The sequence below is a fragment of the Salvelinus alpinus genome, chromosome 5 (genome assembly GCF_045679555.1).
Source record: "Salvelinus alpinus chromosome 5, SLU_Salpinus.1, whole genome shotgun sequence".
NCBI classification, from domain to species: Eukaryota; Metazoa; Chordata; class Actinopteri; order Salmoniformes; family Salmonidae; genus Salvelinus; species Salvelinus alpinus.
In genome coordinates, this window is record NC_092090.1 from 66,380,487 (window position 1) to 66,451,578 (window position 71,092).

The 71,092-nt window shown below is 43.8% G+C and overlaps 5 protein-coding genes across 11 annotated transcripts in view; 3 read left to right on the top strand and 2 right to left on the bottom strand.

The window, feature by feature from the left end:
• Positions 1-1,055: 1,055 nt before the first annotated feature.
• On the top strand, positions 1,056-4,684 carry LOC139576551 (zinc finger protein 703-like). Its single transcript, XM_071402766.1, has 2 exons — positions 1,056-1,451; positions 2,332-4,684. Exons 1-2 carry the CDS (start codon positions 1,200-1,202, stop codon positions 3,832-3,834), a joined length of 1,755 nt encoding a protein of 584 aa, XP_071258867.1. The 5' UTR covers positions 1,056-1,199; the 3' UTR covers positions 3,835-4,684.
• Positions 4,685-17,831: 13,147 nt separating this feature from the next.
• On the top strand, positions 17,832-29,350 carry LOC139576552 (erlin-2-like). 7 transcript variants are annotated; one of them, XR_011675141.1, is made up of 13 exons: positions 17,832-17,963; positions 18,275-18,350; positions 19,641-19,748; positions 19,916-19,997; positions 20,728-20,774; positions 20,902-20,963; positions 22,064-22,189; positions 22,333-22,469; positions 23,405-23,463; positions 23,846-23,937; positions 24,116-24,249; positions 25,459-25,538; positions 25,885-29,350. XR_011675141.1 is itself a non-coding variant. In XM_071402767.1 (13 exons), the coding sequence occupies exons 2-13, from the start codon at positions 18,310-18,312 to the stop codon at positions 26,053-26,055; spliced, it is 1,095 nt and encodes a 364-aa protein (XP_071258868.1). In that variant the 5' UTR covers positions 17,832-17,963; positions 18,275-18,309; the 3' UTR covers positions 26,056-29,350. The 7 variants fall into 7 exon arrangements, 4 of the variants coding, with proteins under 4 accessions (XP_071258868.1, XP_071258871.1, XP_071258870.1 ...); XM_071402767.1 differs by having other exon boundaries at positions 24,160-24,249; XM_071402770.1 differs by having other exon boundaries at positions 22,396-22,469; positions 24,160-24,249.
• Positions 29,351-31,555: 2,205 nt separating this feature from the next.
• On the top strand, positions 31,556-37,259 carry ch25hl3 (cholesterol 25-hydroxylase like 3). Its single transcript, XM_071402771.1, has 2 exons — positions 31,556-32,267; positions 35,516-37,259. The coding sequence occupies exons 1-2, from the start codon at positions 31,825-31,827 to the stop codon at positions 35,916-35,918; spliced, it is 846 nt and encodes a 281-aa protein (XP_071258872.1). The 5' UTR covers positions 31,556-31,824; the 3' UTR covers positions 35,919-37,259.
• Positions 37,260-55,034: 17,775 nt separating this feature from the next.
• On the bottom strand, positions 55,035-57,634 carry LOC139576555 (bone morphogenetic protein 10-like). The gene is made up of 2 exons (XM_071402774.1): positions 57,112-57,634; positions 55,035-56,535 (listed from the first exon to the last, which is right to left on the bottom strand). The coding sequence occupies exons 1-2, from the start codon at positions 57,503-57,505 to the stop codon at positions 55,445-55,447; spliced, it is 1,485 nt and encodes a 494-aa protein (XP_071258875.1). The 5' UTR covers positions 57,506-57,634; the 3' UTR covers positions 55,035-55,444.
• A 2,294-nt stretch (positions 57,635-59,928) lies between these two features.
• Positions 59,929-71,092, bottom strand: part of LOC139576554 (rho GTPase-activating protein 25-like) — an 11,338-nt gene continuing 174 nt past the window's right edge. The window contains exons 1-11 of the mRNA XM_071402772.1: positions 71,041-71,092; positions 67,667-67,869; positions 67,332-67,419; positions 66,597-66,710; positions 64,470-64,677; positions 63,850-63,982; positions 63,460-63,533; positions 63,042-63,163; positions 62,367-62,524; positions 61,077-61,666; positions 59,929-60,885 (exon numbers count right to left, since the gene is read on the bottom strand). The exon at positions 71,041-71,092 is cut by the window's right edge and continues 174 nt beyond it. Coding sequence (XP_071258873.1) covers positions 60,684-60,885; positions 61,077-61,666; positions 62,367-62,524; positions 63,042-63,163; positions 63,460-63,533; positions 63,850-63,982; positions 64,470-64,677; positions 66,597-66,710; positions 67,332-67,419; positions 67,667-67,869; positions 71,041-71,092 — 1,944 coding nt within the window. The 3' untranslated portion in view covers positions 59,929-60,683. The remainder of the gene's footprint in view (positions 60,886-61,076; positions 61,667-62,366; positions 62,525-63,041; positions 63,164-63,459; positions 63,534-63,849; positions 63,983-64,469; positions 64,678-66,596; positions 66,711-67,331; positions 67,420-67,666; positions 67,870-71,040) is intronic.

Here is a 71,092-nt window from a genome sequence, read left to right on the forward strand (position 1 = left end):
AGTACCCTGAGCATCAAAGTTTATTTATTTCAGCCCGAGCTTAATAGCATCTGTCAGGACTAATTTTCCAATAATACAGCCAATTCATTGCGCAATTAGATTAGTTAAATGACCTAATTGGCGATTCAGCTAGCAGCAATGCAATGAAGCCATTAACATTCCAGAATTGTACCCAGACATGAACATAGGGCTGTTATTTCGAATGCACTTAATTTATTTACAATGGGAATGGATAGGCTATATAAAAAAAATGACCTCTTCAGGAAACCAGCAGCTTGTTGTTTGGCTATGCGCTATCTATGATAGAGATACTTTTTATGTCAATAAAAAACGACTTCATGTCAGTTATCATAAAAAATATGTCTATACGTCTTGGGCTCCCGAGTTGAGCAGCGGTCTAAGGAACTGCATCTCAGTGCAAGAGGTGTCACTACAGTCCCTGGTTCGAATCCGGGCTGTATCACATCCGGCCGTGATTGGGAGTCCCATAGGGCAGCACACACTTGGCCCAGCGTCATCCGGGTTTGGCTGGGGTAGGCTGTCATTGTAAATAAGAATTTGAATTTGTTCTTAACTGGCTTGCCTAGTTAAATAAAGGTTAAATATAATTACAACAAAAAAGAACATAGGCCTACTTTACAACATTGCTACAGAGAGTGTAAGGGTGTGGGCATAGGCAGGCCACGCCTCTACATGGAGAGAGTCTTCCCCCTTATTGAATGCGGGAACTCGCTATTGGGCGGCGGCTTCTTGCTTTGAAATTCCTCGTCCTTAGATCTTTAGTATGTGAAATGAGCATGGTACTAGCTGTTGTGTGAACGGAGAGAGACAGTGGGACATCGACGGAGCAGCCTGACCATATCCTCTACGGCGATATTCGATTTAGTCCTTATTTTTATTCTGTTCTTGTGGTAGCTGACTACTGATGATCTTTCTGCTCCATTCTAAGGAAAGTATTTTGAAGGGACAGAAGAGCGGATCGAGGAATGATGACATTTGAGATAAATCTCCCTCTTTAAAGACACTAATTTCATCTGATTCAGGGAACCCATGCTAGCGTTGGTATATTTGGACTAAACAAACCGGGTACTTATCATTGATTATTGATTTGCGCATAATACGGTGTGTACATAAATGTATTTCGACTTGCACCTACACGTTCGCTGCCCTCGCCTGAACTCTGCGCCGCCTCGATCCAGATGAACGATTCTCCCCACGGATCTGAAGCGCATTTACGCAGTCCGTCCCCCGAGCGCACCGGTAACAACAGCGGTAATTCACCCCAGAGAGGAGCGAAAAGACCGCTGGTTTCCGTACCTTCTCCCTCAGATCCAACACGCCAGGCTAAAAGGCTGCCCATTCGGATTCTAAAGATGTTGAGCGCACACAGCAGCCACTTGCTACACCCGGAATATCTCCAACCCCTGACGTCCGCGCCAGTGAGCATTGAGGTAAGCGAAGCATATCTTCTAAAACTGTCTAATTGTTCAATCATCATCTACCGTGTTAATGTTTGGAAATATTTACATATATTTACAAATATCCCATGTAGTTTACGAGATTAATCATGAATTACGCATCAAATTGTCGCTAACGCGTCAACAGTTTACATTACAATGCTGTTTATATTTATTTTCCCTTTTAAGTTTTGTTCTTAGATAATACAAACATGAGCCTATTAGGGAGTCGACTTTTTTAGATTACATAAATAAGCCAGTGTCTTGATACTCTCAGATATTGTGCGTAATTGTCTGTAAAAGAAGGAAACAGAAATAGTTCAATCGTTTCCTTAGTTTTCTCCAAATAGAACAGATGCTGTTTACCCCGTGCCAACATTGCAGTCATAAATCTTTCTTTCTATTGGGGATTTTCATACTGAATACACAGGGACATACAACTCTCGAGCAGAATTATGTTTCCTTCCCTCTGCGGATATATGACTCATGGGCTAATTTATGACCAACATTTATAACACATTTTACTGCACCTCGTTGTGATGACATTTATTGGAAATCACATCCATGTATTTTGGAAATCACATCCATGTATTTTATGTGGCCTATTAAATGATAGTGGCTGAAATAGATTTCTAGTGGAAATACTACACTCAGCACAAATACTACAGAATAGTAACCAAATAGTTACAGAATAGTAACCAAATAGTTACAGAATAGTAACCAAATAGTTACAGAATAGTAACCAAATAATTACAGAATAACCCCAATACTTACCAAATTACCATCCAATGTAAGTCTAGTATAGAGTGTGAATATAGAGTGTTTTTAACATGGCGGTGCTCTCATCCTGTCTCTGTGTGTGTCGCCCCCTCAGCTGGATGCTAAGAAGAGTCCCCTGGCCCTTCTGGCTCAGACCTGCTCTCAGATCGGCAAACCAGACCCCCCGTCCTCGTCCAAACTGGGCTCCCTCTCCTCCGGCAGCCTCAGTGACAAGGACCCATCCGGACGCTCCTCCAGCTCCGGCCACAAGTCTGGAGACCAGCATCAGTCTCTGGAGGATAAGTCTAGCTTCAAGCCTTACAACAAGGCCGGAGGGGAATGCCGCAAGGATGGGCTGTTGACCAAGGGTTCTACAGACAAAGCTGGCTTCAGAGTGCCCAGTGGTGGATCCGGGAGCGGCGGCTCTTGCCCTTCCTTCCCCCCACACTCCACCTCTCCTAGCTCCAGCTCCCCTCCCCTGCACTCCCAAGGCCAGTCCCACAGACAGACCCAGTCCCCGTCCACACAGCAGCAGACATCACACTCTCAGGCCCTGCACATGGACAAAAAGCCTGTGAGCTCAGACCAGGCCAGCTCAGACAGCAACAGCAGCACAGGGAAGAAAGACTCTGATCACAGCAAGGAGAGGCTGGATGGGGCCCAGCTAGCTAACTCCAGTCACATGCGGGCTAGCGCCAACTCCAGCAATGCCAGCTCCGCTAGCAGCCCGCGGCCGGATAGCAAGGCTGACCCACAGTCCTCTCAGCCTGGGCTAGGCTCCGGACACATCGCCCCTGTCTCCCCCTTCAAACCAGGACACTCCGTCTTCCCCATGCCCCCCGCCTCCATGGGCTACCATGGCTCCATAGTGGGCGCCTATGCAGGCTACCCCTCTCAGTTCCTGGATCATACCAAGTCTAGTCTAGGGATGGGAATCCCAGGGAAGCACCCTGGCTCCAGCCCCCTCACCGGGGCCTCACCTCCGTCCCTCATGCAGGGTCTATGCAGGGACCCATACTGTCTGACCTATCCCAACCACCCCCATCTAGGGGGCAGCAACTGCAATACGTGTGTCCACGACCCCTCCTCCCTAAAATCAGGTTTCCAAATCATGTATCCGTCTCACCATCTCCACTCCCTCCACCCCAGCTCTCTATCCTCCACCACCCCCACCCTGTCCCACCCGCTCTACACCTACGGCTACATGCTGCAGAACGAGCCCCAGCCACACGCCTGTAACTGGGTGTCAGTAGGAGGGCCGTGTGACAAGCGTTTCTCCACGTCAGAGGAGCTGCTGGCCCACCTGCGTACTCACACAGCTCTCTCTGGTGGGCTGGACAGTAAGCTCCTCTCTGCCTACCCCTCCTCTGTCTCCTCAGCCGCCTCCTGCCACCTCCACCTTCCTCAGCCCGGCAGCCCTGGCACCATGCCCAGCTCCTTCTCCCTGCGGGGGTCACCTGGCTTAGGCCTGGCCCGCTACCACCCCTACACTAAGGCCCACCTGCCCGGAGCCCCAGGCCTGTCCATGCATTCTCTACAGGCCTCCTCGCCCTACTACTCCCCCTATGCCCTCTACAGCCAGAGACTGGGCTCAGCCTCTGCCCTGGGCTACCAGTGATGTTTGAGGACACAGAGACAACAGAACAGGCACCTCAGACATGCACAGTGGATGGATGAACCAGGCCCCGTCTGGACAGGAGGGGTCTTTGCCAGTCACTACAACAAGGGGGCCTCACCCTGCCTGCCTGGAATACCACCTGTTGCCACAGGATTCTGAATGGCATTGCAATGGCAAGAGACCCAGTGGTGATGGCTGGCCAGCAGTACAGGCCCAGAGACATTGGTGTGTGGGCCAGACACCTGCCTGGGAACAGAAAGGAGCTTGAATTTGATTGGATGAGATGGTGGAATTTAGATTGTTTTTTGATTTTAGATTCTGATTTTTTCCCGCTCCCTCCTAGGAATGAAAACGTGTATTTATTTTTCACCTGAGCGCTTGGCATTCAAAATGGGGGAAGTTTACTATCCAAATGAATTGTTCATAAATATTCTAATAGAAAAAATGATTTGAATCATAGCATTATGTCTATCATACACTCTTTAAATAAAGTTTTGCACCATGGCAAAGATGGACTGATGTTTTTTTTTCTGGAGGAATAAGCCTACTTTTTAACATTTCTTCTGTGTCTTTCCATTTCCGCTGTTTTTTTCCGTCTGCTATTCACACTCTGAGGGAGTATCGCATGTCCTGACGGTGAAAGTCTTCTTGATAAATTGCCATTTATTTTGTATTTGTAAGCAGAGATGTCATATTTTTTCAAGTGTTATTGTTTGAGCCCGTTGGGGTTGCTGACTGTCATTGAACGAGGACGAGATTAAATCAAACAAAATAAAACCACAACGATGGCAGTGCTATCCATCTGACAGGGAAATGTCTTATTTTGTTTAATAAATGATACTTGATTGCATTTGAAGTTGTTTTGTCTTAATTAAATGTTTATATATTGCCCTAACGTAAAACTAGTTTTCATCATCGGTATAAGAGGGTCATTTATCTGTTAAATGTAATTACATTTAGCTGTTGCACTGCAGTTATCTCTATGGACCAGTATAGTAATGATTTAGTGATATACTACAGCTATATGGCTATGTGTTATATTTAAGCAATAAGGCCCGAGGTGGTGTGGTATATGGCCAATATACCACGTCTAAAGGCTGTTCTTAAGCGCCCTTAGCCGTGGTATATTGGCCATATATCACAAACAAGTATTTCTGCGTCATGTGTAACCTTTATATAACTAGGCAAGTCAGTTAAGAACAAATTCTTATTTACAATGAAGGCCGACACCGGCCGAACCCGGATGACACTGGGCCAATTGTGCGCTGCCCTATGGGACTCCCAATCATGGCCGGTTGGGATACAGCCTGGACAGCCTATACCCGTGGTATATTGTCTGATATATTGGGTATTATATCAGACAATATACCACGGCTTTCAGCCAATCATCATCTAGGACACAAACTACCCAGTTTATAATTCAGAATAAATAATAGCAGTTGACAGGATTTTAGTGTCTCAGAGAAGGCAGATCAGGTCAACTCACATTTAGCCTGTTAGCTTCTTTCTAAAGACAACTATCCTTCCTTCCTCCCCTTCTCCCTCTACCGCCACCATAATGATGGCTGTTGGGAGTGCAGGGTTTAATTGCTGATGCTTGTTTGTTAGCGGGCCAGAATAGCCGTCTCAGCAGCACTGTGGCTTGCTAGCTGTCTCTGAATGGCTGCTGGGTCAGTGGGATTTCAATAATGACTAGAGAGAGAGATGCCAACCCTGGCTCCCCTCTCTGTCTGATGGATGGCCCTGCTGCACAAAGGCCAGGACTGACAATGCAAGCGGTAAATAGAGAAATATTAATCAAAGCTCTTGACATTTTGTCCTCCCCAGAGAGGAGTACAGCCTTTAAACCAGGCAGCGCAAACAAAAAGGCTATGTGCTTCCCAAATAGCACCCTATTCTCTATGTAGGACACTACTATGGACCAGAGCTCTATGGGAATAGGGTGCCATTTGGGATGCGATCTATGTCTTTCTCCTGGCGGGGGAAAGCATTTTGTAGGTTAATAAATACAATACTGTATTATGTATAATCTGAGGTCAGATTTCTCTGTTTTTAGTATTTGTTAGATACTAATATTCAGGAAAAGAGAATGAAAGCCTAGGTAACAACAACACCACAGTTCAGCAATTCCAGTGGTTTGGATCTTGGTTAAATAATGGTTTATTTCTCCAGCCTTTAACTGTCTGACAGTGTATAGTATAGGAGGTTTATCCAGGAGTAAAGAGGCTAGTAGTCTGTCTCAGGGGCGGCTATTGACCCAGACTCCCCTAGCAAGAGAAGCACTCTCGGTTCATTAGCACTCCAGACAGGGGAGAGAGAGCGAGAGGCGAGCACAGGTGTCACTTGACAGGGCCATTAACAAAATAGATCACCCTCCCAAACCATGGTGGGCTGGCCAGCTCCAGACCAGCAAGATCACTCTGCCCTGAGAGCTGAGCACAGGAACTCATCAGGAGGGATGCCCAGCGGACACATTTTTCATCCCCAGGAACAAGCTAAGGCCCACAGCAGACGGGGATGGGGAGTGTCTGCCACACATATGGTTTATCTGGGTTCTCTACCTGTTTTCAGGGTTGGATCAGAGGTTGAAATCAAAACTAGGACAGAGGAATTGTTGTTTTGAGGTTGTACTGTAAATAAGAATACCTTTTATATTGAAGATATGTTAAACTGTTAAAAGCGGTCCACTAAATTGGGTCATATCCTGGTTTGTGTTGCCACCTATGGGTCTGTTGTAGAAGTAAAGATTATATATTTGACTGAGTACTGTACTATTTATTACTCTTTGCCATGTTGTACATGGCTATTGACTTTGAAGGATATATCTGGGTCCCTGTGTAAATGTAGTAGTAAGAGTTTAAATATGATGTTAATGTCCTGGGTGAAGCTGGCACTGGCCCTTAAAATACTTGTGACAGATCAGCCTCACGCTAGTGTATTAGAGAGGGGCCTAGAACCAGAGGTCAAACTGAGGGCAAAACTTTCAATCTTGTCCACAGGGAGGAATTAATTCCGCTGTCGCTATTTACACTCGTTCATCAAAAGCCTCACTATTCTTTCCATCCAAGTACTCTCATCAATCTCACTCTCCATCTATCTTTCTCCCCTCTCACTGCTCCAGCTGAGTCAACACCCAGATTCTCCATTTCTGTCGCCTCTGCTCTGCAGGCTGGCTGGCCGAGGAGGAGGGGGGGGGGGGGGGTGAGAAGGGCAGTTCATAAAGTCTCCAGCTGCTGTCCTCCCAGGAGGGCCCACACCTGAGATAGATTGATCTCCCTGTCCTGTCCCTACTTCCTGGGTGTGGTGGGGACAGGGACAGACAGACAGAGGTTGCTTCCTGATTGGCAGAGTCCCAGTTGCGTCCCAATTCCCTACATAGTGTACTACGTTTTACCAGAACTGTTTGGACCCTGGTCAAAAGTAGTGCTCTATAAAGGGAGTCGAGTGCCATTTGGGACACAACAAGGGAGATTGTAGCCTCTCTCTCAGGCTGAAAGAGAGCTGTGTTGCCTGCCTGCCTGCTTGCCTGGCTGCATGTCACTGTGGGGTCCTGGGCAGACAGCCCCAGTGATTAATGACAGGGTGTGGAGCTGCTCCTCAATTAGACGCCAAGTCCACACTGGCTTACCATTCTGACAGCCATGAGAGAGAGAGAGGGAGAGAGAGAGAGAGAGAGAGAGAGAGAGAGAGAGAGATAGAGAGAGAGAGAGAGAGAGAGAGAGAGAGAGAGAGAGAGAGGAGGCATCCTCTCTCTCATATACACACACTATTCCTCTCTTTCTCTCTCTATTTCTCTCACTTACACACTCTCTCTCATAAACACAAACAAACAGTCAAACAAAACCAATGTTAACTTCAACTTCCATGACTCTGACCTCTATGTTGAGCTTCATTCAGAACAGGACACAATGCAGAGCTCTACTCTTTCCAACAGTGACCACACTGGAAAGCAAACCAGATGGTAAAACACATCCTTCATCAGGGCCATTAAGCAATCACACAACTCCTGCTTTATTTCCAAATAAAAACACGAGGAATGCCTCTCTCTACATGCTTCACATCAACCTCTCATCTCATTCATACCCGAATTTAAGCACAGCATAATGCCAGTCTTTAAAACAATAACAAAGAAATAAAGCACATGGCGCACCAAGGGAGGCCAAACTCGTTTGAACCACCACCGCTTCTGCTCTGCTCCAATCTCGTTTGTCCTATTGCATGCGTGTGCGCGGTTAATGAACATACACCCGGTAACCCCGGAGCAGAAAAGTACATCGCAATTATGGCGCACCGCTAATAACGCGCATACCGCTATTGCAGCTGGATTCCATTTGTTTGCGCGCTGGGAGAGCTTGGCGGGGATGTCACAATCACGGTGTTGCACAGGAGAAGGTGCCTTGGCAAGGAATGAGCGTTGGCCCTGCTACTTGCCATTATTGGCCTGGTATGCACATTTTCCCTTCCACGAAAAGAGTATTTTTGCGTCCCTTTGATATTTTAAGTAGAAGTTGTGCAGCAATTTTGAATTTTAAATGACTGTTATATTAAATGAAGTGGTATTTTATAGAACACATGGAAAATTCCTTTATTCAGATTTTTTTTATATGAATAAAGGATTGCTAAAGTGGCAAAATTCAGCATGTCCCTATGTCAACCCTGTGTCACTTCTAGGAAGATTTCAACCCACTTAATCAAAAATAGTCTCCAAGTTTCCCCATCATTGTAAAGCCCTAGTTATGTTGTTGCTTCAGTAATTTCTGAAGATGATTATTTCTGCAATGTGATTAATGATTCGTGTATTTATGTCCCTCTTTTTAAGGTCAACCCTGTAATGTGCACTGAACTCTCATTTTAATATGGTGAAAATATATATTTTTTTTAATTGTCAAAAGAATACATTGAACATCTGATAGTCAAATCATAGTGTAAAAGCAGGTGAGCTGTTTCTTCTCTTTTTGGACATTTTTTGTTCTTTTGTGGTGGAAAACTGCGGGTCAAACATAACACGTCGACCCTGTTACCAATAGATGGACAGGCCAAAAAAGTTTTAGCAATTTCATTTTTTTTGTGAAGCTTGCACACAAGCTTCCATTCCCCCTCATGAGGGAATTTATTCCTGATTTAAGATGAGATTATTAACCCTGTTACGGTCGGTCAATCCTGTTTTTATTTGCCACTTATAGGTTGTGGTCCCGTGTGGCTCAGTTGGTAGAGCATGGCGCTTGCAACGCCAGGGTTGTGGGTTCATTCCCCACGGGGGGACCAGGATGAATATGTATGAACTTTCCAATTTGTAAGTCACTCTGGATAAGAGCGTCTGCTAAATGACTTAAATGTAAATGTAGGTACTTACTATATAGTCATTTTTTTATTGAACTTCTTGAGATGGGAAGACGTGTTTTTGGAATAAATTGAACATGTGCTCTTTATGACAGAATGTTAAAATGGGGTGAAATCAAATGTTTTTTTGACCAAGTTACACTTCTCAAAAGGTTACAAATTGGTGGAACAACCCTTATGGTTTCTGCCTCTGCTGTCTCTCTCAAATCAAAGAGTCTGTCTAAAACCAGATGCACTCTTCAGTCAAAATGTCTAGCTAGAGAGAAGTTATTTAGATCATACTTTCAATGCAGCTGGTCTGAATTTCGCAAAGTGGTGAACTTCAAAGTCGAATCAATCCCAAATTCGTATTCTTATCAGAGGCAAAATCAAGGTTATCTCATACACTTATATTTGGGCCTAGGGTGAACTTATCTGACATGTGAGATTGAAACCACATGTTGAAATAAAAGGATGCGAACCCTCTTGATGAGTAACCATCTATTCATCCTATTACACAGTCAGTCTCTATAGGAACACCAGTATGTGAGGGTTGAACTTCTTCAGACTGTAGGTAACGAGAATGAATGATTGGTTGACTGTATTGTATGAGCGCTGCCTCTAGAGCAAGCAGTGTTGTATGTCTCTGTGTGCCATGTTCACTCATCTGTAGAGAGTGTATTCAGGGGATGGTATTGTTGTCTCGCAACTGTTCAAACAGAGACATAATTCCAGGTGTCAACACACTGCCGGTGCCCCCCCACCACACCACGCACACACACACACCACACACACACACACACACACACACACACACACACACACACACACACACACACACACACACACACACACACACACACACACACACACACACACACACACACACACACACACACACACACACACACACACACAGCGAGAGTTCCCCTTCTCACTCCCATACCTAAGCTTCAGCTTGCATGTCTCCCTTAGGCAGTGACAGCTCTGAGTAAGACACAGTGAACACAGTTGGTCCAAACTGACACTATGGCCTGATTCCATCACAGTGACTCTAATGAGCCCTTGTATTTAGCTAGTGGATAGATATATTGTCCCACGAGTCTCCATAGCTCTTGTTGCCCCTATAGCACTACATTACAGAGTTGTCTGGTGTTGGCATCTCATGCCCATCCATGTGTTGTGTGTATTGTAATTCAGCAGGACTGTGAGATTGTGTTCACATATGGGACATTACATTAGGAGAGTCATAGCGGTTTCTTGAGTGAGAGTGAAAAAAACAAATTCCCTCCAGAGGCCCTAGCTGTAATTATTTTCACTTTTTTACTCGAGCCCCTTTTAGAAGCCTGAGAGAGACCACTCCCTCACTCCTTCTTCACCCCTCCTCTCCATGTGCGTCCCAAATGGCACCCGAGTCACTATATAGTGCACAGAGCCCTATGGGCCCTGGGCAAAAGTCATGCACTTTATAGGGAATAGGGTGCCATTTGGGACGCACCCTCTATCCTGTAATAAGTCAACCCAGCTGCCTGTGATGTTGCTTGGGGCGGAAAGAAAAAGAGGGAGGGGATAAGAGGGGAGGGGCTGGGAAAGCCAGGAGGGGAAACAGAGCTGATTATCCAAATACAGTCATTAAAGGGGAAATGTGTTTTTCAAACTGTCAAGATGATTAATGGGGTAGAGCAAAATCCTCACAAATGCTCTTGTTTAGTCTAACTGGCAGACACGATCCTGCCCATTGATTTATGGCAGGCCTGGTGTGTGAGGCCATAGTGGGGTTAGGGGAGTGCTGGGGGAGGGAGGGGGAGGAGGGGAGAGGCAGGATGGTGAGGAGCGAGGAAAGGGATTTGTGGTGAGGGAGCATTAGGGCACAGGAGGTAGAGAGTTAGGGAGGGATAAAGGAGAGGAAGGGAGGGATGGAGGGGTGGGAGGCAGAAACAGCCAAGTAAATACTGTGACTCTGACAAACTTTTGCCCCTTGGTTTTAGAACGCAACATGTCAAGAGTAGGATTTCCAGTGCTACTTTCATACAATAAATCACCCAAGCAATAAATCAACAAACCTGTCAAGCTGCCTTTTTTTGAATGAATGAATGAAATAGACCTGCACTCAAAGGAATGGATTATACTATAAATCCCCTTTTAAGTGAGAAAGAGACACAAAACCGTTTCTTTTTCCCTTAATCAGGTTGAGACTTCATGTCATAACTGTGCATACATACAACATGTTTCCTAAGACATGGGATATGCACTGTCAAGTGTAATACCTCTACAGTACAACTCTCAATGGATATGACTAAGACCATAATAACAACCCATGAATGCATTCATCAAAACGCCCAACTGGTTTATCCAAAGGTTCTAGAACGTGTCCCAATCCCAAATGGCACCCTATTCCCTATAATAGTGTACTACTTTTGACCAGAGTCCTGTGGGCCACAGGTTTACCATACAAACTCCCCATTGCCTATTGATGAGTCCCTGCAGACCACCCTTTTCCTTCCAGCGAAGCCAGATAGATGGCTATCAGCTGTTAGCCTTACAGCCTCTATTTAGTTCCTCCAGCAGATACAGGGGCTGTCTATCAGGAATTTTCTCATTCTTCCCATTGCCCCGCTGAAGCCTTCGAAGAGCCTTTCCCACACCCCCACAGCACCGCACACACTGTGTCTCCGTGTACCACAAATATACTTACGCACATTCACAGGACCATTTTACCCCGCCCGCCCACGCACACACACTGTACACATACACTGAGCCCTCTCATAACTCTTCAGATGAAGAGGAAGGTGTTAAATGGAGATCTCAGCAACGAGGAGAAGATTAATGTGTTGCTGGAGAGAGAGAGAGAGAGAGAGAGAGAGAGAGAGAGAGAGAGAGAGAGAGAGAGAGAGCGGGGGAGGGAGGGAGGGAGGGAGAGAGAGTGTGTGAGAGAGAGAGAGCGAGAGAGAGAGAGAGCGGGGGAGGGAGGGAGGGAGAGAGAGTGTGTGAGAGAGAGCGGGGGAGGGAGGGAGGGAGAGAGAGTGTGTGAGAGAGAGCGGGGGAGGAAGGGAGGGAGAGAGAGAGAGAGAGAGAAAGAGAGAGAGAGAGGGAGATAGAGGGTATAGAGAGGGATATAGGGGGGGAGAAGGAGAGAAAGAGAGAGAGATGGGTCAAGCTTGTGTTACTCTGCACTGGGACCACTTCTGGCAGCAGAGAGGTGAGGAGGACATCCAAGACCTGGAGCACAAACAGTAATGATATTAAATGGCACCAACATGGAGTAGAGGGGACAGGTAGCAGAACATCAGTATCTTGACTTATTTCCTTCCTGCTTAACTTTGTGTCAGGTGTCTTAGCCATTGTGAGGCTATGGTGATTTATCCTGAAGAGGGGGGTGGCGGGTGGACGTCAGATGGAGGGAGCTTGGAATCTGGGAGGGAGAGAGGCAGGGGTAGAGGGAGGGAGGGAATGCAGGGTACGAGTAGTTGGCCGGCATGTCTTGTGAGTTGAGTGGTGTCTTGCCCAGCTGTAAGCTCACTCATGGTGCCATGGCCTTCTTGGCTGTGTGTATGTGTGTACACCCGTGTGCCTGTACCTATGTGTGTGTGTGTGTGTGTGTGTGTGTGTGTGTATGTGTGTGTGTGTGTGTGTGTGTGTGTGTGTGTGTGTGTGTGTGTGTGTGTGTGTGTGTGTGTGTGTGTGTGTGTGTGTGTGTGTGTGTGTGTGTGTGTGTGTGTGTGTGTGTGTGTGTGTGTGTGTGTGAGAGAGAGAGAGAGAGAGAGAGCCTGTATTTGTTGAGTTTGTCCCAGCTGTGAGCTCACCGACAGTGCCCCTGGCCTCCTGGTATGTGTGTGTCAGGGCCCTGTGATTAATGACCCACAGGCCTTGTTTCTGCTGCTTCCTTTCTTTCCAGCCATGTCACACTCACCGTCACGCGTCAACCTAATGGACGCCGGCAGATTGATACTCGAGCAACCCCCACTAGGCCACAGCAATAGACTGGAGGTTACTAGGTACTACACATGGACATACACGCATGTCTGTGCGTGTGCGAGCACACACACACACACACACACACACACACACACACACACACACACACACACACACCCACACACACACACACACACACACACACACACACACACACACACACACACACACACACACACACACACACACACACACACACACACACACACACACACACACACACACACACACACACAAGATACAAAGCTCCAGGGATTTCCAGTCCAAACCTCGCTTCTCAACCTCTCCTGTTCTGGAAGGTAAGACAGTGCTGCAGTGGGCATGTGTGTTAGTTAGTGAGGGTGTGTGTTGGAGTGTGTGGGTTGGGCTGTCTGTAGATATACTGTGCGGTGTACGTTTGTGTGTGGGTGCAGGAGCAGGAGCAAGGCATGCATGTGTGCTGGTTCCCAGCCTGTCAGAGGGCTGTCAGGCTGTGATTTATGGTTGCTAGATTCAGAGCAGTCTTCGCTGCCAGTTCAGTATTGTTACAACTGACAGCTAATGAGGCCAGACGTGCTTTCAAGAACAGCACTTAACAGAGGCCTCCATCTTCACGAGTCACAGGGTCCTTTTCCTCTCTCTCCCATTTATTTTCTCTTCTGGAGTGGCAGTGTAGAGAGGGCTAGCAGCCATGAGAGCCCTGCTTGGGTACTGAGAGAACAAGGCAGAGCAAAGCAGACAGAGATATACGGAGGACGCTCTCTTTCATTTACACTCTTCGCTACCTCATGCACACTATTAAGCCGGACTTCACACAAAACAGCCGCAAGGAAAACTCTGAGCACCATGCCACCCTTTACTGCTGCTACACACTGTATATTATTAATGTTACATGGGCGTGGTGTGATTTATATCATCTTCTAAAAAGAGAAACGGTAAGGAAACAGTACAGGGAAAACAGTGATAATATCACAATGGTGGGCTCCTTGTTGTTCAGACTGTGGAAACATACCTGGACTATGAGTTTTAGGCAGTGGTCTCGTCTGTTCTACCTTCAACACCTTCGCTCTGTGTGTAGACCCCATGCTATAATCACTACCAGAGTCTCTGGCAGCAGCACCCGTGCAGCCCCCCCCCCCCCCCCCCCCCCTTCCCTCCCCCCTCCTCCCCTGGCCCCTGGTTCCTTGTCAGTCGTGATTAATGGTAGGGCCCCGGTGCGGCTTACGTTGCCAGTTCCAGCAATGTTCCCTTGATACTTAATGAACTCTGACAAACTTATTTTCCCTCGCTCTGTTGTTCCTTTTTTTCTTTCCCCGTTTAAAATGCACAGCACAGATCTGCACTGCGGCACCTAGGGGTTCGGGCTGGCTTTTCATATGTCTAAAGCGACTGATCGAGGGCTATAAAAGGCTCATTTTGGAAGTGAGGAAGCAGCAGCACACATAAATCAGATGTCTTTCAAGCTCGATGAGGTGTTGTCACTCTACCTTGTGAGCTGCACGGTAAATAATCAAATGTGTCCTAACTGTAATGTAGCTAGATCATCTTAAATAATATTTTGTACTCGCTGTGAGTTCTGCCATTGCCGCAGTCCACCACTAGTCTCACCATTTTTTTATATATTTTTTAACCTTTATTTAACTAGGCAAGTCAGTTAAGAACAAATTCTTATTTACAATGACGGCCTAGGAACAGTGGGCTAACTGCCTTGTTCAGAGGCAGAACGACAGATTTGTACCTTGTCAGCTCAGGGATTTGATCTTGCAACCTTTCGGTTACTAGTCCAACGCTAACCACTAGGCTACGCCGCCTGTTCTCTCTGCTTCCTCAGAGAGCAGTACCGGAGCACCATCATCAGCTAATTTAGGCAGTCCAGCACATGGAATCAGTTTTCAAGTTTTTATTGTCACGTTCTAGCTCTTTCCCAACAATGCAGTAGTACTATTAAAACATATATATATATATATATATATATATATATATATATATATATTTAAGTCGAACAAAAACACAAGAAATATAAATAAAAAGAACACAAGACGATAAGTAAGCTATATACAGGGTCAGTTCCAGGGTCAGTTCATTCCAGGGTCAGTGCCAATACCATATTTACAATGTGCAGGGACACTGGAGTGGTAGGGTTAGATATGTATAGGGGTAAGGTGACTAGGCACCAGAATGTATGATAAACAGAGTAGCAGCAGCGTATATGATGATTGTATGTGAGTTTGTGTGTGCGTGTGTCTAGAGTCAGTATGAATGTGTGTGCGTGGTATGTGTGTGTGAGCAAATGGTGTGTGTGTGTTTGTGTGTGTTGGAGTGTCAGTGTGTAGAATGTGCATAGAGTCAGTGCAAAAATAAAAATAAAATAGAATGGTCAATGCAGATAGTCCGTGTAACCATTTCGTTAGCTATTTAGCAGACTTATGGCTTGGGGATAGAAGCTGTTCAGGAGCGTGTTGGTGTCAGACTTGACGCTCCGGCACTGCTTGCCGTGCGGAAGCAGAGAGAACAGTATATTGCTTGGGTGGCTGGAGTCTTTAACAATTTTCCGGGCCTTCCTTTCACACTGCCTGATATAGAAGTCCTGGATGGCAGGGAGCTCAGGCCCAGTGATGTACTGGGCTATTCGCACCACCCTCTGTAGCGCCCTCCGATCAAGAGCGGTGCAGTTTCCATACCAAGCATTGATGCAGCCAGTCAAGGTGCTCTCAATGGTGTAGCTGTAGAACTTTTGAGGATTTGAGGGTCCATGCCAAATCTTTTCAACCTCCGTAGGGGGAAGAGGTACTGTCGCGATAAAGATGAACGCCAGAAGAATCACATAATAGCCAAGTTGGTTCGGAACTCCTTATAATCAACTGAAACTATTTGAAAATATTAGACTACCGTGGCATAACTTTATATAAATATTTGGACACCCCCAAAATGTTCAAGACAACATTGGTCCTCAAATGGCTCTCAAACAAATGACAATGAGGGAGTTTGATAAAGTGAACCGGGCTATGGCCGGTTATGTGAATGGGAAAAAGTGGTGAGGGAGGATCACCCTTCTCAAATCGAACGATAATCTGCGCCGCTCGGTCATGTTGTCAACAAGGCAGCATGATGCATCGTTTAGATACACACATCTCTTTTTCATAAAATATACACTACTGTTCAAAAGTTTGGGATCACTTGGAAATGTCCTTGTTTTTGAAAATCTCAACGTCAACAGTGAAGAGGCGACTCCCGGATGCTGGCCTTCTAGGCAGCGTTGCAAAGAAAAAGCCATATCTCAGACTGGCCAATAAAAATAAAAGATGGGCAAAAGAACACAGACACTGGACAGAGATAACGCTTTGTCTTTGCAACTCTGCCTAGAAGGCTAGCATCCCGGAGTCGCCTCTTCACTGTTGACGTTGAGACTGGTGTTTTGCGGGTACTATTTAATGAAGTTGTCAGTTGAGGACATGTGAAGCATCTGTTTCTCAAACTAGACACTCTAATGTACTTGTCCTCTTGCTCAGTGCACCGGGGCCTCCCACTCCTCATCCTATTCTGGTTAGAGCCAGTTTGCGCTGTTCTGTGAAGGGAGTAGTACACAGCGTTGTACGAGATCTTCAGTTTCTTGGCAATTTCTCGCATGCAAAAAATAGCCTTCATTTCTCAGAACAAGAATAGACTGACAAATTTCAGAAGAAATGTATTTGTTTCTGGCCATGTTGAGCCTGTAATTGAACCCACAAATGCTGATGCTCCAGATACTCAACTAGTCTAAAGAAGGCCAGTTTTATTGCTTCTTTAATCAGAACAACAGTGCTAACATAATTGCAAAAGGGTTTTCTAATGATCAATTAGCCTTTTAAAATGATAAACTTGGATTAGCTAACACAACATGCCATTGGAACACAGGAGTGATGGTTGCTGATAATGGGCCTCTGTACATCTACGTAGATATTCCATTAAAAATCATCCGTTTCCAGCTACAGTAGTCATTTACAACATTAACAATGTCTACACTGTATTTCTGATCAATTTGATGTTATTTTAATGGACAGAAAATTATTTTCTTTCAAAAACAAGGACATTTCTAAGTGACCTCAAACTTTTGAATGGTAGTGTATGTTTGAATTTTCAAAATAGTTATTTTGGGAAGGCAGATAAAGCCTTTTAATCAAAAACAATCACTTTTGCATGTGAAGCAGAGAATCCTACTCATTACCCCACGTGCTTAACCTACATCACTTCGGACAAAACAGGGCACCAAGCTCATGCCCGGGAGGCAGCCTGGTTCCAAAACGAATGCAATCAACACTGGCCCGGGGCATTACTTGAATCCCCTCACTGGACAGTCTATATTACCACACAGGACCTTCCATTACAACACTCTCATCTGCATACTGGATTTAGGGGTGGTTTTATACCATTACATGTTCCCCACTAATTATGATCCTCTGTGAAGCACTGACCAAAACGATGGTTCCTACCTTGTTACAGTAATATAAAAGCAACTCTGCCCTATTGTATCACAGCAAACAGTGTAGAAATGTACTTATCAGTACACTTGTATAAATGCATAATATAAATGCCACAATTAATCGAAAAATAAACCTAGATATTTGATTTTTTTTAAATCACAGAAACAACTTCTACATAACAGTCAGAATATTTAGCTTTCTTTGATAGTCTTTGTTGCCCTCTACCGGTTTTGAAGGATATTTCCTCTAAAGGCACTGAAGAACGCACAGCTGATGACGCATGACGCAAAATGAGGAAGTGAACTTTGTAGTAGGTGTTAGCGAATGTTGTTAGCGTATAAGTTTTGTATGTATTTATTTGTTACCGTAGAGGAGGCACCTCGTGTAATAATACAGGTAATAATACGGGTTTCGAGTACACTTTTATCAATGGCCTTTTCAAGTATCTAACGTTACATGCAACAACAATGTATGTGAAATATTTAGTCAATGTAGGTTAGATACCATCCTCTGTAGGAACTAAAGATAGCTTAAAAAACTAACGTTAAACTGTTGTTGCACAATGCCTGTTACGTAGTTGGCTTATCTTGTTTTGCGTTACTGGGAGGGGTGTATGAGTAAATCCAAGACTGGGCGCTTAGCTAGGTAATTCATGTTTAGCTGTCAGCATTCTGTCAACTGAAAGTGAAACAACTTCTCCATGTTAGACTTAGAAAGTGGAACCAAAGATACTGAACCAAAGATGACTGAACCTTCACGTGCGAGCTCAAGTTTCACGACCTGGTATGAAAAGCCTGCATGCTGTCTTTGATTGATTGACTGACTTGTAGTTGTCTAGACAAGATCACTATAGTAGCTTTATATTATTCTTGTTGTAGCTGTGCACAGACTAATAACTTGTGGCAGCCTTCAGTTGTGGATGTTTTCAGAGTGAGGTGAGGCAGGCGAGAAGTTTCCATGCCTTTCTTGGTCAATCCTCTTATAATGTTGTAAGGTCAGTCAGTCCCTGCTGATGTCTCAGCTAAGCTTCTTCTTCCTGACTAATAGGAGTTTACCTTGACAGCAGCATGCCTAGCTGGAACAGAACGTTTTAGTAATGTTTTACAACGTAGTTTTTTTTGCCAGCTGAATGATCTCACATCCAGAGCCTTCTATTTACAAATAGAAGGCTCTGCTCAGATGTCGTTTTCAACTACATGCAGCTGATTATATTCTAATCAACTGTCCTAACATCCACAACTTGCAAGATTACAATTTACTACAATAAAACAACATTTTTGTAAAAGCGGTAGAATATTTGTAAGGTTATGTATTAGATTAGACTTCAACTCTTCAGTGAAAGGTATCAACAGTGCATTCGGAAAGTATTCAGACCCCTTCGCTTTCCCACATTTTGTTACGTTATAGCCTTGTTCTAAAATTGATTAAATAAAACAATCTCATCAATCTACACACAGTACCCCATAATGACAAAGCAAAAACAGTTGTTTTTTAAATAAATGTCTGCAAATCTATTTAATTTTATAACAGGAATACCTTATTTATGTAAGTGTTCAGACCCTTTGCTTTGAGAATTGTAATTGAGCTCAGGTGCATCCTGTTTCAATTTGATCATCCTTGAGATGTTTCTACAGCTTGATTGGAGTCCACCTGTGGTAAATTCAATTGATTGGACATGATTTGGAAAGGCACAAACCTGTCTGTATAAGGTCACACAGTTGTCAGAAATTTGATATTTCCTTCTTTTTTTTCTCGTATATATATATATATATATATATATATATATATATATATATATATATATATATATATATACATTTGCAAAAATGTATAAAAACCTGTTTTTGCTTTGTCATTATGGGGTATTGTGTGTAAATTGATTAGGGGGGAAAACGATTTAATGCATTTTAGAATAAGGCTATAACAAAACAAAATGTGGAAAAAATCAAGGGGTCTGAATACTTTACAAATGCACTGTAAGCTTGATTATTATTTAATTAATCCATCCTCTGTCCAACATTGTGCATGCCAATCCTTTAAAAACAAATGGTTTATTCTTCCTCTTCTTCCCAGGATGGCACAGTTGGGTGCCATTGCCTCGATAATCTGTGCGATTGGAGGCGCAGCTCTCTTCGCCTCTGTTCACAAGATTGAGGAGGGACACACTGGAGTTTACTACAGGTCAGATTTATGTTATGTCTTCATTTAAATGTATCTATTTTTATGTAGCACAGACATGTCTCTTCGACATGCATGCAGAGTAAGGAATCATATCATCTCTATTTGTGGCAGATCTATCTGTTATGTTGCTCCCTCCTCAACATGTCCTTGACTTGTGTGTTCCACAGGGGAGGAGCTCTCCTGACCACCACCAGTAACCCTGGGTTCCACCTCATGATGCCTTTCATCACTAACTTCAAGTCTGTGCAGGTAAGACTAGTGTCTTAGGCCCTGGGCATGACTGGTCTGACTGGGGTTTAGGCTGAAATGGAGTTGAACTGAAACCTGACTGGTCTGTGAGGTTTCTGAGGTGAAATGTACTAGGGCAAAGGCTGAGGCTGGACTTCATTCAAACAGGAAAGTTTAGGCAGTTTCTTTGTTTACAAAAGTCACCCTGTGCTCGCACACTTCTTATTCTGAAAAGTGACAGCAAATCTATGATGGGAGTCTACCAGGAGTGTATTCACTAGGAACCAAACGGGGAGGGACCTGCCTATATTTGTCTAATAGGAAATCTAGGTTACGGTTTCTGTTACAGAACATTTAGCTACGAGTGTGCTACTAATGAATACACCCCTGGTAGGTTTGCAGGTTTTCATACAGCGGTATTGTCACATACACCGGATAAGTGCAGTGAAATGTGTTGTTTTACAGGGTCAGCCATAGTAGTACGGCACCCCTGGGGCAGATTAGGGTTATGTGCCTTGCTCCGATTTTTCACCTCGTCGGCTCGTGTATTCGAACCAGCTATCTTTCGGTTACTGGCCCAACGCTCTAACCGCTAGGCTACCTGCCGCCCAAAGACCTGTCAGAAGAGTTTTTGGATCATGGGGAAAAGAACTACTGTGTAAATACTACAATGTAGGTTTTATTGAATTGAGCCCTGCAGAAATGATGGATTTGTGGAGTGTTTAACGCCTTCTCTTTCTGTTCTTTGTAGACCACTCTACAAACAGATGAAGTGAAGAATGTACCATGTGGCACAAGGTAGGATTGTCTATCGCCACTGCCCCGAAATAATCTTCATGGATGGAAAGATTACCAGCTACTTTTATCTCCATTCTTGAAAATGTATTGCATGTATGTCTAGTTACATTATGTTTTATTTGTTCAGTGGGGGAGTGATGATTTACTTTGACCGGATAGAAGTGGTGAACTACCTGGTACCCTCAGCAGGTAAAGTCATAAGCCAATGCATCAAACATTGGCGCAATTTTGACAAGGGGCTCAAGTTTTGTCTCTCTCAACACAAAACTAAAGCTGATCTTACTCGTGACATAAAATGTCTGATGTTCAAATCCCTCTTTAGTATATACGCTATATTGTTTCAAAACCAGGGAAACCCATGTATTGTAACAGTGTGTTGTCTGCTGCATCATCATTCCAAAGGGAGGCTACTCCATGTTCTCTCAAAGTGTGCTCCGAGTCTCTTTTGTTATGACAAATGTAAGGGGTGGGTGGAACGAGGGGAAGCCTGGCGCGTGATGGTTGTGTACTTAGCAGTGTTGTAGTAATTGAGACCGGTGTCTTTTTTTTCACCATTCTGAATTTCTAAAGAATCGATATGTTGTTGTAAAATACGAACACAGATATACTGGACATTTTGAACTCTTATGCTGGCAATTTGACACAATTTACTATCCCCCTCCAGTCTTGATCTTGACTCTGACTCTATTTGCTCCGGTCTTGAATCAGTCTCGCTTCAGGTGGTCTCGAACACAACACTAGTACTTGGCAACCATTTTGAACACAGCTTACTGTAACCCTGCGATAGACTAGCTTCCGGTTCAAGGGGTGTTACTTGTACATCAAGCTGCCTGATGCTAAGAAACAGGAGACAGGAGGCTTCTGCCCTATGGACCGTTCTGGCTCGGACCAAGCTCCGTATTTACTGTAGCCACTACTACTTACTTACTTTATACTGCTTTCACATAGGATTTACGGTACTGTATCAAAAAATAAATAAAACAAATGTAATATTGAATACCTTTCAGATATAAAGAAAAGGCGGGAAAAAAGTTGGCGGTATGGTAAAGTTGGCGTAAAAACTTCTTGGTGTGAAAGGGATATTACTGTAGCGGGGAGAACGGAGGGGAGAACGGCTCATAATAATGGCTGGAACGGAGCAAATGGAATGGCATCAAACACCTGGAAACTATGTGTTTGATACCATTCCACCAATTCCGCTCCAGTCATTGCCACGAGCCCGTTCTCTCCAATTAAGGTGCCACCAACCTCCTGTGCTGTAGTCATTCTTCTTTGTCCGTTCTCTGTAGTGTATGATATAGTGAGGAACTTCACAGCGGATTACGACAAGGCCCTGATATTCAACAAGGTTCACCATGAGCTCAACCAGTTCTGCAGCGTCCACTCTCTACAGGAGGTCTACATCGGCTTGTTCGGTAACTAATCAATATTCAAAGGGTTTCAAAGGCCTAGTGTTATCTCTGGGTGGTCCCAAATGGCATCCAATTCCCTACATAGTGCACTACATACTGCAAAACTACTATACTGTATAGTGAATAGGGTGGTGTGTGGGATGCAGCCTCTGTCTCCATTGTGTGCGCGTGTGTGTGTGTGCGTGCGTGTGTGTGTTGGTTTCCCTCAGACCAGATAGATGAAAACCTGAAGCTGACCCTACAGGAGGATCTGACCTGCATGGCTCCTGGACTCATTATACAGGTACTGAGACTGGGAAGGAGACATGGAGGGAGGAAGAGACAGCAAACCATCTTAGAGAATCCTTGCATACCAGTATAAATATGTTTTTATTGAAGGTTTATATGCAAGGAATCGCGATGATTGATTTGATTTACTCGATACTCCACTTATCCTTGTGTGATCCAGGTAGAGCCACACGCACACAGGGGGTTGAATGGCAGACAGGAAACAGGGTTAAGTTGAAAGTATTGTGTAAGGTTAAAGTAGAATACTGTACTTCAACTTTATGAGGCTCCATATTGTGATAATGAATGCCAGGTGATGAGTGGGCTGCTAAGCGGCCTGGATGGACTTCAGTTACCAGCTAGAACTTAATGAAAGACGATAAACAGAACAGATCCCATGTTGCAATATCTGGACTGGGAAACGATGAGAGATTCTGTCAGACTCAAAAATGAGAGAGCGAGATGGAGGGAGAGAAATAATCATTTCCTCCCCGACACCACCTCTGCTCATTCCTTTCCAGTTTTAAGGCCCCTCTGGGTTTAAACACTTAGCCTTTTGTCCTCATTAATCCTCTTGAAGAAACTACAATTACAGCTGTAGGTTCTGCCAGGAACGAATAACACTACAGCACAGTTCACTTCAGAGAGAGTTTGGGGGGGAGTAAGATTGCATTTGTTCTTTTGTGCTCCCAAATTGAACTAGGTCTGTGCCCCAAAAGGCACCCTATTCCCATGACCAGAGCACTATGGGGCTGGGTCAGAGGTAGTGCACTACAAAGGGAATAGTTTGTTGTTTGGCATTTGGCCTAGATGATTCCCAGGTGATGGAATGCCTCTTATTGCCATGTAATGACTTGCAGTTCCACAGTAAAACAAATGTTCAATATGATCTCAATCATCTCTCCGTCACCCCTCTTTTTCACGGTTGTGGTTCGGCAATCTTGACCACAGGCGGTCCGAGTCACGAAGCCCAACATCCCTGAGAGCATTCGGAGGAACTACGAGATGATGTGAGTAGAACAGTTGGCTGTGTAAACACTGCAACATTCTAGAACACTGCAACACTCCATATTCCCAAAACCCCCAACTCCCTTACGTCCTGTATTCATATTCTCCTCAAACCCGGATGTATCCCAAATGGCACCCTATTCCCTCTATAGTGCATGATCTTTGACAAGTGCACTACATAGGGAGTAGTATGCTATTTGGGACACCACTTCCATCTGGAGGGCTTTAGTAATGGACTGATGATGGTATTTTTTTAAACCTGTCTGTTGTTGTGTTTAGAATGTTCTGGTGAGGGATGGGACACATGCTGCATGCTGTGGGACTAGAGAAAGATATTAACCAACTTTTAGCACGCACCTTTAATCTCTCTGTGTGTGTGTTTAGGGAGGCTGAGAAGACAAAGCTTCTGATTTCTGCTCAGACTCAGAAGGTGGTGGAGAAGGAGGCGGAGACAGAGCGGAAGAGGGCTGTGATCGGTCAGTCATGTGATTGGTCAGACACTAACGCACTATGACCTTTACATTTTCACAGAAAAGAAAATATTAAACTGACATTTTATAATAATACATTACATTTATAAACAAATGACTGTAAGTCTGTTTTGTTGAACTCATTTTTAAGAGGAATTCTGCCCGTTTTCTCATTTAATCCCAGAATGTAAGGCTCATTTCCTGTCTCCTCCATGTGCTGCTCTACAGAGGCAGAGAAGTTGGCTCAAGTGGCTGAAATCAAGTTTAGCCAGAAAGTCATGGAGAAAGAAACAGAGAAAAGGATCTCTGAAATTGAAGGTGTGTGTTTGGCAAAACAATAAGACTGTATATTTAAGCAATAAGGCCAGAGGGGGTGCGGTATATGGCCAATATACCACGGCTAAGGGCTGTTCTTTGCAACACGGAGTGCCTGGATACAGAGCCGTGGTATATTGGCAAATATACCGCAAACCCCATGGGTGCCTTATTGCTATTATAAAATGGTTACCAACGTAATTAGAGCAGTAAAAATACATGTTTTTGTCATACCCGTGGTATACGGTCTGATATATCACGGCTTTCAGCCAATCAGCATTCAGGGCTCCAGCCACCCAGTTTATAATTGTCATTAGGCCACTGGTCAGTGAAATGGCATGCTGGCATAACAGGGCTTTTAAGATGCTCTACATTTTTGTTCTTCTCGCTGTGGGTCATGATGATAGAAAGAGGAGTCTCCTGAAGATTGACTATGGGAGCTCAAAGCTTAGTGTAATACATTTAGACATACCCCGTCACTGCTCCCGCCTGTCTTCAGAAACGCAGCACCTGTTTCCACGATGGTGTCGTAGCCTATTCCCTTATCATAACCTTTCTTTTTGTTTCTCCGGCTAGGCCTACGTTACACATTTTCTCATGTGCTAGGCTGTCCATGGAAAGTAAACTTGTCGTATTCTCACGTGGGGAGAGGGAACATAAGCTCTGGCATAGACACATTGGAACGTTTTAGCACAACGCAAATAAGGGACAGTTCCCGGCTCGACACACTCAGTGCGTGGCTGGTAGCCTTATGTCTGCCTCGCCACTCACAGAATGGAATTCGTAACACAACAAGCTCCTGGGTTTTTAAAAGTATTATCTTGATTTTAAAATGTTTCCGACCCACAATGTAATTCTGAACCGCGAGCCAACCCACCGGTTGAAATAATGTTTTCATTCCACCCGCCAGCTGATTATTTTTGCGAATCACCCGCCGGGAACCGTGGATATCTGACCCGATGCAGAACTATACTAACGATTGGCCCAATAGGGTAAATGCAGATGGGCAACCCTATGCTTCAGCCTTTTTATGTATAGCCACTATGCTGCATCAGTTGGGCTACAGGTATTAATGCTAATAGCATACCTGATAATATGGACCATACATAGGTTATAGGCATGGTCCAATATGTTAAAATTATTTTACTAGGAGGTGGAAATAATATTATAGATGGCGTCAACACAATTTGACGTCTAACCCCTGGGTTGCAGACGGAGCATTCTTGGCTAAGATGAAGGCCAGGGCCGATGCAGAGTTCTACACAGCAGAGAGAGCGGCCGAGGCCAATAAGGTGAGAGGAACATACTGTGAGGAACAGCCGGTCCTCCTTGGCCCTAACCCTTCCACGTTTGCAGATCTGAAGGATCTGTAAAATCAGGGTGGTGAAAGATCTCTCAGCTCCTTCCATGTTGCTTCCTCCATGCAGATCTACAAATATCCAAGGCTTAGAGCCAAGGGGAGGTGGTAGGGAGTGAATTCAGACTGGCTGGAACAGTGAGAGAGAACACACTGCCCCTCAGGCTACAATCTAACAGCATCACAGGACAGCCATCACTGGCTTCTGCCTTCTCTCTCCTCTCTCCCTCCATCTCCACCCTCACTTTCTTTCTCTCCCCCCTCTCTCTCTCCACTCCCAGTTGAAGCTGACGCCAGAGTATCTGCAGCTTATGAAGTTCCAGGCCATAGCAGCTAACAGTAAGATCTACTTTGGGAGTAAGATCCCCCAGATGTTTGTTGACTCTGGCCCCTCCACTAAGGCCTCTGATGCCATGGACATCCTAACTGAACAGATCCTGGACCTAGACTGATGGAGGGATGGAAAGGAGAAGAGACCCATCCCAGGACTGGAGCTGTGGAGCTAGGACCATACCAGCCACAAGGTGGGGTGAAAGATGAGCCTGGGGCACATGTCCCAAATGGAACCCTATTCCCTATATAGTGCACTACTATTTTTGAAGTATCTGGCCAGTGAAAATCTTAGTTTAAAAATTGATATTCTGTTAACTCATACCAAAATGTTTTTGACTTGTCTTGTTCATATTTGTGGCCAAAGAACTTTATACATTTTTAGGGAAAAAACACTTCAAAAACCCCACCTCAAACAGTCCGTTAAAAAAAAAAATGTTATGCTTGCTATTTCCTCATAAAACATGTCACGTTGGCTTATTGGCTGAGCTGGCCAATGAGCGGTCTACTAGCATGAATATTTTTAATGACCAGTATACGGCCACACCATTCAAACACAGGAAAGCTGCTTTTTAACATACTTAATTGCCAGTTTTTTGTAAGGAAAACATATGAGTGAAATAGTTATTAATTATAGGTCATATTTCATAGAAGTCTGGTACACAGATACTTTAAAGAGGCAATCAGCAGTTGCTACGTTCACGCTTGTTTTACTCCAGTGTTTGTTCACAAAGTAAATGTAATATATAGCCTCAACATGACCCATAGCTCTGTTTATTAATTTTAGTGGTTACATTCTTCCAGCCCCATCCCTCATCTTTTTACCAAACATTTAAAAAAAGATATACTGCTGATTGCCTTTTGAAAGCGCAACTGAAGGCAAACAACTTCTCTGATAGAAAATGGCATATGTGGCATCTATATTAGTCAAACATTTATTCTAGTGTCAAAATTTACTACAAAGTGTAGATAGGATAATTTTGTACATAAAGTCAGTCTTGTCCAAAACTGAGTTTTGTAAGTGAGTTCTTCATGACTTACTTGAGGGTAGGGTTTTGATTTCAACAATGCTCACTTGCCCACTAACACAGGGTTACACAGCTGTGGTGATTGCCTCTATCCAATCCTACTGCAGAACACACAGACAGTGAGACATACCTGCCCATTAGCAGGTAACCCGGGACCGGTTTTAAAAATGAATGGAAGTATGGAGGTGGTTTTGTGCCTACAGAAAAAGGGGTTAAATATGTGTCCAAAAAAACTAAATATTTCCTGAACTTTCTTATCTCCTAGATATAGGACAGACACTTCAAAACCTTATTCCTTATGATTTCCTGTCTTTTTTCCCATTTATGAATGTGTTATTCAGTGCATTTCTAAAGCCCAAATTAAATATTTAATCACATTTTTGCATATATTTTTTTGATACCTACATGGGCCTAAAATTCCAAATCAAATAGCTAACTGATCCATGGTTTGACCAATTCCATGTCAGCTTAGTAGAACCCCTACCCATAAGTGCACTACTACCCATAAGGCTCTGGTCAAAAATAGTACACTATATAGGGAATAGGGTGCCTTTTGGGATGCTACCCTGGACCGAAGGTTTTACTAGCCCTACAACAGACTATCCTAAGACCGTAGGCGAAACAATGATATATTGAATGTAACAGTGTAGTGTGGTTTGGGACATTTTAAACATGAATTGAACTTTTGCAAGTGTATGATGTATGTTTTGTAACTTGATTTAATTGGTAGCGCTTTCATGTATATTCTATGTGTTGCATAGCTCATAATACTGTAAGTGTATGAGAGATATGTGCAGAGATATAGTTGTGTATGATTAACTACATTATTAATGATTCATTTACTTAATCATACACAATACATTGTTTGGAATACCTCGTTTCTTCATACAGATCCCTCTCCCATATGAATTGGCTGACTGTCTTTATCTTATCTCACCATAATAGCGGATGTAACAAATCTTGACTAGCCCACTGAATGAACATTACTTGACCTCTGTTTCAGAGAGTGAGCATTGATATTCAATTGTTTTTTGACTCAAAGTCCAGGTTGACTTGTTTTTATCAAATCAAATCTTCCTGGGAATTTTGGATCTGTGACATTATCTAATTGTACATTATACAAACAGTTCTACATGCAATACAAGCCTCACACTCATTGATGAACCATCTTCACTCTCTGCTATTGCCTATCCCCATGATTTGGTGAAGGGGTGATGCCAACCAAATCCAATTTTATTGGTAACACACACATATTTAGCAGATGTTATTGCGGGTGTAGTGAAATGCTTGTGTTCCTAGCTCCAACAGTACAGTAGTATCTTAACAATTCACAACAATACACACAAATCTAAAAGAATGGAATTAAGAAATAAATTAATATTAGGATGACCAATGTCGGAGTGGCATTGACTAAAATACAGTATGAAATTAGTAAAGCAGTATGTAAACATTATTAAAGTGACTAGTGTTCCATTATTAAAGTGACCAGTGACTCCATGTCTATGTACATAGGGCAGCAGCCTCGTAAGGTGCAGGGTTGAGTAACCGGGTGGCAGCCGGCTAGAGAGCGCTATTTAACAGTCTGATGGCCTGTCCAACCACTCCCAGTTCAGTATTCGAGAAAAAAAATTAAATAGCAACTTTTGTCGTTATCTGCTAGGCATTTCATACAGGCTCTACATGAAAACATTTTTTCCCCCTGACATTGGATATTAAGAGCATTACAGGTGCGTGCTTTAACAGTACATTTTATTCTGATTAGTCCTTTCTCGTCTGCGGTTCATGACAGACCATGTCCATAGATGTTAATCTCGTCAGTGTGACGCATGTTTGTTGAAGATTGGACCAGACCTCGTTATTTTCGAAATAAAATCTAGTCATCTTACATGGAAAGGAATGGTGGAAAGAAAAAAACCATAGTGTGGTTTTTTTGTTGTTATTAGCTAACATATGTTAGTCATTCATATTGGAAGGATGAGTCAATGGTATAAACATGTAATGGGGTTTTCATGAAAGATGCAACAGCAGCTTTTTGACTCTTTCACACACTGGTGCCCTCAGTGTAGTGTTAGACTGAGTTCATTTGGGGTGAATCATTTGTATGTTTTTCACCAACGCTTTGACTAAAGCAATGACAACTTGTTTGAGAGGCACTTGTGTTGTATCCATTAAACTGTTCTCTCAATGTAACACTGGTTTGTTCTGGCTGAGTTAGCTTCGTTAGCCGTGTGAGTGACAACCTATATAAACTGTTTGTTAGACTCTCTCAGGTTGACTTGACTGATTATGACTTGAAGGAGACTCTTTTTGCACTCGCTCACTGATGTTAAATTGTGAATCAGAAATCCATCATTTTGTAATTTACACAATAAAATGTGTTTTTCTTTGACGACGAGGTACTTTGTCTTGAAATGTAGTCTGTTTTTATTGCCTTTTTCTTACATTGTCCTTTCACATCTGTCAAACAAGAAAGACTGATGAATCTTGATTTTGCAATTTAGGAGGGGTAGACAGTTACATACCACAGCCTATTAGAAAAATTATATTTATTATCTGCTTATGTTATTTAAACTATGATATCTTCACTGACATTCAGACTATTGCACACCATATGGACTGGATTTCAGAAGTTATGGAGAAGAGAAGTTACCCAATTTCAGGTGCAGGTGAAATGTTTAATAAAACAACAAAACCAGTAACGAGACAATTCCATAAGGCTACACGCCGGTAAACAAGAACAATACCACCTGGTGAGAAAACATAAGGGAGTGACATATAAAGGGGAGGAAATGATGAAGTCCAGGAGAAGATGTCAGTAACATTCCAAATGTAAGTATAGTATTTCATAATGTAGCACGCTTTTTTTTTTTTTATTAACTAGGCAAGTCAGTAAGAACACATTCCTATTTACAATGACGGCCTAGGAACAGTGGGTTAACTGCCTTGTTCAGAGGCAGAGCGACAGATTTTTACCTTGTCAGCTCGGAGATTCGATCTAGCAACACTTTTGGTTACTGGCCCAATGCGCTAACCACTAGTCTACCTGCCGCCTCAAGATGACTTGATAACCTGGTGTACACTGTCAAGTGCTGACAGTTCAATCACCTGTTATCTCCTGTGAGAAACCCCCTAGATTCCCAATCCGGTATGCCGGATGTGTAATCAGAAGACTGCGTAGGCAGGACCCAAGGTGCCAATATCCCTGCTTCAGATTCAGGCTTGTAGAGGTAATTTCAAGCATGAGACATGTCTAGGATTGCAAAGGGAGGGTATATTACTGGTAACTTCCGAAGCTACCGGTAAACTACCGGTAAACTACCAGAACTTGGTAACTTTCAAGTTTAAAAAAAATTCGATCACATGACATCTAGTGGCCTTATTGGGTACATCAGATTATCTCTGGCCCTCCATGTGGTCATATAAAATAAGATGATTTTAAAATAAACAATATAATGACAAAGCTAATATCTTTATCTGAAGTCGGGTCTATGACATGAATTGCTTTAATCCCATAAAATTATCACGGGCTTTTAGTTTGAATAGAACACATTGATTAAGACTCAGATATCCCTGTTCCAGAGAGGGGCCCCACGCAAGATGTTTACGTGAAACCATCTGACTCCAGCATGGTATCATACACTAGACGTAACATAGTAAATGAAAATACAGGACACTGACATTAGTATGTTACGTGTGGTAGGGTTACATAAGACAGAAGGTTACTTAAGGCAAACACTAAAGGAGGGTAGTTGGTCAGGGTGGATGAGTGGGCGGGTAACGTGAACGTCTAGCAACCCAACAGTTGCATGTTTGAATCTCATCACAGACCACATTAGCATTTTTATTCATTAGCAACTACTTACTACTGTTTAGCTACTTTGCGACTACTTAGCATGTTAGCTAACCTTAACCCCTAGCCTAGCTAATGTTAGCCACCTAGCTAACGTTAGCCATAAAAAAATGGAATTTGTAACATATCATACAAAATGGAGGGAGGCAGATTTACTATGTTACCTACCCCTAACTATCATACAAAATGGATGATGGACATCCACAAATTAATGCATGCCATACGAAATGTAACATACTGTAATGAAACAGGCAGGGAGCAGGTCTCGAACCCTCGACCTCCTAGCCCGAGGTCCGGCGCGCTATCGACTGTGCCGCAAAAGCATGCTCAAGCGGCAGAGTCGACTTCCGCGCTTATAAACCCAGGGTCATTACACTACTCCCTCCTTTCAAAGAGCGCGTCCTCGCGCTAGCTTGCGACTTTACGTCTTACAGGAACGCGCTCACCGGCCAAGCACACGCACTGTCGTGGATGCGAGGTCCGATCACTTCTGACACCAGTGTAATGAAACAGGCAGGGAGCAGGTCTCGAACCCTCGACCTCCTAGCCCGAGGTCCGGCGCGCTATCGACTGTGCCGCAAAAGCATGCTCAAGCGGCAGAGTCGCTTTCCGCGCTTATAAACCCAGGGTCGTTACAATACTGTATCATACTAAATTGAGGGAGACAGATTTACTATGTTACCTATAGTCTATGAGACCAGGCTGTGCTGCTGACTTGTATAAATTGGAATGTGATTTTTTTTAAACATTTATTGCTTCTGTGGCTCTATTACCCTCCCACCAAACGACAGACAAGCGTGTTCTGTCAACCATTGTGGAAGAGAAAATAAGTATTTACTTAGCACTCGAGCAACTAAATGCGTACCTTCAGCTGGAGACAGTGAATTGAAGAAACTACATCATGGACTACGTTATTACAAAGTAGTAGCCAACACACTTGGATAAATGCTGAGAACACTTCATGATGGTCATTTTTGGTTTGATTAAAAAATAACCCTTCGTTTGCTGTTATTATGAATATTAGTACTTTTCTAAAACATGGGAACCCAGATGGACTGCTGCTCCAGGCGCTGTGGGATGATCTGCGTGCACAACGGGAGTTCCTCACGTCACCTTTCCTGCCCGCATGCCTCGCTTTCCTCATCCACCTTCTCCTCTGCGCACCTTTTCTAGCCTTTGAAGTGCTGGGATGTTTCTGGCCACGGATAAATCTCTACAGGATCTCGAGGACCGCTGAACCGTTGCTGTTGTGTTTGCAGCGATGGGTTTACTGCTGTTGGAGGATTTTTCTGAAATACCTGACAACTGTTCTCCCAGCCACAGCGCTTTATCAAAGAGTTAGGATTCCAAGATTTCCCGAACTCGCGCCTTCATGCAGCCTGCTCATTGGGGAGGTTATCGCGTGCCTACTTTTATTTGATGCGCTGTTCTTTATATGGCATTATTCCATGCATCGGTAAGCTTTACAGCACAGGAGGTTGGTGGCACATTCATTTGGGAGGACTGCCTCGTGGTAATGGCTGGAGTGGAATTAATGGAATGGTATTAAACACATAGTTTCCATGTGTTTGATGCCATTTCATTTACTACGTTCCAGCCATTAGTATTAGCCGTTCTCCCCTCAGCAGCTTCCACTGGACTCAGGAGACATTGAATATGAAGATTCACCAGCTTTTCAAGATGAATAATGTCATAATACGTTCGGTAATTACAAAAGGATGGAGTTTCGCTGAACAACTATCATCATTACTGCCGTTACGGCCAGTTAGGCCTATGTACTTCCAAAAAAGGTCTAAATAAAAAGTCACATAGGCAACTGATTTGAAATGCATTGTCTGGAAAGTTAAAGGTGAAATATATATATATATATATATTTTATTGTCTGGAAAAAATCGAAGTATTGTTTTTGACCAAGTGTGCATGCGCCAAACCTCTTCTGCACCTGTAATATTGGTAATAGAATTAAAATACACTGAACAGATTCCCATGGGAATCTGTCCTGAACAGATTCCCATGTAAAATAGCCTTTTGAGTGTCTAAAATATCACCCATAATATGTGTTTGGATGGAAATGCTATATATATATTGGTTTTCCAAGTACTATTTCTCTCATGGCTAACTACCAGTAAGTTTGAAAAGACAGGCTGGGTGGGTGGGGAGCTTATATTCATGGCCTCGCCTTGACTGGCAGCTTTCTGAAACGTTTATGTCAAGTAACTTGGATGCAGTGAGCAGTGTTGCATTAAAATCATCTCAAGCAAATTTGGTAATACACAAATCAAGTAAAAAATTTAAATTGCATTACTAACCACGTTTCCATCAACAGTTTTATGCAAGTAAAGTGGGATCTTTTTGTGTCTGTAAAACTAATAATGCGAGAAATGGTGGTGGCAACACCTTTATGCACAAATATTGATATAATAACCATCATATCGAAGTAAACTTGGAGTCACATGATTATATAATGTGTGGTCCTCCCACTATGATTTCGGGATAACATGCAGTTTATTAGGCTACAGATGAAATAAGTTATGATAAACTTCACAGGGTGGTGAAAGTGCATGGGGATCTTGATGCTCCTTTCCAATAAAAATCGAATTTTATTAGTCACATGTGCCGAATACAACAGGTAGACCTTACAGTGAAATGCTTACTTATGAGCCCCTAACCAACAGTGCAGTTTTAAAAAATATGGATAAGAATAAGAGATAAAAGTAACAAGTAATTAAAGAGCAGCAGTAAAAAATAACAATATATACAGGGGGGAGCCGGTACAGAGTCAATGTGCGGGGGCACCGGTTAGTTGAGGTAGTATGTACAGTTGAAGTCAGAAGTTTACATAAACCTTAGCCAAATACATTTAAACTCAGTTTTTCAATTTTCCTGACATTTAATCCTAGTAAAAGGTCCCTGTCTTGGGTCAGTTAGGATCACCACTTTACTTTAAGAATGTAAAATGTCACAATAATAGTTGAGAGAATTATTTATTTCAGCTTTTATATCTTTCGTCACATTCCCAGTGGGTCAGAAGTTTAGATAAACTCAATTAGTATTTGGTAGCATTGCCTTTAAATTGTTTAACTTGGGTCAAACGTTTTGGGTAGCCTTCCACAAGCTTCCCACAATAAGTTGGCCCATTCCTCCTGACAGAGCTGGTGTAACTGAGTTAGGTTTGTAGGCCTCCTTGCTCGCACACGCGTTTTCAGTTCTGCCCACACATTTCCTATAAGATTGAGGTCAGGGCTTTGTGATGGCCACTCCAATACCTTGACTTTGTTGTCCTTAAGCCATTTTGCCACAACTTTGGAAGTATGCTTGGGGTCATTGTCCATTTGGAAGACCCACTTGCGACCAAGCTTTAACTTCCTGACTGATGTCTTGAGATGTTGCTTCAATATATGAACATCATTTTCTTTCCTCATGATGCCATCTATTATGTGATGTGCACCAGTCCCTCCTGCAGCAAAGCACCCCCACAACATAATGCTGCCACCCCCGTGCTTCACGGTTTGGATGGTGTTCTTCGGTTTGCAAGCCTCCCCCTTTTTCCTCCAAACATAACGATGGTCATTATGGCCAAACAGTTCTATTTTTTTTTCATCAGACCAGAGGACACTTCTCAAAAAATTACGATCTTTGTCCCCAGTTGCAAACCGTAGTCTGTTTTTTTTATGGCGGTTTTGGAGCAGTGGCTTCTTCCTTGCTGAGCGGCCTTTAAGGTTATGTCGATATAGGACTCGTTTTACTGTGGATATAGATACTTTTGTACCTGTTTCCTCCAGCATCTTCAAAGGTCCTTTGCTGTTGTTCTGGGATTGATTGCACTTTCGCACCAAAGTACGTTCATCTCTAGGAGACAGAACGCGTCTCCTTCCTGAGCGGTATGACGGCTGCGTGGTCCCATGGTGTTTATACTTGCGTACTATTGTTTGTACAGATGAACGTGGTACCTTCAGGCGTTTGGAATGTGTGTAGACTTGCGTACTATTGTTTGTACAGATGAACGTGGTACCTTCAGGCGTTTGGAATGTGTGTAGAAGCTAGACTTGGCGCTCTGGTACCGCTTGCCGTGCAGTAGCAGAGAGAACAGTCTATGACTAGGGTGGCGGTCTTTGACAAATTTTAGGGCCTTCCTCTGACACCGTCTGGTATCGAGGGTCCTTTTCTGGTGACATGATGATCGATGCTTGACTGCAGTTTGACAAATAAAAATATTCTCTTATCTATAATAATCTCATCATGTAGACTAGTCTACCAACATAGCGTACCCGCACTGTATCGGTGAGCTCTTGGCTAGTGCACACATGCCAAGACCAGAATAGGCAAATTTGCTATTCAACGAAACAGTTTTTGTGACACAACTATCGGTGGAGTTGAAAATGCAATGGAAACACACTGAACTTTTAGATTTTTATTAAGTACAATGAAAACTTAAGCGAAAATAAAATGTTGTGTGCACTACCTCATCACGCACTGATTTTTATCTGCAGTCAGTTGGGTGGAAACACACCAAGTTTCTCAAAAACAAATTAAATCGTACTGTTCTATAACATGCTATTTACATGAAAAATAGAGATTTAATTGTAAAAAAGCTCAATTCTCCTTTAACTCGGACGACCCTCATGTAGAGAGTCTAGAAGGAGCACATAAGGTTTGTCCCTGGCTGCCTACCAAACACAAAAGTTCTGTCTGTATGGTCCCCAGGGTTCCCTGGCTGTATCGGAGGGTCCACCAGAATCATCACCAGAACCGGATCACCTTCGCCCTGGCTGCCCAGGACGCCAGCCCGGCTGAGCTACTCTCCCTGCAGATGCTGGCCCTGAGCAGTGCCTGGGTGGTGGGCTGCCACCCTCTGAGTGAGGCCCTGTTCCACCTGCTCAACACCTGGCTGGCCATAGAGGACCACTGTGGCTATGACCTGCCCTGGGCTATCCATAGACTACTGCCCTGCTTCGGAGGGGCCCCCTTCCACCAGGCACACCACCACATCTACAGGGGGAACTATGCCCCCTACTTCAGGCACTGGGACTGGCTCTGTGGGACCTACCTGGGCGTAAGGGAGGAGGCTGGGAGTAAACATGGAGGGAGGACAATGAAGAGACATTAATTTGGCGTCATGGAACCGCCCCTTCTTCCACAGAGTATAAAACCCACTTCCTACAAAATCTACATTAAGTCAGAGAACGCCGGGACAGAGTCCTCACGTTGGAATGGCTACAATTCTATAGATCATTAGACCATACAGCTGTAGTTTTGGCTACACGATTAGAAATGGTTAAAATCTGAGACTATCAATCACTACAGAATAAGAGCAAATCTTAGACATAAGATAAATATATATATTGCAATTATTCTCAAATGAGCGGCCGTTCATGTGCAAAGGATTAGAATTTCAATGATTATAATTATCCACTGTGTATAGTGAATCCATTTTGTCTTTCCTGCTCTTTCTCAGTCCCCACCCCTTTCCTTTGTCATTTAGCCCACTAGGGACTTTTCTATCATTGTTAGTAACCAATATCTACTGTTTGTTTGTTATTTATTTCTTTGATTATTTAGTTAGTTAGTAAATAAATAATGAACACAATTTGTATATTGTTGATTCATTATGGAAACTAGGGTTCATGCAGATATCCAAGGGTTTGCGACGTTCAGTAATGAGAACTGATGAGGTAATAATAATAGGTTAATGAGAATGACTGTAATTGATCAGATATTAAAATATCTGAAGAGTTATATTCAGAAAATTATAACTCTAAATCGGAACCTTTTCCGCTGTGCCCCGACGTCTTAGTTAATTCATGTTTAAATGATTAGTTTAAATCACGTAATAATGAAACCTAGAGAACTGATTTGATATAAATAAGTCTTCACATTTAATGATAGTCCAGACACGACACAGGTGTGTGTAATGAAGGGCACCCTGGCGCCCTTGAGCTCCAGAGAGAGAGAGCGGGAGCAGGCGTGACAGTAATCTACAAGTATGAAAATTATATTGGGGAACTAATATCAGCCTGCTCATGAGGGCCTCTCATTCATGAGGGCCTCTCAGCTTGAATTCCAGCCGTTGCCAACTCACACTTCATGAAGGGTAAACAATATTGAGGTTTTAAGTTAATCAAGCTTCCTCAAATTACTAAAATGTAAGTATAATGTAAATAAGAGGATGGTTGGACTCAAGTCTAACTCCAGTCACAAATTTGATGACTTGAGACTCAACTTGATTGAAAATAAAATAACTTGAGACTTGACTTGGAGCCTCAAGACTCGGAACTCGACTTTGACTTTTAGGAATGTTTTGTCATTTATTCTGTGGTTCAGAGTCTCTGTGGATTACTCTCCACACAGCCAGAGAGAGTATTGCACTTGCAAAAAAAAAACTGATTGGCTAGTAAAAAGCCCATTCAGCACTCTGATTAGACCAGCAAACTGTCAATCAACACAGGTCAGTCGGCAAGAGCTAGAGCAGTGAGAATGTTTTGTGGGGTTGACAGTAGGCCTATATTATTTTCATACATATTTTTCTAGACTACATAGAGTACATATACCAGTACGCTAGCCTAACATTTGTATTTTACATTTATACCTTTGCTTATTTTTTAAACTCCTTTTTCTCCCCAATTTCATGGTATCCAATTGGTAGTTACAGTCTTGTCTCATCGCTGCAACTCCAGTACGGACTCCGAAACACAACCAAACCAAGCTGCACTGCTTCTTGACACAATGCCCACTTAACCTGGAAGCCAGCCGTACCAATGTGTCGGAGGAAACACCGTACACCTGGCAACCGTTTCAGTGTGCACTGCGCCCAGCCCGCCACAGGAGTCGCTAGTGCGCGATGGGACAAGGACATCCCTGTCGGCAAAACCCTCCAAAAACCCGGACGACGCTTGGCCAACCGGGTCTCCCGGTTGCGGCTGGCTGCGACAGAGCCTGGACTCGAACCCAGAATCTCTAGTGGCACAGCTAGCACTGCGATGCAGTGCCTTAGACCACTGTGCCACTCGGGAGGCCATACCTTTCCTTATTCAATCTGGTTACCATAGGCCTACGGCATTACAAAACCTTTTTTTGCCAGAAACATCTAATCTGTGCTTCAGAAACAAAAAGTTGGGCATCTTGACTGTTGACCAATGACCAGTCATCAGCAATGCAATGCGGATGCACATATTGTAACGGCTGTCGGTGGAAGAAGGTGAGGACCAAAGCGCAGCGTGGTACGTGTTCATGTTTGTTTATTTACACTGAACACTAAATACAAAAATAACAAAAGGGAAAAACAGAAACAGAAAACAACTACCCACAAACACAGGTGGGAACAGGCTACCTAAGTATGGTTCTCAATCAGAGACAACGATTGACAGCTGCCTCTGATTGGGAACCATACCAGGCCAAACACATAGAAGTACAAAACATAGAACAAAACATAGAATGAACATAGAATGCCCACCCCAACTCACACCCTGACCAAACCAAAATAGAGACATAAAAAAGGAACAAAGGTCAGGACGTGACACATATTCAGATTATTGACCAGAAAGCGCCTAGCAGAAACAGAGTAACCTACCTACCAGTGGCGGTCGGTGCCACCGCCGTTTAAGATGAAAACAATTTTTTTTTTTTATGAGCATGACAGTCTGGGCATCTTTCTTTAGGTGTTTTTCAGAGTCAGTAGAAAGGCCTCTTTAGTGTCCTAAGTTTTCAGAACTGTGACCTTAATTGCCTACCGTCTGTAAGCTGTTAGTGTCTTAATGACCGTTCCACAGGTGCATGTTCATTAATTGTTTATGGCATGGGAAACAGGGTTTAAACCCTTTACAATGAAGATCTGTGAAGTTATTTGGATTTTAACGAATTATCTTTGAAAGACAGGGTCCTGAAAAGGGACATTTCTTTTTTTGCTGAGTTTAATTGTCACCATATTAGCTAATGTCATAGTCAACACAATCATGCAGTACAGTGTACAGTCAGCAAGCAGTTTAGCAGTTACAGTTACCCAGTGGCAATAAATTAATAAAACCAAAAGCTTACCTTGACTTGGCAAACATGGCATCCCTCTCTGTTTGAGTCGGATGTTTGAGTAGGCTAAACTAGCTAGATGCATTTGCTAGCTAAGTAATTGAAAGTGAAAAAAAAAGTACAATGAAATATAGCTAGCTTTCTCTCTCTCGCTTCTCCTTTATTTTTGAAGAAATTAATTTGTTCAACTATTGTCTTTCTCTCTTTTTGTGTCAACTACTCACCACATTGTATGCAGTGATAGCTAACTGTAGCTTATGCTTTCAGTACTACATTAATTCTCTCATCCTTTGATTTGGTGGACAACATGTCAGTTCATGCTGCAAAAGCTCTGATAGGTTGGAGGACATCCTCTGGAAGTTGTCATGATTACTGTGTAAGTCTATGGAAGGGGTGAGAACCATGAGCCTCACCAACACCATGGTGCTACCCTACAGAGTGCTGTTGAGGCTACTGTAGACCTTCGTAACAAAACAGTGTGTTTTAATAAATTATTTGGTGACGTGAATATATTTTGTATAGTTTTATCTATAAAGGCTACGTTTTTTAATGTTTCACTATTTTTATTTTTATGAAATTTACTGAGGATGGTCCTCCACTTCCTCCTCTGAGGATCCTCCACTGCTACATTAATATTATCCATATTAAGTAGGCTACCATTTTAGCAATCTGCTATGGACTCATCTTTGCAACAACAATAGGCTAACTGGTGATTTCATTGATAATTTTCAGGTTTCAGATAGGCCTAGTTTGGGTGGGTTATAATGAATATACCTCAGTGGTGGTACTGGCTATATGTCTAAAGATAGCTGTGACATCTCACTATCTTCTATACTTATGGGATGAAGTTGTAACATATTCCAGAGAAATCCCAATGTGACAAATCCCTATTTGATATTGACTTTCAGCTCAAAATGTAGGTATAAAACGCAGTTTATTTCTGTATCTTACATTTTGAAAATGCATCATCATTTACGGCTGTAATGACAGGCTACATTTGCGCAGCAATTGTGCGCACGTGTTTGCATGCGCACACATGGTCGCATAAATAAATATGCAGCTCCAAAACAACGTTGGTGATCAATAATAGGAACCGTTTACTTTTCAAGCTCACCAGCAATTGGGTATCAACTAGCATAGGCCTACTGGTCTTTTGGTATGTTAAAATTAGTTAAGGTCACCAACGCTCCGGAAAACATGAAAACAGCAAGTTCTCTCATTTGTGTCTGGAAGTAGCTAGCCAACTAGTTAGCTTGGGTGCTTGACTGCCGCTGTGAGGTCCGAATGCTCGGATCAATCATATTCCTCGGTCAGAGCGTCCAGTGTGCGTTCTGAACGCTCTGAGAACGAAACTGTCTGAATTTACTAATGGACAATCTGACAATGCTCTGAATTTCTGAACATTTACAAAGCACTCCAGAGTGACTTTACGAACGAACACACCATATGAAAGTATTTTGCGATAGATTTGAGATGTAGGCTACATCTCCCAAAAATTTAAACCAACACTTTTTCAAACAAATCACATATTTTTGGTCACGTACCCATAGAGTTGAAGTCGGAAGTTTACATACACCTTAGCCAAATACATTTAAATTCAGTTTTTCACAATTCCTGACATTTAATCCCAGTAAAAGTTCCCTGTTTTAGGTCAGTTAGGATCACCACTTTATTTTAAGAATGTGAAATGTCAAAATAATAGAGAGAATTATTTATTTGCAACTTTTATTTATTTTGTCACATTCCCAGTGGGTCAGAAGTTTACATACACTCAATTAGTATTTGGTATCATTGCCTAAATTGTTTAACTTGCGTTTTGGGTAGCCTTCCACAAGCTTCCCACAAGTCGGGTGAATTTTGTCCCATTGCTCCTGACAGAGCTGGTGTAACTGAGTCAGGTTTCTAGGCCTTCTTGCTCGAACTGCTTTTTCAGTTCTGGCCACAAATTTTCTATAGGATTGAGGTCAGGGCTTTGTGATGGCCACTCCAATACCTTGACTTTGTTGTCCTTAAGCCATTTTGCCACAACTTTGGAAGTATGCTTGCGGTCATTGTCCATTTGGAAGACCCATTTGCGACCAAGCTTTAACTTCCTGACTGATGTCTTGAGATGTTGCTTCAGATGTTGCTTTTCCTGCAGAAAAGCACCCCCACAACATCATGTTGCCACCCCTGTGCTTCACGGTTGGGATGATGTTCTTCGGCTTGCAAGTGTAACAGTATAACTTTAAACCGTCCCCTCGCCCCGACCCGGGCGCGAACCAGGGACCTTCTGCACACATCAACAACGGTCACCCACGAAGCATCGTTACCCATCGCGCAAGCAAGTGACGTAACTGATTGAAACGCTACTAGCGCGTACCCGCTAACTAGCTAGCCATTTCACATCCGTTACACAAGCCTCCCCCTTTTTCCTCCAAACATAACAATGGTCATTATGGCCAAACAGTTCTATTTTTGTTTCATCAGACCAGAGGACATTTCTCCAAAAAGTATGATCTTTGTTCCCATGTGCAGTTGCAAACCGTAGTCTGGCTTTTTTACAGAGATTTTGGAGCAGTGGCTTCTTCCTTGCTGAGTGGCCTTTCTGGTTATGTCGATATAGGACTCGTTTTACTGTGGATATAGATACTTTTGTACCTGTTTCCTCCAGCATCTTCACAAGGTCCTTTGCTGTTGTTCTGGTATTGATTTGCACTTTTCGCACCAAAGTATGTTCATCTCTAGGAGACAGAATGCATCTCCTTCCTGAGCGGTATGACGGCTGCGTGGTCCCATGGTGTTTATACTTGCGTACTATTGTTTGTACAGATGAACGTGGTACCTTCAGGCGTTTGGAAATGTCTCCCAAGGATGAACCAGACTTGTGGAGGTCTACAATGTTTTTTCTGAGGTCTTGGCTGATTTCTTTTGATTTTCCCATGATGTCAAGCAAAAAGGCACTTAGTTTGAAGGTAGGCCTTGAAATACATCCACAGGTACACCTCCAATTGACTCAAATTAAGTCAATTAGACTATCAGAAGCTTCTAAAGCCATGACATCATTTTCTGGAATTTTCCAAGCTGTTTAAAGGCACAGTCAACTTAGTGTATAAACTTAGTGTATAAACTTCCGACCCACTGGAATTGTGATACAGTGAATTATATGTGAAATAATCTGTCTGTAATAATTACTTGTGTCATGCACAAAGTAGATGTCCTAACCGACTTGCCAAAACTATAGTTTGTTAACAAGAAATTTGTGGAGTGGTTGAAAAACTAGTTTTAATGATTCCAACCTAAGTGTATGTAAATTTCCGAATTCAACTGTATTTAGCAGATGTTATTGGGGGGTGTAACGAAATGCTTGTGCTCCTAGCTCCAACAGTGCAACACTTTTTAAAACAAGAATTACTCAGGAGGAAGAACTGTTGACTTAATGAATGTGGGTTTGGTTTTCTGTAGGTCCCAGGTGAATACCACCAATATATTAATGTTGACAAATAATGGCTGTGGAGGTTTTAGTTGAGGTCAAGGTCATGTTTCTTTTTTCTCTCAGGGATTGGAGGTGGTTTAGCGACTACATTTCACGCTATTCCAACTCAATCACAGATCATTTTCACTGGCATACTACTCGGCTTTCATAACAATGTCATAATGGCAACTCCGTTTGTAAAGTAACTCCCCGATAATAACAAAATGACCAGTTCCAAACAAGCGTCTACTGTATTTAACTTGTATGTCCTCATTTGCTATTATATACTACATCTGTACAAAGCTACACCAAATATACCTATGTTTTCCTAGTACATTAGGTTTACAGTACATAATCGAACTATCACTGTTTTCAAACTGAAGCGAGACTCAAAATGTCGGACTGCATAATGTTGTAAGAAAGGTAAGGCAAACTGGGGAAACTTCGTCTAGTCAATCATAGGCAAACACCACCCCATTGTAGAAACACACAGATCTGCAGTTAACTACTGTAACTGTAGCTACAATATATAAGTAAACAAGACAAAAAGTTATGTAATACTATGACAGTGGATACAATATATTGTGGTCCTGGAAAGGACATGTTTATAAATCCATAAATCCGTGTGTAAATCCATAAATACCCTGGAAGGCCACAAGATGTCTTCATTGAGTCAATATTATAAGTTTGACTGGTTGTGGCAAAAGGGCCTCAAGTCAATGAATTGCAACATGTAGGCTACTCAGTCGTCTCAGTGGTTGGGGAAAACAGATAGTACACTGAGATATAAACCATGAATCATAGACACAGGAAATACGTTTCCCAGCACAATAGTCTAGTGTGTGAGTGTTGAGGCTACCAATGACAACAATTTGGTACATTGTCCCCCCAAAAAAGGTCCTCAAACCCCCTACAGCCCACCCCCATTTCCCCCATATCATTGATAGTCAGTTTAACACTGATGGAGGAGATGAACGTTAATAATAGTCCAAGAGCAAAGCCCTGGCCAGCATAGAACACAGCTGGAATACCATGTCTCTGTGCAGAAAGTTCCAGACTTCATTACACTCGACAGACGTGCATCCACCAGAGCTCCTGATTGAGCTGCAGCTGCTTGCAGTACAGTACAGAACAGTAGTGTTTATTCCTGCTGAGGTGTGGCTCACCCCAGCTGTAATGAACACGGGTGGGAGTAGAAGGGGGAAGAAAAGGTCGGGGGCCATCCCTGGGGGATGCAGACACACACGTAGCTCCTTGCCACACAGCTAGTCCACATGGTAGTGTGACTTCAGCACAGCTTCCTCAGGACAATTGGAGGGGGCTCTACCCAAAAGCGTGCCAGCTATCTCCATGATCAGCACGGGCTGTGGGGCAGAGATCTGGCTGGATGGAGGGCAGCGTCCTTGACCCTACGCCACACCTTCCCCTGTCCCCATTACAGGCAATTAGTACATTTCCTCCCATGTAAATACCCACGTTTGATGGTTCCTTACATCTCACAGCTCCCTCCCTCTTTCTCTTTTGCTCTGTCTCTCTCTCTAACCATCTCTCTCCATTTTGCTCTCTTTCGCGCATTCTGCCACGCTCTCTTGTATGAAACATATCTGTTCTTCTTTATCTGTGAATCTAGCATTTCTTCTCTTGTGCTTTGCCTATGAACATGGATAGATAATTACACAAAATGACAGCTGGAAAGAACACCCACAAACCCACACATGGCCTGATATGGGCCTGAGGGATTCAGAGGGAGGGATATGATGGGAGCTATCCCACGTCAGAGCAAAGGCAGGGCAGGATGACACATCGAAGCACCCTTTCCAGCATTTTCTCAAACTCATCTGTAATGTCTAACCTATGCATAGCAATTTCTCAGTTATGACTAAGTATGTACCGCATCCAGAAAAGAAAGTGTTGCCACAAACTCTGGCATGAGCATACAGAATGGGTAAAATACCTATTTTTATAATAGTCTTGACAAGGCAATCGATGCGTAATTACGATGCATGTTTTGAGAACCGTGTCATTTTGTAATGTGAGAAGTAGCCAGAGAAAGCACAGATTTTTCCACATTCATGTCCTATCATCAGCACAAACACTAAAGACTTCCTATTTCAACATGCTTCTTAGAGTTTGGCATTAGTTGACAGTGGCCAGACTCATATTTTCAGCGGTTTCTGTAAATATTCAATTAGTGAGCTCCCACACTGAGGCTTGAATGCCAGCCTGTTGATGTCCAGTCGTCTAGTAATTGGTTAGGGTCCTTGCCTTCTGGTCTGAGACTATTTATAGATGACCTCTGCTCTCATCTAACACGAGATGACAGAGGTCACTGATCTCATAGTTTACTTCCCAAAACATTGCGGTGCATTTGCCATTAGTATGGTAATGCCAAATAGCTGTGTATATGGTTGTGAATAACTTAAGACACATGCACTTAGTTATATGGTATAGGACTCTTCAAGAAAAGTGGGTCGATGTGATTTAACTTTTCATATTTTGCAATTAATGAGTTTTTGACATCAAGGTCAAACTGGTGGTGCTTATATTTGTCCTCTATCACACATCTACAAGTGTGCGGTGAGAAAACAAAATGTTTTTTTTTTGCATATCTCACTCCCCCTTGCCCTCAGAGACTGGGGTCATGGCCAGGGATCCGCCATTATTGACAGCAACCTTGGAGCGATTAGGATTAAGTGGCTTTTTCAAGGGCAGATCGACAGATTTTTCAACTAGTAAACTCGGGGATTGAAACTAGAAACCTTTCAGTTACTGGTTCAACACGCTAACCACTAGGTTACTTGTCTTTGATTAATGGTTTTGTCAAATCCAAGTTTTATGTGTATTGGTGAACTAATCCTTGTGTAAATATTTCATTTTGTGTAATTATCTATCTCATAGGAAAAGCACAAGTTAGCAGCAGAGAGAGAATAAATATTAGATGCATAGATAAAGAAAAACAGAGAGGTTTTGTAAGAGAGAGAGAGAGAGCGAGGTGGAGCAAGAGAGAGAGTAGGGCCATGTCCTTTTATACAGTGGTGTAAAGTACTTAAATAAAAATGCTTTAAAGTTTTTGGGATAACTGTACTTTACTATTTACTGTATATTTTTGACAACTTTTACTTTTCTCTGATACCCAAAAGTACTCGTAACATTTTAAATAGTTAACAGGACAGGAAAATCGTCCAATTCACAAACTTATCAAGAGAACATCCCTGGTCATCCCTACTGCCTCTGATCTGGCGGACCCATTAAACAAAAGTGCTTCGTTTGTAAATTATGTCGGAGTGTTGTAGTGTGCCACAGGCTATTCGGAAAGGAATTTAAAAAAAGAAAATTGTGCTGTCTGGTTTGCTTAATATAAGTAATGTGAAATGATTTATACTTTTACGTTTGATACTTAAGTTTAGTTTAGCAATTACCTTTAACTTTTGATACTTAAGTATATTTAAAACCAAATACTTTTATTATTTTACTTAAGTAGTATTTTACTGGGTGACTTACATTTTTACGTGAGACATTTTCTGTTAAGGTATCTTTACTTTTACTCAAGTATGACAATTGGGTACTTTTCCACCACTGCTTTTATACTCTGTGTTATGAATTTATTTTATCACAGGGTTTAAACTGGTAGTATACTTGTCTCCTGGCAGTTTAAGGCATGTGGCATGCTGCTTGGGAAAGCCAATAGCTCCTCCATGTTTCTACTTATCTGTGTGTGTCCCTCCTCAGTGTGTTGACATGGGTGACACTAGCCCTCTCAGAGAGGGAGACACCATGCCAACAGCCTGGCATACAGTCAACTGGCCCTTGCACTGTGTCAGTGTTCTGGGTACTTTTTAGCTGGGTACGGTAGGCCTACTACTACAGCCTACTACAGTACATAGCTACTGGATCCTCAAAAATGTCTACAGCTGCACCATCGAGAGCATCCTGACTGGTTGCATCACCGCCTGGTATTGCAACTGCTCAGCATCTGACCGTAAGGCGCTACAGCACATCAATGGGGCCAAGCTTCCTGACATCCAGGACCTCTGTACACGGCTGTGTAAGAGGAAGGCCCAAAAAATTGTCAAAGACTCCAGTCACCCAAGTCATAGACGGTTCTCTCTGCTACCGCACAGCAAGCGGTACCGGAGCACCAAGTCTAGGATCAAAAGCCCCCCCCCCCTCTTTGTTTTTACACTGCTGCTACTCTCTGTTTATTATCTATGCATCTATGTCACTTTACAAATTACCTCATCGAACCTGTACCCCCGCACATTGACTCGGTACCGGCAAGAAGAAGTATGTGAACCCTTTGGAATTACCTGGATTTATGCATATATTTGTCATAAAATTTGATCTTTGTCTAAGTCACAACCATAGCTAAACACATTGTGCTTAAACTAATACACAAATTATTGTATTTTTCTTGTCTATGTTGAATACATCATTTACAGGTACAGAACGGCAGGCAGGCTCAGAGTCAGGTCAGGCAAAGGTACAGGACGGCCGGCAGGCTCAAGGTCAGGGCGGGCAGAAAATGTCAAAACAGGGAGAAACAGGAACAATCAAGAGACAGGAACAGAGGGAAAACCGCTGGTAGGCTTGACGAAACAAAACGAACTGGACACAGACAGCACAGGTATAAATACACAGGGGATAATGGGGAAGATGGGTGACACCTGGAAGGGGGTGGAAACAGGAAACAAAGGGCTGTGAGACATGGGTTTACAAATAGGAAGTATATGGAGGGTACGGGGCAACAGAGGACGAAGAGCAGAGGTGCTAATGATCTTGGAGCAGAGAGAATGGTCTTGGCTTCCGGAGGTGTAGCCGCGGGGCCATAGCGGCGTGCCATTTTTATTTATTTTTATTTATTTCACCTTTATTTAACCAGGTAGGCAAATTGAGAACACGTTCTCATTTACAATTGCGACCTGGCCAAGATAAAGCAAAGCAGTTCGACACATACAACAACACATAGTTACACATGGAGTAAAACAAACATACAGTCAATAATACAGTGAAAAAATAAGTCTATATACAATGTGAGCAAGTGAGGTGAGATAAGGGAGATGAAGGCAAACAAAATATATATATAAATAAATAAAAATATAAAAAAGGCCATGGTGGCGAAGTAAATACAATATAGCAAGTAAAAAAAATTAAAAAACACTGGAATGGTTGGTTTGCAGTGGAAGAAAGTGTAAAGTAGAGATAGAAATAATGGGGTGCAAAGGAGCAAAATAAATAAATAAATACAGTAGGTAAAGAGGTAGTTGTTTGGGCTAAATTATAGATGGGCTATGTACAGGTGCAGTAATCTATGAGCTGCTCTGACAGCTGGTGCTTAAAGCTATTGAGGGAGATAAGTGTTTCCAGTTTCAGAGATTTTTGTAGTTCGTTCCAGTTATTGGCAGCAGAGAACTGGAAGGAGAGGCGGCCAAAGGAAGAATTGGTTTTGGGGGTGACCAGAGAGATATACCTGCTGGAGCGCGTGCTACAGGTAGGTGCTGCTATGGTGACCAGCGAGCTGAGATAAGGGGGGACTTTACCTAGCAGGGTCTTGTAGATGACCTGGAGCCAGTGGGTTTGGCGACGAGTATGAAGCGAGGGCCAGCCAACGAGAGTGTACAGGTCGCAGTGGTGGGTAGTATATGGGGCTTTGGTGACAAAACGGATGGCACTGTGATAGACTGCATCCAATTTATTGAATAGGGTTTTGGAGGCTATTTTGTAAATGACATCACCGAAGTCGAGGATTGGTAGGATGGTCAGTTTTACAAGGGTATGTTTGGCAGCATGAGTGAAAAAAAGAAAAAAAGAAAAAAAAAGGATTGGGCGCATACTCGGACCGGTATGCTCCGGTCCGAGTCGCGTTGCACAAAAGTGCCGGTAGATTATCGAGCTAAAGGAATAGCTGATGACCACAAAACGTGGGCAGCTGAAACACCAACGCTAGCCAGCAAACCGGCTAACTTCTGGGCAGCTTCAGATTAGCTTCTGGCTAGCTTTCGGCTAGCTTCTGGTTAGCTTTCTGGCTAGCTTCTGATTAGCCCCTGGCTAGCTTCCACTGTAGATTTTCAGATTTGAGGTAAATAATACTTTTTTTTTTGTAATTGGTGAGGCGGGTTGCAGGAAAGCTTTTGTAGTTGAGTTCTTGGATAATAAAATATATAAAAGATATGCGAAGAAAAGTGTAAATATATATATATACAGGACACGACAATACGAGGACAAAAATGACATCTGAACTGCTAAGCCATCTTGGAGATTCAGGCTTGACATTCTTGGGTACCGGTCGGTGTTGCAGAAGCGAAGTGGCCTGGGCCTTACTGAACCCCTCCCGGAGGTCCTGGTACTCCGCTGGAATGGCGGAGAGGTCCGGGGCAATTTCCAAGCCCCCAGGAAGACGTCCTGGGGCAGGCAGAGCTGACTTCAGGCAATGAGTGTGGCAGAACGGGCTCCAGCCCACAATGGCACCAGTAGACCAGTCAATTCAGGTATTGTGTCGCTGGAGCCAAGAGAATCCCAATACCACGGGAACCTGCAGAGACTCAATTAGCAGGAATTGGGTCATCTTGCTGTGGTTCCCGTCACTCGTAGGTTGATGGGGGTGGTATGGTTGGTGACCCGGCCTATAGAGCGCCCGTCCAGCGCTCTAACATCCATGGGAATGGAGAGGGGTTGAGTGGGGATGCCCAGCTCGGACGCCAGGGTAATGTCCATAAGACTCATATTGGTCCACGAGTCGATGAGTATCTGGAGAGACTTGGACTGGTCGCCCCACAGCAGGGTGGCATGGAGAGGGGGGTGAGTAAGGGGAGAAGCAAAATTATCCTTAAGACCCACCAGAGTACTCATTCCCACGAATGAGCTAGGTCTCTTGAAGGGACAGGTAGACACATAATGACCGACAGTACCGCAATACAGACAACTCTGGGTGTTAAGTCTGCGTACGTGTTCGTCTGGAAGTGGTAAATCGTCAGTCTTCGGAAGCTCTTGGAGGAACACGGGTAAGCTCGGATCCTCTCGGGGACGTAGACGCCGGGGACTTCCGGAGTTCATCAGATCCAAGGTGGGATCCTTGAGTGAGTGATTGGGACCGCAATCAGACCTCTTCTCCCTCTTACGTTCCCGTAGCCATCCATTGATCCGGATGGTTAAGGCGAGGAGTGAGTCGAGATTCGTCGGTAGTTCCCGGGCTGCAATCTCGTCCTTTACTTCCTCAGATAATCCGCGCAGGAACGTGTCGAACAGTGCTTCCGGGTTCCAGGCACCCTCCTCTGCTAGCGTGTGGAAATCCACCGCACTGAGGGAGTCCTGCCGAAGCTGGAGTAGCGTCCGGCAGCCTCTCTCCCGGATACCGGTGCCTCAAACTTTTTTCATTTCTGCCACCAATCCCTCCAGACTGAAGCATACGGCCGACTGTTGTTCCCAAACGGCCGTAGTCCAGGCGAGGGCCCTCCCAGACATCAGCGTAATGAGGTACGCTATCTTAGAGCGGTCCGAGGGGAAGGAGGAAGGCTGCAGTTCCATGACAAGGGAACACTGAGCGAGAAAGCCCGACAGGTGCGGGGTTCCCGGGAAACCAGGGTGACGGCGCTGCTATCAGCCGGGTTACTGAGGGGCTGGGAGGTTACCGTCGTGGTATGCTGACTAGGAGACAACTCACGGAATTGCTCCCGCAATGTTTCCAATGCTAGGTCGTGCCATTCGGCCACGACCTGGAACCCTTCCATCAGACCGCAAAGCAACTCCTCGTGCCTACCAATGGTGGCTCCTTGGGAGATGGCGTTGCGGAGCTGGTCCAAGTCTGCTGGGTCAGGGACGACCAGCAGAAGCCTTACTAAAGCTTCCACCTGACTGAAGAGACCTCACCTCTGGCACCATTTCCCAAATAATGCTAGCAACATCTGAGCTTGTTTGATATGTGCAATTAGCCCCAAACATGGCCAGCTGCACCTGCAGTAGTCTTGAATTCAATTCAGGATACAAGTCTACCACCTTGTCCAGGTCTCCGCGTAGCAGCACATTTTCAAGCTGCTACAGCTTGTGGAATTTGATAGGGTTTGACTAAGTAAGACATTCACATTTGGATGATTCGGGCAAGGTCCGAGCTCCTCACCTCCCTCTCCTGCACCTTCATCTTCATCTTCGCCTGCCTGTCTGCTCTCTCTCTCTGTCTGTCATTGTCTCAAACTCACTCTCCCTGCTTGATTGTATTATCTGAAATACACACGAGAAGGCATACTTAAAGGAATATCGCAGCTTATATGAACATTAGGACTAGACTGTTGTGATGTCATTATTCGGTCTAAACCATCAATATGTGCTCCTTCTCTCACTCACCTCCATGTCACCTGCTCTCCCTGTCCTGTCGGCATCCTCGTGCTCTCTCTCCCTCTCTCTCTTTACTCTGAACGCACCAGAGTGAACATGAAAGAAATATTATCAGTAAACAAGTGGTGTTTCTTGCCATGATGTTCCGGAATGGATTACTAACCATTTCTGATCTGAATGGCAATGATTATTATATCAAGAAACATTGACTCATCTCTTGTACTACTGTATACTTCAACCATCTGACTGGTACTCATTTTCTCACTGCTCTCAACTTACTTTTCTTATTTTCTGAGGCTGCCCAAAAAACTGACGACTGTCACTGCCCCCCTTCCTCTAGCTCATGATGACACTCACTGTGAATGAAAGCGGACTGTAATAAAACTGCTTGCACTTTAATCAAACAAACACTAATAATGCTATTTATCATAATCAAGTACAGCTATAGAGTATACTATACGAATATGCAATAAATGAAGGCTACTACTGTCTACATAAATTACACATGCAGCGCAACATAAATGATTGACACTTTACTCAGACTTCACCTGGGCTTTCTGACAAATATAACGTGATTAAGACATTAACGTTAGTTGAATACGCCGGTGAGCACCATTGATGGTCGCTGGGTGAATGTGTGGCTAATGCACTTTCCAGGTAACTTAACTATGATAGCTAACGTTAGTGATTGATTAGCACTCGCAAATCGGCCCGTTTTCACCAAAAACTTTGTTTCCACTACATGCATTTACTGACACTTTTTAGCAAAATATTATTTATTTCAACAATTACAGTTCCGGCGCAAAATGGCGTGTTGACGTTAAAAGTATCACAATCGACAGTGATACAGCCTACGTAACACTCATATTACATTCGAGTTTTCCTCTTTTTAATACATTTTAAATTAATGCAATAGAAAGACAGTACAGTGTTTGACACAGATTGTACCTACCCACAGCAGTCGAGCAACGGCTTCTGCTGGGGTATGGCAACTTCACTTGGACAAACCACACGCAGAACTGCAGTACACCGTAATACTAGAACCGGTAGTAATAATAATGGCAATTTTTTAAGTTTAGTTATGATTATGAACATTTGATCATGATTATTTCAGGCGGCGGTGCGTGGTTGCCTGTCGTAGCATAGGAAAAAAATATATAGATTTCTATTTTTTATATCAATATATTGTGTGGGACATTTATAGCATATTTTAATATTGGGCTGTAGTAATATATATTATAATTACGGCCCTGTTTCACAGTAAGGCTGTTGTATTCAGTGCATGTGACAAATAACATTTGATTTGATTTGATTGACTCTTATAGCATACTACTACAGCCTACTACTACATCCTACTACTGCATCCTACTACTACAGCCTACTACCACGTCCTACTACTACATCCTACTACTACAGCCTACTACTACAGCCTACTACCACGTCCTACTACTACATCCTACTACTGCATCCTACTACTACATCCTATTACTATGTCCTACTACTACAGCCTACTACTACAGCCTACTACTACATCATACTACTACATCCCACTACTGTATCCCACTGCTACATCCTACTTCTACATCCTGCTACAACTACAGCCTACTACTACAGTCTACCAAGTAAAAGTCATGCATCTTTACACAGTGTTTTGGATCACATACTTTTTATTTACATTCACTATGTGTAGTGTCAACATTCCTTGGCACTGCTGCTGTTGTTGATATAAGTCCATCAGGCATGTTTTTGGAAGAGCATTGGAAGCGAAGGAAACATGTTTATAGTTCATTTTTCTCTCTTTTTTTAAGCGCTCAAAAAAAGGTAAAGAACAGGTTTTCCATCTAAAGCAGCTGTCTGCATCTGCAGTTTGTTATAGCGAGCGGCAGGCAGATCATCAGGAAGACCATCCATTGTGTTCATTAGCTGGGCTTCCAGTCAGTTTCCCACTGTGTTTGTGTGACGTGTGTAAACTATGGCCTGTGAGCTGATACTATGGTACACAACAGTCCCAACCTGAGAGTTATGCATCCTAGTCATACCCCCAGCCCTGAAAGCCCCCCAGATAGCACATAACGTTCTGAGAACCATATGTTTCTTAAAGCCTGGTGAGAGCGTGGTTGTCCTATGGTTATTTTGCATACAACCTTCCCACAACTTTCTGAGAATGGTGCAGGATAATTCCTTGGCTTTAGCACATTCTCAGCACATATAAGGAACTTAACATAAAAAAACGTTTTTTTTCTTGATATTTCAATAGAACGTTTCCTAAAAGTTCAAACATGGAATGCTAGCTCCAGCCTGGTGCCGCAGCAGACTTCATAATTCCATGGATAGAGATCAGAAGATTATAGGTTTGAATCGCACTGATGACGTGTCACAATTAAAATATAAATGTGTTTGTATGATTAATACCTCAGGAAATTAATTTCCATGTGTCCTATCTGTGCTTGGAGTTCTAAAAAGTTAACCCAAAATAAGTTACCAGTGTTATTAAAAGTGAGAAACGTTAAGGAAATTATTCAAAAGTCTCCGAATAACCTATAATTTCCGTTCTCAGAACGCTAATAAAATCTCCCAGGAAAACGTTCAAATAACCAGAGTAAAATATTATCAGAACCTCCCTGCAACATAAAAATAAAGTTCCCAGAACAGGCTAAATGTTCACTTCTGTTCTCAGAACGTTTAAAAATCTTTCAGTTTTACTGGTCAGGAAACCAAAAACATACATTCCCACAACTTACAAGGAACCAAATGTGCTAACTGGGCTCTTTTCTAAAGATAATTAGGCCTAGTAGGGAGGTTCAGTTTTGCAACCTGTTTATAGTTGTCGGGCCAGGAGAGAAATTGATTATGGTTTCTGATACAGATGTTATTATGATAATATATGTACAATAGTCCTTTTTTAAAGTATTCATTGTATGAAAATAATGATTTGTGAAGCCTTTTATGCACACTAAGTTTAAGTTTCGCTGCTTCAGTATTTTACAAAAGGATTCACAAAGGAACCACAACAACAGGTAACAAAATATAATATTCATAACATATTTATAAATTAAAGACATATTTTACAATATGGTCAGGGTATGTACTGTATGTTCACCCTCTGTATGCATATCCATGTTGTACAATTTTACATAATCACCTACTTGTCATAGTAAAATCAATAAATTAATCAATAAATAGGCTTTCACGTTACCCAAGCAGCAGAGAACTGTATTACATTTGTATTACAAGAACACAGAACAACAAGAAAGGACTCCACACAGGACTCTCAGAGGAGGGGAGGAGAGACATGAAGTGCCATACTCTCCACTCACCTTCTCAGCCTGTCCATGATAACAGGCCAAATATATGGAAATCTTTTCCTTAAACGTGAAGGATTTCAGGGCCAGGGGGAGAGGGATGTATGGAAGGTAAAGAAACAAAGGGAGGGAGAGGAGGTTGGAGGGGGCACATGATGGGGGTCGGTCAGTGAGTTGAGCCAGTAGAATCTGTTTCTATTAGTACCTGTGGAATCTTGACAGGCCACCCCTGTCAAGATTGGCTTTAGCACATTCTCAGCACATATAAGGAACTTAACATAAAAAACGTTTTTTTTCTTGGTATTTCAATAGAACGTTTCCTAAAAGTTCAAACATGGAATGCTAGCTCCAGCCTGGTGCCGCAGCCGACTTCATAATTCCATGGATAGAGATCAGACGATTATAGGTTTGAATCGCACTGATGACGTGTCACAATTAAAATATAAATGTGTTTGTATGATTAATACCTCAGGAAATGAATTTCCATGTGTCCTATCTGTGCTTGGAGTTCTAAAAAGTTAACCCAAAATAAGTTACCAGTGTTATTAAAAGTGAGCCAGTAGAATCTGTTTCTATTAGTACCCATGGAATCTTGACAGGCCACCCCCCCTCTCCTCCCCCCTCCGCTCCCCCAGCACCTCCAGCCCTGAGTGGTGGAGCACATGTTTCTCACCGCCAACACCTCCTTATCGGCACGGTGCGGAGGAGTGGGAGAAAGCGGCTCGCACGGCATGTGACTGACTCTGAGGCCGATGTGGGAAGGTGGGTGAGGGCTCGAGGGAGATAACCCAGCCCACCCTAACTGCTGCCCTGACCTCAGCCCACTGTCCTAAATGCCAGGGGGAGGTGGTGGGGATGAGGATGAGGGCAGGCCCCTACCAGAAGTCCAGTCCAGTCAGGTTTGTGTTTCCCTTGGGAGGCCTGTTGCTGTTAGGGAGACATGCTAAATGAGGTGTGGATTAGTGTTAGCGTCCAGGGAGGGGGAAAACAGAGATAAGTGGAGAGGAAGACATGAGATCAATGTCAGTGGAGAGCTAACTGTGGAGAACCCTATGTGGTCCCACCAGCTAGGCCTATTGGACATCACTGTATGGCTGGTTGCTGTATTGCCGGAACCCTTCGAGAGACCTAAGGATAGTTTATTTTTAAAGGTCCAAACTTTTTTTTGCAAATTCCAAATGTGTTATTTAGCTTCAAATTGCATCCAACTGCTTCTATTACAGAATTATGAATTAGTATCATAGATATTTTACTGTACAAAATAAAATATACATTTTCCTGAAATACAAAATATACATACACAATGTACAAACTGTTTAGTTTAGATCCATCTTATATACACATACATGTCATAGCTGTTTTTCTTGTCAACTGTTCTCAACTGTGATTCTAGATTCATTTCAGAGTCCATCTACTCTAAAACCAATCCTGCTTGAAAAAAAAATGTAGTCTTTGCTTTGTTCCATCCGCACCCTGTCATTTCTCTTCACGAATGTCTCTCTCCATGTCTATATGACCAGCAGGGTGGACTAGCTATCTGCAGCCACACTCTGCCACCACCATGCCCTCAAACTTATACTTGTACGTGACTACTCCGGTGTCATCCATGTAAAGCAGGGAGATGGGATCCAGCTTGGTGGGCACGCAGCAGGCCCGCGTCACCTTCTGTGGGCTCTTCATGCTCACCAGTGTCTGGACGATGGCGTGCTTGGTGGGCGTCACGTGTTTGGTCAGCGGGTATGTGCAGATGCCACTGCACTCAAAGGCCTCGTACCCGGCAGGCGCTAGGATCCAGCTGTCCCAGCCGATGTCTTTAAACTCCACGTACAGCGACTGCTTCTTACACTGGTTGACCTTGGCGTTGCGGCGGATTCGGGAGGCCGTGTCATAGATCAGATTGGAGCGCATCTGGAGCAGAGCCTCTTCGTCCTGCTCCTTCTCATCTTCCTCGCCCCCCACCCGGCCCAGCTCCCCCCACAGCCTATTCAGCTCCAGGTCACCCTGAAGCACCGCTTCCGAGGTCTCGTGTCCAATCATCTCGTTCAGCTCCCGCTTGTCATCGCGGTGATCACCACTCTGATCGTCGGAGAAGATAATCATCAGGGGTTTGTGTTTGTCATCTGCGCTGCTGTCTATCTCCATGTCTCCCCTGAATATCCTCCTCCCCTCTCCTTCTCCCTCACCGTCTGCTAGTGTCTGCCCTCTTTCCCCCTCGGAGGCCAGGCTTGCTATGTGGACCTCCAGCCTGTGGGTGGTGCTGTACTCTGACTTGCGCCAGTGTTGGACGGCAGCAGTTAGGTCAAAGGCCTCCCAGGCGTTATCAGTACCATAGACCTGCCGTGATGCCAGCTCTACTAACTCCTCCCGTCCTCCACCTCTTCCTCCTGCTCCTCCTCTATCGGTGTCCTTCGCTGTTCTGTTGTCCTCTCCTGTTCCGTCCTGCTGCTCCAGCTCGTAGATGGTCACCTTGCGGTCGACCCCAGCGTAGAGGTTGCGATCAGTCTGGACCAAAGTATAGAGACGCAGCTCTGCGGTTGTGATACGCTCATTGTGGGGTATGGATACGTTGAAGAGCAGAGGGTGTTGTCTCACCCCTCTACTGCCCAAACTGCAGGGAGACGAGTCTGGGGGAGAGGAATACACAGAGATAAAGGCTGTTAATTAATCAGTAGTTCTCCATGTTGATGTTTTGAATAGATTGCCAGTGTACTACACTGCAGAATTGATAGTACAGCAAAAGCCAAGATTTTGTCCAAAACACTTCCGAGGCAATTGTAGTATCCCAATTAACATTAAACTAGATCAAGTTGAATGAATATATCATTGTAAAACATCTAAATGAATAATGAGAAATTCAGTTTCATATTCTCGTCCCAAAAAAAAAAAAAAACGTTTTATTTTATTTGCACAGTGCAGACTCAAAAATGTAAGGTGCTACAGTATTTGTAAGATGAAAAACGTAAATGAAAATGCATAAATTATACTTCATTGTTTTTACACTATGCATGTTGACCTTCTACAGGTACATTTTGATACGTAATACATTTCTGATGAACAGTTCTGATATTAATACTCTCATTACACAGGGATAAAGGGCTTACGGTACATTAATTAAAAAAATTCCAAAGCAAAGAACACCACAGCATAATGTGAAGCTAGTACGGCATAAGGACACAGAGTACAGTATAGTGGCTCTCTACCTTCGTTTTTGAAGCTGCGGATGATGTTGGCGGTGGGCATGGCGGTGTGGTCGTTGGCAAAGCGGTTGTACAGCTCCATCATGTACTCGGGCGGCTCCACACGGACACTGCCAGGTGCCTGGGCAGGTGGGCCCAGGCCAGACAAGTTGAAGGTCCGGAGGCTCTCCAGCAGGCTCTGCATGTCCACATCCCTGTCCTGCTCCAACAGAGATGGGTCTATGACGCCCCCGTGGCCGTCCCCCAGACCTGGAGCAGGGCGATGTCTCTCTGGGGCCAGGGAGATGGGGCTGCCCTGCCCAGACAGGGGCCACATCAGGAGCAGCAAGGGGAGCAGGGGGAAGGGAGTCCTGGTGATAGAGGTAGCCTCTAACCTGGAGAGCCCATTGTCCGCCATGGAGAGGAGTGCTACTGTTCTTGGTATATCCACAGGGACTATCCAATGTTGAGATTGAACAGAATTATATCTATCAAATGTGTTAATCCAACGGTCCACTGGAGGTTGGATTCAGCTTGATGAAGGGTGAGAAACAGCAACCGTGTTTTTCTCTTGCTGATCCGGTTGGTTGTCGGTTCTCTGGTGACTCAAAAGGTTCTGTTGACCCTTGGAGTTGACCAGTGAGGAGGTCTGTGTTCTGTAGCTCTCCCTGTGTGTTCCTCTTGCTGTGTGTGGAATCCTGATAAACGACTCTCATTCCAGATCTCATGCCATTTATCCTAATGCACACCTTTTGATGTTGTTTTCTAAAGAGTTGGAGTTCCGGCTAGAGGGTGGCTTTGCTGTGTCCAAAGGAGGCATCCCTTGTGTTTTTTCTCTCAGTTTCTCCCTCTGTTCTCTCTCTTCTCTCTCTCTCTCTCTCTCTCTCTCTCTCTCTCTCTCTAGCTCTCTTTCTTTCTGTCTGTTATCTATGATATGGTAAGCTCTGCATTTCTCAGTGTTTGTGTCCCTGTGTTTGTGTGTCCCTGTGTGCGTGTGAGTGTGTGTGTGTGTCTGTCTGTGTGTGTTATCTCACCACTTCCTTAATGAGGACTTTGTAAACATTGTCCTGTAGCCTGTTCCTTGTAAAAGGGATATTTTGTTTTGTGTCGGAGCACCAGGCAAGGATGAGATTGTTCATGTGTTTATTTGTTTGGTAAATGGGGGAGCTGCAGAAACAGGAATTTGCTCCATTGACCATTTATTTTTGACAAATCCATAAAGGGTTTATTGATGTTGCATGCTACATGATATGTCTGTTGGACAGTGCCTTCCCAAATGAAATTGAAATGTAATGAGGTGTGAGATGTAATGGGCAGCGATGAGAAATGATGGACTTCTGCAAGTCTGAAGAACACATAACAAACCGATTGAGATCAGCTGGTGAGAACAGCACTCCGCAGATGACCGTGCATTTCATTAGTATTTTATGACATAAGTTGTAATGTTTCAAAATAAAAACTTGAAAAGCATATATTTCAGTTGGAGGAAGAAAGTTGTTTCTTCGTCTGTTGTGGAAACAAAGTCGACAACACGACACAACTTTTCCATAATCTACTTATTACCCACTTGTGTTTCAAAGTTTGCAGCACTTAGGTGCACTTCCTCTTTAAGTTGGCGAACACGTTGCAGATGTCACTGGAGTGTTGGGAATCGGTTATCTCTGTCTGAATGTCTGACTAAGAGGCCCAACTGCCTATTGAATGCACAGGAGTCAAGACGTACAGTTTCCAGTGTGCTCTGCGCTGTGCCCTCACATGTCCGTCAGACATCAGTACAGTGGTTCTGAGGTCAGCTTTAGTCCAGATTCCACAGCCCAGAATGGAGTGCAGGAGGGAGAGGGCTTTGCAAGGGCAGACTCCATGCTTTGTAAGGGCAGACTAGTCTCCTTGCATTCCACTGTGATTAGGGAGACAGCATGGAGTCAAAGGTGACAATGGAACTAGAACCTGGATGGCTCAAGCTAGAACACATCTCCACTGACCAATGACCAGAGGAGTAATCTACACTAACCTCCCCTTTAAAGTCACGTGCCCACTCTCTTTTTTCTCTGTCTTTTTAAGATGAACGCAGGAAACGGTATTTTAATGAGTGATTCCAAAACCTGAGCATCCCCTCAATACCTCATCATAACACCTCGTCATCTCAGATTTGCCTTTAAAGACGGACTCCGCTAGATTCATTAATGTTACCGCCGGTTCCAGATTCTCAATTCGGACGTATAGTTTAACTGCACTTTTAGAATCTGTATGGCTGCTAGTGTTTGTTTCCACATTCATTCAGGGGTCCTCATTCCTGAGTCTCTGACAGTGACCTGCAAAGAGACATTCTTGACCGTGAGGAGGAGATGACATGGGAAGGAACAGGATCTTCCTCCCCCCCGTTACTCATCCTCCAGGGTGACAGTTGACAGACGTGCTGTTATCTCCCCTGCGGTCCCTTTTACGCAATACCTCCTTTGTGCACTGCCAGTCCCCATCTCTCTTCAATCTTCCTGCAATGCTGAAGAATGCTTGATAACACCAGTGTCCCACTTTCACTCTCTCCCTGTTTTTCTCACAAGCACAGACATGCCCAGACGAACGTGCTCCCACACACACACGAATGCACGAACAGACTTGCACACACACGCACGCACATACGCACACATTCCAGCCATTTCCCCCCTGGCCTTCCACTATCTTTCTTCTGACCACTTCAGTGTGTGACGACATTCTCTTTGGCCCTGATCTCATTCATTCTTTCTGTCTCTCTCACTCTCTCTCACGTGCATATTACACATATCACATGCAATCCCTCTTGAAAGGTTGTAGTTCAACCCTAATAATGACAAACTGTGCAGATTGTTGGTCAGTCAACTTAATCTATTCTTCTTTATTCATTTGCGGATCAAACAAATGTAAACATGATTTGAACCTTAACAAATTGAGCCGACATGCGCAGCGTTTTACCATGAATGTGATCTCCGCGAACGTTGGCAAAATGCCTTTAAAAGCCATAATGTTGGCTGTCCAGCGCGCTGCGCTATGAATTGAATCACAGCCAAAATACTAATACAGTCCATTATAGTCCAAGTGTCCTGGACATGATCTTAACCTGGACACTATGCACCAATAGCTATTGCATTTACATGCTGTAAGTTATCCAACAATAGAAATGTAACAGCCCCTGCATGGTCAGCAACCATCAGCATTTTATAGGATAATACACACATCACATCCATGATCAGCTACACCAAGCAAAGGCCATTCACATACAGTTGCAGCATTCCTCATTTTATGCCTATGCATGTGAAGTGTAGTCAACATCTGCTTTAGATAAAGAGTTTATACATGGGTTTTCCCACCAAACAAACTGACAAGCTAGCAACATTTTTCAGGTCCCAGCCAGGGTTACAGCTCTGGCCAAGACACTGACTCTCTACCTCTCTCTCCCTTGTTCAGGGATCTCTATGTTAAATATCCATCTACTGCATTGAGGGATCTCTTTGGGATCTCTTTGGGATCTCTTTAAAGCTAAAGGCAGTTCTAGGTTCTAGGTTGGCCCTCGTGGTTCTCTGGTGGGGAACTACTGGATCTAGGTTGGCCCCCTTGTGGTTCTAAGTTGGCCTTTGTGGTTCTCTGGTGAGAAACTGCTTTATCTCCTGGTCCAGCTCCTGGTTGCGTCTCTGGGCCTCGTCGCGGCTGCGTTCTGCGTTCCTCAGCCGGATCTCCAGAGCAGACACACAGCGCTTCTCTGTATCCAGGGCTGACTGCAGCTCCGCTACTGTGGCACTCAGCTCTCTGTTCCTCTGCTGCAGGCTGCATGGGAGGGGAGAGGGAGAGAGATTGCATTTATGAATGCTGTGTTGTGTTGACGTCGTGTCCTTTCCAATAAAATAGTATTCCGCATCCTAAATGACACCCTATTCCCTATAGCCCTAGCCAAGGTAGTGCACTATATAGGGAATAGGGTGTCATTTGGGACAGAGACAGTATTCCATAATATAGACCTGGTAACGAGGTGCTCTGTGTCTCCCCGTCTGTCCTCCTGCTGTTCAACCTTACTGTCTGGTTGCTGGGCTGAAGATGAAACCCCAGCTCTACTGGCCTCTGTCTTCTTCTCAGGGGTCGCTGGCTGAGACTTCTGCTGGGGGTCCCTGCTGGGTTTGGAAGAGGTGGCTGTGATGTCATCATAGGTGACTGTGATGTCACTTTCTCTCCTGGCCGTCCCTCTGTCCTCCCAGTCCTTCTTCTGGACCTCTCCGAACAGAGAGGTACTCTGTAGGTCCAGGATCTTAAAGATGTCCTCTGAGAGAGTCTTCTCCCCCTTCTCCCCTTTCTCCTCGCTGCACTCATTGATGCGGCTCCAGCACTTTATGGCCTTCAGCTTGCCGGCCATCCCGGGGACTGGGCAGTTCAGGGTGGGCAGGGTCTGGGTGCGTTTGCGGGGGCTCCCGGACCAGGGATCCATGGCTGAGGATGAGGAGGGGGCGTGGGGCTGCTGGGGCCCTGCCTGGGGGATGGAGATGGTCACTGGATCTGGCCCCAGAGTGTCTGTGTCCTCTTCCTCCTCTGGAGACTCGGACAGAGACCCCTCACACTGCAGGGTCAGACAGAATGTGGATTTAGACCACAGAACTAAAATGAGAGAGAGATATCAATTTCTTCTCCAAAACATTCTGAAATCGAATCAAGCTTTGCTTAAAGCGTTCTTACAAACTGCAACACACATGAACATTTACAGAAGTGTAGCTATGCAATGCTTACTGATATAATAATGTATCATAATATACACTGAGTATACAAAACATGACTAACCAGTTGAATCCAGGTGAAAGCTATGATCTCTTATTGGTGTCACTTGTTAAATCCACTTCAATCAGTGTAGATGAAGGGGAGGAGACGGGTTAAAGGATTTTTAAGCCGTGAGACAATTGAGACATGGATTGTGTATGTGGGCCATTCAGAGGGTGAATGGGCAAGACACAAGATCTAAGTGCCTTTGAGCACGGCATGGTAGTAGGATCTCAGATGCACCAGTTTGTGTCAAGAACTGCAACGCTGATGGGTTTCTCACGCTCAAATTTCCCCGTGTACATCAAGACGGTGTTCCTAATGTTCGGTGTACTCAATGTATTACTCCTTTAATTGTGCATGTGTTATACCACGTTCACAGTATGAAATAAGAGAAGAACCTCTTTAAGGTTGTGTCCCAAATAGTACCCTATTCCCTTTATAGTGCACTGCTTTTGACCAGAGCCCTATGGGCTGCGTTGAAAATAACTGTGTGATGTTGTTACCTCAGCAGACTCCCAGCCCACAAAGCTGCGTGGAGCGCTGCTCTTCTTGTTGTCACTCTTCTCGGTGGGGGGTGAAGGAGCCACGTCTTTAGACGGAGGAAACAGAGCCTTATGCTGTCTGATCATCACTGTCATCAGCTTCTGGATCTGAGGAGTATCTGTGAGGAGAGACACAGCCAAGTGCACAGTCTGTTCATACAAAAGACAGATCTGGAAGGGAATGAGGATACAGAAACAATTTGTCGACATAAATGGTACTGCATCTATGCATCTTCATTTCATAAATAATCGAACTGTACAGTAAGGTCAGTTTGTCATTGCATCAAGCAGCAGCAGTATGTCAAAATAAAGGTATGACTTTCAAAGTAAAAGCATAGGCCTACTGCTGATAATGACAATTACACCCCGTTACAGCATGCACTAAAGGCCTTTTCGCACCAGGGTTGGGGTCAAAACCATTTGAATTCCAGTCAATTCAGGAAGTCCACTGAAATTCAAATTCTTTCCAATGTTTTTCAACGAGGAAATGCTGGAATTGGAATTTGGTTTACTTTCTGAATTGACTGGAATTGAAATGGACTTAACGTCAACCCGGTTTCACACTGCAATTTCTTAGCCCAGGGCTATCCTTAACATGGCTTAAGATGATCCTGACAGGCAGTGGTCTGGTCTCACCCTTCATCATAGTGATGGGGTCCTCAATCTGGGACTTGAGCAGGTTGATCCCAATGACCGTGGCCAGGTTTTCAACACTCATCTTGTTCACCTTGGAGCTCTGCTGTACTTCAAATAAGAACCTTCACAGACAGAACGTTTAGACAGCAAAGTCACACAGGGCGAGTACCAAATTATACCTTATAATGTGCCCTATTTATAGGACTTAGAATCACTCACCATGCAGATTATTATTTATTTATTTTTTATTAAACACAAAATGCTGTATGGGCAAGCTGTAGACTAATCATCACAGGGTTAGTAATCAAATTGCTTGTCAAATGTTTCAATAGAAGCTCGTTCGTCAATGGGTTCTATGATATGTCATTCAATTGAATATTCCCTACCCTGATCTGTGCTTGTGTAAGTGTAAGCTCACCTGCATATGTAGCTGAGGAGGTTGTAGTTGGTTCTAGGAAGGATGCTGATCTGCTTCTCCAGTCTCTCACGACCCTGGGTGGAAAGTGAGTTGGAATATACAAAGTTCAACTAACGCACTCTTACTCAGCAGGCCTGCATCTAGTCATTTTGGCACAGGTGATAGAAATAAAGCTAAATTACAAATGATTGTAAAAAAAAAAAAAAAAATGTCCATGAACATTTGGCTATGGTCATCATTAAAGGAAGTGACAACACTTTGATTCAGTACATACTCATTTTGGCACAGTTGACCGATGTAGAGCTAAATCACAGATTGTAGCCTAGACGACGTGTTTATTTATAAGAATATTTGGCTAACTTCTTCACTGAAGTAAATATTAGTTCCTACTGCAGCACTGTTGGGGTCCAGCATGGGGCTGCAGTCCAGGAAGTCTTGGTACTGTGTCCAAGGAACCACCGGCTCAGGCAGCTCCCGCAGGTACAGCTTGAGCAACGACGCCACTGTGTGGACATCTGTGTCACTGCAGGGCACAAAGCAGTCAGAAACAGTGCACGAGCACACCCACACACAGTCGCACGCGCACACACATGCATACACATGCACACACACACAAACAAAAACATACAGTTGTGCTGAGTGTATTTCGATTTTGTGTTGAATCCAGCTACAAATCAGTTTGTCCCCCTTTTCAACAAATTTGTCACAATAGAGAGTTCAGCGTGGGCAGAAGGTTCTTATAAAACTGTCTTTCTCTGTCTACTAGGACAGGATGTGGTGTAAGCCACAGAGCACTAACAGCAGAAAAGTGTATCAGGCATCTCTGTACTATCATCCTCACTGCATCTCTCTCATCTTACTATGCAACCTTTAGAAAAGAAGCCAACGGGATTTCAGTTTGTATTAAAAGGGCGTAATAATTGTCTGTTTGTACGTTGGCGCCCTTGAACGTTCCCTCAAACGCTCTTATGTAAGTTAGCTTAGCTTAGTTTAGCGCTGAGGCGTCTCACATTGGGAAGGAAGGTCTCTCTCCGGCGTTGAACGCGTCCCTAAACTGTTTGACTGTGTTGTCTTGTCCCGGCAGTCTGAAGATGCCTTCCTCGCTTAGTCCGTGTTCTCTGATGAACTCTGCACACTTCTGCACCAGGATGGGCACCATGTGGGAGCCGAACCGCTGCTCGTGGGTTACCGTATCACCCAGGCTCTTGCCAAATATCGCTGAGAGGGAAGGAGAGCGGTTAGAGTAAGTCACAGCCCAAACTGGAGAATCAGAGACAGGGTTTTTCAAGTTTGTGGCTAGTTCCTCATGGGTTGCGGCTTTATGTCATGGGCCCGAAGACAATTCCAAAAAGAGTCCTTGAACCAAAGTCAAGAAAATAAGTTCAGATGACTAGAGACCTGCTTTTTCCTGACCATGTGACCTGACCAGGAAAAACATATTCTGGGTCCTAGTTACAGTGGGGAGAACAAGTATTTGATACACTGACGATTTTGCAGGTTTTCCTACATACAAAGCATGTAGAGGTCTGTCATTTTTATCATAGGTACACTTCAACTGTGAGAGACGGAATCTAAAACAAAAATCCAGAAAATAACATTGTATGATTTTATAATAATTAATTTGCATTTTATTGCATGACATAAGTATTTGATCACCTACCAACCAGTAAGAATTCCGGCTCTCACAGACCTGTTAGTTTTTCTTTAAGAAGCCCTCCTGTTCTCCACTCATTACCTGTGTTAACTGCACCTGTTTGAACTCGTTACCTGTATAAAAGACACCTGTCCACACACTCAATCAAACAGACTCCAACATCTCCGCAATGGCCAAGACCAGAGAGCTGTGTAAGGACATCAGGGATAAAATTGTAGACCTGCACAAGGCTGGGATGGGCTACAGGACAATAGGCAAGCAGCTTGGTGAGAAGTCAACAACTGTTGGCGCAATTATTAGAAAATGGAAGAAGTTCAAGATGACGGTCAATCACCCTCGGTCTGGGGCTCCATGCAAGATCTCACCTCGTGGGGCATCAATGATCATGAGGAAGGTGAGGGATCAGCCCAGAACTACACGGCAGGACCTGGTCAATGACCTGAAGAGAGCTGGGACCACAGTCTCAAAGAAAACCATTAGTAACACACTACGCCGTCATGGATTAAAATCCTGCAGTGCACGCAAGGTCCCCCTGCTCAAGCCAGCGCATGTCTAGGCCCGTCTGAAGTTTGCCAATGACCATCTGGATGATCCAAAGGAGGAATGGGAGAAGGTCATGTGGTCTGATGAGACAAAAATTGAGCTTTTTGGTCTAAACTCCACTCACCGTGTTTGGAGGAAGAAGAAGGATGAGTACAACCCCAAGAACACCATCCCAACCGTGAAGCATGGAGGTGGAAACATAATTCTTTGGGGATGCTTTTCTGCAAAGGGGACAGGACGACTGCACCGTATTGAGGGGAGGATGGATGGGGCCATGTATCGCGAGATCTTGGCCAACAACCTCCTTCCCTCAGTAAGAGCATTGAAGATGGGTCGTGGCTGGGTCTTCCAGCATGACAACAACCCAAAACACACAGCCAGGGCAACTAAGGAGTGGCTCCGTAAGAAGCATCTCAAGGTCCTGGAGTGGCCTAGCCAGTCTCCAGACCTGAACCCAATAGAAAATCTTTGGAGGGAGCTGAAAGTCCGTATTGCCCAGCGACAGCCCCGAAACCTGAAGGATCTGGAGAAGGTCTGTATGGAGGAGTGGGCCAAAATCCCTGCTGCAGTGTGTGCAAACCTGGTCAAGAACTACAGGAAACGTATGATCTCTGTAATTGCAAACAAAGGTTTCTGTACCAAATATTAAGTTCTGCTTCTCTGATGTATCAAATACTTATGTCATGCAATAAAATGCAAATGAATTACTTAAAAATCATACAATGTGATTTTCTGGATTTTTGTTTTAGATTCCGTCTCTCACAGTTGAAGTGTACCTATGATACAAATTACAGACCTCTACATGCTTTGTAAGTAGGAAAACCTGCAAAATCGGCAGTGTATCAAATACTTGTTCTCCCCACTGTATATGTTTTTTTCCTGGTCAGGTCCCTTGGTCAGGGAAAACTCTTGTCCTTTAATGTGAGCAGACTATCTGTACCTCCACTAGAGGGTGATCCAACCACCCTGCGAAGCGTGCGGACCCACTCCTCCATCTCACTGTGGGAGTTGGCCATGAGGACGTACGGGTACCGCTCCCGATCACCACTGCTGCCTGGAATACAGAGAGGGTATGACTCTCCAACATACTGGGATACATCATACATAGATTGAAAGGTATATCTTTAATTCCTCTCTCAACAGAGAGACAAGAGAGAGACATGGTGAGATGGAGGGCGAGAGAGAGACATGGTGAGATGGAGGGCAAGAGAGAGACATGGTGAGATGGAGAGCAAGAGAGAGACATGGTGAGATGGAGGACAAGAGAGAGACATGGTGAGATGGAGGACAAGAGAGAGACATGGTGAGATGGAGGGCTAGAGAGAGACATGGTGAGATGGAGGACAAGAGAGAGACATGGTGAGATGGAGGGCAAGAGAGAGACATGGTGAGATGGAGGACAAGAGAGAGACATGGTGAGATGGAGGACAAGAGAGAGACATGGTGAGATGGAGGGCAAGAGAGAGACATGGTGAGATGGAGGGAACGAGAGAGAGAGAGGGGGAGAGAACACAGAGAGAGAGAGATAGAGAGAGAGAGAGAATGAGAGAGAGAGAGCAAGCGAGACAGAGACAGAGACAGAGACAGAGACAGAGACAGAGACAGAGACAGAGACAGAGACAGAGACAGAGACAGAGACAGAGTCAGAGACAAACTGAGACTGTCTTCTGCTTACGTGGTATAATCTCAAAGAGGAATTTTCCTGGATCATCTTGATTCTGTGGGAGTTCGTTGACTTTACTGAACCTCAGCTGAATTACACCCTGGGGACAGAGAGACAGACTGTCACTGACATCTTAGTAAACAACGCATACATGTCTAGGCTACAGGAAACACAGGGAAGGACTTCAATAAAGACGGAAACATGAATAACTGAATATTGACAGCAGTAGTGTTGTTTGGATGCTTAAAGGTTTTCCTAACCACATGACCAGATCAGGAAAAAGCCTAAGTTAAAGGCTATAACTAGAGCCCAGACCTATCTGCCTTCTTCTCTACCCCATCTCTCACCTGGACAGTCCCTTCCTTTTCGTCTTTATGGTAGGTCAGTGTGCTTCCTCTCAGCACAAAGTAGCGCAGCTGCCAGTTCTTTACGATGGACCTCTGCTTCTTCAGCCAGCCAGCCTTCAGAGGCCTCTCCATGGACCTCCTGGTGGAGCCGGGCGAGCCTAACCCAGGGCTGCCCTCTCCAGGCATCACACTCTTAGACCGTGCTGCCGCAGAGCGGAAACAAACAGAACAGCCGTACTGTTAAAAAGAGCCTTGTTAAGAGACACTTCACTAAACACAGCCAGGATGTCAACAAGGCTCTCAACATCCGTCAAGTCAGGTCTTCCTCTTTTATTCATCTGAACATGCATCAATCTGACTTGCAGCAGATAGAAGTGGCGGCCTGGCAGGAAACAGGCCGCCTCTGTCTGACCTGCCACGCTTCCTGTTTAAGGTGCATGCTTCTAGATTCTAGTCGTGATTGTTCAATGGTAGGAACATAGTGACCTACAAATACACTGTGCCTTCAACAATCATGCACAATAGACTACAGGGAAGGGCAACACAGGAACAATAATACAGTACATGGTCTCAACTAGGCCTAAATGTAGATAAGGTTGAGTCATTTGTCCTTTACTAACAGGCCAGCCATTGCTCAACAACATGATGACTTACTGTCTAAGTTGTCTGTGGAGGATCTCAGAAGAGAGCATGAGAGAGATAAACGGAAGAGTATGAAGAAAGGATGGAGATGGGGGTAGAGCTGTAGGCTACGTGGCACACGACAGAGAGAGAAAATCACGCATGGATTGGCACGCAGGGTGGTACTGTAGCTTGCCGGACAGATGGTGTGATTGTGATTGAGAGCGTTCGCTCACTTGTTGTGTAATTCACCGTGACCTCCCAGGCCAGATGAAAGAAGAGAAGAAGATGAGCCTGGCTATATAAACAGGAAGTGACTGCATCGACGGGAGAAACACTTTGAAGCCCCCCCCCTCCCACCTAAAACGCAGACCCTTTGGTCTGTTTTAATAGCGTCATCCCTTGAAGAGGGCCATGTCAAAGGACTCTGGACGAACCTCTGGCCCACACACAGTGAAGTATGAGACGCCACGGAAAAAAAGGAAAGACGGACACAGACCCTTGTGGAACTTTTCAACTGGACGCAGGACCTCCTAGACCCAGGAGTCCCAATGGAAGCATGAATACAATGTTCAACTTCTCAACCAAACGGAGCTTGTTGCTAGAACGCCAGCTCTTCCACGTCAGTGGGAATAGTGAGGGGTTGAAAGTGCGCGGCCGTGGCACAATCCTATTGAATGTACAAAGAGCCGGCAGAAATAGATGTAGTTCCAAATAAGGATCTCAGTTACGTGAATATTTAACCCCTAGAGACCAGTCCTAAATGGCACCCTATTCCCTATGTAGTACACTACTTTTGACCAGAGCTTTATGGAGCCTGGTCAAAAGTAGGGTACTAAATAGGGAATAGTGTTCTAACTTCAGCAGTTGAACTGACAGAACACGCTGGCCCCATTCAGTTGCGTCACTATACATATTCATTCTGTGTACATATTTCTTATCCCTATATAATGCCATTGACATGTATGGCTTTTGATCCTCTGATGAATCGAGGGTAGCCGTAGATACAAATGTGTGTACAGTGTACTGGTGTAAGGGAAATTATAGGAGTCATCAGGCCTTCTCGCACAGTCGCTCTCACACACAAACACACGAGTCTGCAGAGTCACAGCTACTGTTCTGACATTTCATCAACTTCCTGCTGAAAGTACCCAAAGGGCACAGAGAAAATTAGAAACGCCTTGCTGCCTGAAACTATAGCACTACATTTTCTTGAGATGAGGACTGGGGTTAAGTTCTCAGGGTTGTGAGTAACTGACTGGTAAAGTATACTGTGTGATAAACGAAACAATCATGGCAGTCAAGCAATCAATCAAATGTATTTATAAAGCCCTTCTTACATCAGCTGATGTCACAAAGTGCTGTACAGAAACCCAGCCAAAAACCCCAAACAGCAAGCAATGCAGGTGTAGAAGCACGGTGGCTCGGAAAAACTCCCTAGAAAGGCCGGAAAGCTAGGAAGAAACCTAGAGAGGAACCAGGCTGTGAGGGGTGGCCCTCGTAGCATAAGAAGTCACTTCTTTTCATAGAAATAATAAGAAACTTGTTTCCCAGCAATGCTGATGTGTACCTACTAAACTACATAAACCTGTTCATCATAAATAGGAGCAGTATCCACACTGTTTTACCTGACAGGTTGATGACAGCTGCAACATTCCACTAATAGTTGTGTGAAGTCATGACATTGCCATATAAGGCTATGTCGGCTATATATGTATTCACATGCACTCATGCACTGTTTTGTTAAGTTATAGGTGCACCACACCTGCTGTAATCAGGTGCATGATCCTTCTGTAAGCCATGGCCCTGGACCACAAACACAGTTTAACACAGAAATATAACCAAGTATAAGAACAACAGTCTAAATAAAACACTCTCAGTATGCCGCTGGCACACACAGTGCCACAGTCAACCTCATGTCTAGTGATGGCTGGGTTACTTTGTAAATGTAATCCGTTATAGTTACTAGTTAGTTAGCTGTCCAAAATTGTAATCAGTGATGTAACTTTTGGATTACCCAAACTCAGTAACGTAATCTGATTACTTTCTGTTATTTTGGGTTACTTTCCTTTTAAGAAGCATTGGAAGAAGACAGAAAGGATCCACCAAATGCATTTGGTGTGTCCTCATAGTAGTCTCTGACTTGTGGTCATACCCACTCAGATGGAACAAGTTTAAAGTACCAATGCAGCCGTTTTTATCTCAATATCAAATCAATTCTGGCTAACAATTAAGTACCTTAATGTGATTGTTTTAAATTAAACTTGTCAAAAAGAAACAAATGTAGCTTCTTAGGAAAGAGCAATTTCTCAAGCAAGAATTTTGCACGGACTCTGGGAGTGGTCTGAGTGGGGAGGGGGAAACTGAACATTTGCTGTTATTGGCAGAGAGGTTTAGAACTCTGGTCTAGTAGCTAATGTACTGCCTGGTGGTATCACCAGGCAAGCCAAAACTCCATCCCACCAAAACAGGCTGAAATTTTAAGCATTTTTTTCTACATTCTCACAATTTCACAGCAGTTGTTATTATTCCAACCACAAAGTGTGGAAATATAACTTTAGAAAATCCTATTTTTGACTGCCGTGGGCCGTTAAACCCACAGGTCCAGTCTCTATACCTCTTCAGAGACGCATGTAACACACATGCACTAGTGTACAATGCAACTGATGATACAACAACACATTTTCCTATTTACGCAAACGCAATGACTCCCAAGAATAGCTTCGTGTTTAGGATAACATCCAGTAACTTACCTATTCTAGATGTTTCAGCTTTGAGGGTACTGAAGTCCCAGTTCCGAGGTAG

Excerpts from the sequence above, each read along its gene's own strand:
- LOC139576551 (XM_071402766.1), top strand. The coding sequence starts at position 1,200 with ATGAACGATTCTCCCCACGGATCTGAAGCGCATTTACGCAGTCCGTCC. Across the intron at positions 1,452-2,331 it reads CCGCGCCAGTGAGCATTGAG|CTGGATGCTAAGAAGAGTCC; the intron begins GTAAGCGAAGCA and ends TCGCCCCCTCAG.
- LOC139576552 (XM_071402767.1), top strand. The coding sequence starts at position 18,310 with ATGACTGAACCTTCACGTGCGAGCTCAAGTTTCACGACCTG. Across the intron at positions 20,775-20,901 it reads AATGTACCATGTGGCACAAG|TGGGGGAGTGATGATTTACT; the intron begins GTAGGATTGTCT and ends TTATTTGTTCAG. Across the intron at positions 25,539-25,884 it reads GAGCGGCCGAGGCCAATAAG|TTGAAGCTGACGCCAGAGTA; the intron begins GTGAGAGGAACA and ends CTCCACTCCCAG.
- ch25hl3 (XM_071402771.1), top strand. The coding sequence starts at position 31,825 with ATGAATATTAGTACTTTTCTAAAACATGGGAACCCAGATGGACTGCTG. Across the intron at positions 32,268-35,515 it reads TGGCATTATTCCATGCATCG|GGTTCCCTGGCTGTATCGGA; the intron begins GTAAGCTTTACA and ends TATGGTCCCCAG.
- LOC139576555 (XM_071402774.1), bottom strand. The coding sequence starts at position 57,505 with ATGGCGGACAATGGGCTCTCCAGGTTAGAGGCTACCTCTATCACCAGG. Across the intron at positions 56,536-57,111 it reads CCGCAGCTTCAAAAACGAAG|ACTCGTCTCCCTGCAGTTTG; the intron begins GTAGAGAGCCAC and ends CCTCTCCCCCAG.